We start from the raw sequence: 72,089 nt of genomic DNA on the forward strand, positions 1-72,089 counted from the left end.
GATTTGGATCAGGATATCTTAAGGACTGCTTACTCCCGTATAAACCTATCCAACCACTACAGTCATCAAGAGGGACCCTGCTTTGGATGCTCCTGCCATCTGAGGCTAGATGAGTAATAACTTAAGAGAGGACCTTCTTGGTCATGGCACCAAAACTATGGAATTCCCTCCCCAAGAAGGTTTTTTTTTGCCCCCATCTATGATTGTCTTCTAGCTGCTTATGTGTGTGTGCATGTGCACACACACATGTTGCACATACAGGTATTTTGAAAGGTGGTTTTAATTTTTTTTTAATTCTAACCACCTTGGGGGCTCTAAGTTGGGTAGATGGAGGCATTAAATATTTTAAATAAATAAAATAAAAATAAAATCAATGGTAAGTTTTATGATCTTTTAATGGATGGCCGAGCGCCGAAGAATAGATTCTTTTGAACTATGGTGCTGGAGAAGACTCTTGAGAGTCCCTTGGACTGCAAAAAGATCAAATCAGTCAATCCTAAAAGAAATCAACCCTGACTGTTCCCTGGAAGGCCAGATAATGAAACTGAAGCTCAAATACTTTGGCCACCAAATGAGAAGGGAGCACTCCCTGGAGAAGACCCTGATGCTGGGAAAGATTGAAGGTCAAAGAAGACGGGGACGGCAAAGGATGAGATGGTTAGACAGTGTCATCGATGCAATGAACATGAAATTGAGCCAACTTCAGAGGACGGCGGAAGACAGGAGGGCCTGGCGGGAGATGATCCATGGGGTCGCGAAGAGTCGGACTCGACTGTGCGACTGAACAACAACAACAAATTTGTTTAGAAGTTTGTTGTACTATTGTTTTGATGTTTAAAACTGTCAACTATTTGAGATCTTGGGTTTTTTAAAGAACTCTGCAAGGTAGGCTAGGCTGACAGAAAGTGTGACCGCTCCAAGCTCACTGACTGAACTTCATGGCAGAGTAGGTGATATTTGGGGGGAGCCTGGGTACCTCCCAAAATTACAGTTGATCTCCAGCTTACAGAGGTCAGTTCCCCTCGAGGAAGTGGTTGCTCTGGAGGATAGACTCTGTGGCAATAATTACAGAGGTCTCCAGATTACAAAGGTCAGTTCCCCTGGAGGAAATGGTTGCTTTGGAGGGTAGACTCTATGGCATAATACTTGCTGAGCTCTCTCCTCTCCCCAAACCCCACCTTCCCCAGGCTCCACCCACCAATCTCCAGGAATTTCCCAACCCAGAGTTGGCAACCCTATGAAGAGTATAGACTTGAACCTGGGTCTCTATAGATATAGATAGACACTCTAACCCATATAAAGGTAAAGGTTCCCTTGCTCGAAAGCCAGTCAAATCCGACTCTAGGGTTGCAGTGCTCATCTCCGTTTCAAAGCCGAAGAACCAGCTCTGTCCGAAGACATTTCCGTGGTCATGTGGCCGGCATGAGTAAACACCAAGGTGCACAGAACCTTCCCACCGAAGTGGTACCTATTTATCTACTTGCAATTTCTTGCTTTCGAACTGTTAGGTTGGCAGGAGCTGGAACTAGAAACAGGAGCTCACTCCGTCATGCGGCAACTTGGGTCTCAAACTTCATGCAAGAGGTTGCCACATCTGGTGCCTGCCACCCCCCTCTCTTATATATCACAGCCCACTCTTCTTCCAGGAAGCTCAGGCCAGCATACAGGATAGGGATACCAGCCTCCAGTTGGGACCTGAGAATCTCCCGGAATTACAGCTCATCTCCAGTCTGCAGAGTTCAATTCTCCTGGAGGGTGGACTTTGGAGGGTGGACTTTATGGCATTGTACCCCAATGAGGTCCCCATCTTCCCCAGGCCCCATCCTCAAATCTCCAGGAGTTTCCCAACCTAGATCTGGCAAACCTACCCCCCCCCATCTCCTGCCAGTGGCCAGGGGGGACCTGGCAACCCTAGATCCCATGAACCATCAGCAGATGGTGCTGACTTACTTATCTTCCAAATTTTCCTCTTCTCCCAGCAGAACCTTCTGTCTCTGGCAAAATTGATTCCCAGGGTCATCATATCCACATGGAATAATAACCATGCAGATCAGGAGGCTCTAATATTTTATTGTATTTATTGTATGTATTTTGTTATTCTGTTTTTATGATGTAAATCTGCACTCAGCAGATTATTAAAGGTTGGAACCTGCCCTGAGCCTGTTTTGCGGGGAGGGCGGGATATAAATTGAAGGAAATAAATAAATAAATAAATAAATAAATAAGGAGCGATGAGAGGGTGCAATGACTCCCTTCTGCCTCCTGTGTGTGGGTTGTTGTTGTTGTTCAGTCGCACAGTCAAGTCCGACTCTTCGCAACCCCATGGACCAGATCACGCCAGGCCTTCCGGTCTTCCGTCGTCCCCTGAAGTTTGCTCAACTTCATGTTTGTTGCATCTATGACGTTGTCTAACCATCTCATCTTTGCCGTCCCTGTCTTCTTTGACCTTCAATCTTTCCCAGCATCAGGGTCTTCTCCAGTGAGTGCTCCCTTCTCATTTGGTGGCCAAAGTATGTGTGTGGGTAGAAGAGGAAAAAGGCAGTGGTTTCTCTACTTTCTCCTTCCTCACTTCTTACCCACATGCCTGTTGCTCTCTGTGGGTCCTTCAGTCCCAGGAATAAACTTTTACAAGGTGGGAAAGGACTCCTGAGAGAAGGCAAAAACTGGGAAGTTCAATGATTATTGTGTGGTCTTTAATGAGATTGCCAGGCCATGCCTGCCAGTCAGCAGGAGGCTCGGGGCAGGGACAAGAGGGAAGCTGTTGTGTCCTTTGTGCCATTATGTCACTTCCCAGTAAAATCTGGAAGTGATCTAAGGTAGCTCTAGGAATCACTAGAAACTCCATGGTATTTTCCCTGGAAGTGGTGTAGCAGGCTGATCATGCTGATGTTTTTGAAAAATCGTAGTTGGAGGCCTAACAGCCCTAGCCTTGCACTAGTTCCAACCCGGAGTCCCATCTTCTATACTAAGATAAATTTATAGTGCTCCACTGTTTAGGTGTTGTTCAAGAGGCTTCCTGAATGGAGAGGGAAGCATGTCCACTGTTTATCCCTGGCACCAAATCCAATTATTTTTATTTTTTATTTTTGTAGCAATGCCTGTGGAAAATTAAAGGGATTTGAGTTTGTTGAAGTGGCCTAGGTCAGCTTGCAGCTCAGCTTCACTTGCCAAGAAAAGATGTTGCTTTTGTTGGTGTAAATAAAGCTGCTGTTTGCACTGTAGCTGCAAATGTAGCAGCGTGGGGTTGGACTGTTAGTCATTTCTGGTACCAATTCTATCAGTCATGTAAGCGCAAGCTGTGATGAAGTCTATTTAAAAATAATCAAGAATACATAAACTGCTTTATAACACATCTACCCGCTTCACTATCTTCCAAGATTATTTAATGGGTTGCATGCTTACTGTGATTTTTTAAAAAACCAAACTTTAAAGCTTAGTTTTTAATGGGCTGGGGGGGAATAAATCCTAGAAGAAATAAATTGCTTGTGATGGGTGTGGTTAATACTAAACACTCTTTCAATCACCTAAAGTATAAGCATGCCTGGCTAAGAACGGTAAATACTAATATCATCACAGTTCTGAATCCAGTGTCTGTATGTTTTTTTGTATCTGTGAGATGGAGAAACATAAATGGGTTTAACCTCTTGGCCTGCTACAGATGTCCAGAGATCTTTTCCTCAATATTATGTATGTTGGCTGGTTGCCAAGATTTTTTAAAGCATATGGCTGCTTAAATGTTAAATCCTTATCATTATGTTCACAGAATAGTTCTGCAAGAGAACACTTTAGTTAATAAGAGCAGCAAAGGTAACCCTGTGGGTAAAAACAAGCAGTTAATATTTTCTTCCTAGAGTTTTAAATGAACATCGGGGCAACTTGATGTACTGTGTGTTGCAACAAACATTTCATATACCGTGACATATTTCCAAGGTAGTAGTTCTTAAAACCTAAGGACACCTTTGTGAGAAGGAGGAGCAATTTCCATTAATCCTCCTCTCTAAACCAGTGAGGTTCCCCCCCCCATTTTTTCTGGTCAGGGTCAGATGACCCTCAGGTCAAATAGAGAGTCTGCTATAGAAATCAGGTTGAATTGCCACCCTGAATTAAGAAAGCACCTTTAAGTTTTCAGAACTGTGTAGTGGGATACATGTCCATATGTTGCAGTTTGCTACTACATGCACACATGGTTGGGGGAGGACAGCTAGTCCTGTCTCTTTGGCACATATACCTGTGCACAACTGCAAACACATATATGACATCCATTCATTACATATTTTACATGGACTCATTAAACATTTTACACATATATCTATATGCATCACAGAACCAACATTCCATTGTACTATAGTTTTGGTTTAAAAAAATGCATGTTGCTATGATGGACTACACTTTTGAAAAGGTTAGAAGTTCTGTACAAACAGGTAAAGAACTGTGAAGGGTTAATTGAGTGACAACCTGATCCAAACAATCTGATTGGTTAGCATCACCAGGGTGTCGGTAGGGAAATCCCCCCCCCTTGTACCAATGTGTGGCCGTAGTTAGGGTCGATATAGGTGACTAGCACCCAAGAATTGTAAACCGCCCAGAGACCCCTACGAGGGTTAGGGCGGTATATCAAGTCGAAGGATAAATAAATAAAATCAGCTGAGCAGAGAGAGACTTTAAAGCTGAATGCTGAGGTGGTGAATTCATTTGGAATTCAGCCCTGACTGAGAGCAGATTTTTTTAATAATAAACTTTATTGGTATATAACAACATCACATAAACAAGATTGACAATGTATGAGCACTGTAGTAGTTATACATCAGATAAAAAAAATGTACTAAATATTTACTGTAAAAACAGAAAGCAATATAGTAAATATACAGTTAAGAAGAAACAATGTGACTTAAAATGAGATCAGTGTTAAGTTCTAATTAAAGAGTATCAACTGCTTTGTGATCGGCGTGAGCACGGCATGAGCACGGAACCTCAGGGGAATGTCGGATCGTGATACCGCACTTCATTTTGCTCTGGAGCACAAAGCCTCACTTCCTACCCAGATTATCTCGCTCGTGTGACTGGGGCCTCAGTCAAACAGGGAGTTAGCTCTGAAGACTGCAGAGTTCCCTGGTTTGGTGTGGTTTGAAACTGCCTGTAGAGACCTTAAAAGTCAGTTAAAAACCTGAGACAAGTACTGGTGTTTCAAGAAAAGAGGTTTTGGTACTGGACTGAGTTACCAGCCTTCTGGTAACCAAAAGAGTTAGAGAATACTCAAAGGAAGTATACTGAAGTGTTTGGGGAAAACACTGCGAAAAAAGCCTCTCAACATAAAGATTTAAGTCACTGTGAAACATTTAAGAAACTCTCATTAGCCTGAAACATAAGAACTAAAGTCTGTGCATGTACTGGTTTTACCTCAGAAATTTCAGCTCCTGATTTCACGTGACCTTTCCCCTCTGTAAAATAAAATATTTTATTATTTTTGAATTTCGGAACACCTCAAGAACCATTTCAGTTTAAATTAAGTTTAAGCAGACTCCTAATCCTTCTCTCAGGTTCCTGGGCTGAACCAACAGTCAAAATATTGTACTGTGACAGGGTGGGACAGCCAGAGTTCTTTAGCAAAGAAGAAAACACATACTAGAGCAGCTTAGTCAGTAAAGGGAAAGAGGGAAAATCTTGCCTCTGAGGGAAAGAAGTGGACGGGGCCATCATAGTTGTCTATAGGCAAGATTATTTAAATTATACTGTAACATGTTAATGTAAATTTAATGTAAATTGAATAGGCATAATTTTCACTGAAATCTCATCTAGATAAAAATAGGACAGCTAAGAAAATCTTGCAAAATCATATTAAGCCATTTATAGGATTGGTTGTTTATAATCCCCATAAAAAATCTCTTCCCATTAGAGATGAGAGACCTGGTGAGTCAGTTTTTGGATGATGCTAATCATCTCTTTGAAAAGAGAGTGTTACCCAAACTGGACCGGAACCGGTTCTGAGAGCCCGGATTGACTCTGAGTACAGAGGCGGGCGGTGCGTGAGTTCAAAATCCGTGTATACAGAGGTCGGATTATGACACGTGTTGAAAGCCCGCTATGTCCCAGGAAGACAGACAACAGCTAGGGTTAAAATCAAGTTGTCTTTACTAAAGCAATTATTCAGACATACCAAAACAGATGCGTACAAATTCACACAGCTCCTTAGTTACAATAGGTAAGAAAACAATAAGCATGAAAAACAACAAAAGCATCAAACAAAGGGGATGACTCTGAGGTATACGGTCATACTCATCTGAGATCCAGCTTAGAGAAGAAATCTCCTCTTCCAAGACGGGCAGCCAAGGTAACAGCGGGTGGACTCTAAACACACAAAGACTGGGACCGGCCACAGCCACGTGTGCGCTCCCTGGTCGCGACTCCGGGGAACTTAAGAGTTACCTAAAGCACCTTAGTGCAAACTAGGGGTAAGGGTGAGCTAGCCGGAGAACAAAGGATTGTTTCTCCTTTTAAGAGCTGCCTTTTGGGGCAGTCTCTGTCTATCATAAAACTTGGGGTACGTCCTCTACTCCTAAGCTATAGGCTGGGCAGGGGTAACGTCCTAAAAGAGGGGTAGTGGGTAATATGCAGATTCTTCTATCCTACATCAAAGCGGGGCCATTTGGTGTTGGTTGCACCTCCGTTTCCCTGACAACTCCTTTGCTGCTGCCAGATGTTGGTTACCCAAGCCATAAAGGATGTTGTCTTTTCGATGCCAAGCCAGATAACGAGGTGGAATTGTACTCCTTCCCACCGTCCATCACTGCTGGTCAGATCTGCTGCTCATCCAAGCGTCTCTCTGTGTACCCCAAATGGTGACCTCGTTGGTACTGGGGCACATTGCAACATTCCAGAGCAGGCATCTGCTTTTGACCAGGGTGCAGTGGAAATTTCCATGGCAGGCAAAATGCTTGGTGGCAGGCATCCCTGTCATGCCCCCACCGTGGGCAGCCTCGGGGTGCAAGGCCTGCCATCATAGTCCATGGCAACACACACACACACACACATAGCAATGAGTCTCCGGCTCTCAAAGGCACAGATACATCTACATGTAAGCAACATATCATAAGCACAATACAGGCAATATGCAAATGCAAATGGTCACATGGTAACAAGAGTGACAGAAAAGGACTCTGCCTCGTCCATCCCCATGAAGCACATGAAGCACAAAATATTAACCAATCTTTTTAACATACATTTTTGTAGTCTATGGTCTAGTTTGCATTTATTTGACTGTTACAGGAATACATTTGAAGCAATAACAAGAAATCTTCCAACATATCAGTAATTCCAGAATACTCTGTTGTCCCCAATTAAAGCCCAGTAAAATTTCTGTAATGTATTAAGGACATAATTTTTTGTTTCTAGTGATGAACTGGTATACTTATGCAAGTATTTGGCTAGCAAGAAGGCTAGCTTAATTGTCCACCCAAGTCAAAGTTTTGATACTTCAGTTTTCAGATCTAAACAATGACAGCACAGAAAACAATGGTTTTGGTTTCTCAACTGAAAGGCACTTATTAATATTCGCCCTTGTCAACCGAGGGGCAATGACAGCTTATTTCAAGAATAATGAATTCATTTGATTCCTCTTATCTGAACTAGGAAACCTTGGGGTCTCGATTCTGGAGGGCTGTGAGATGACATGCACAGCAGAGAAGCCACATGCAGCAACAACTCAGTTATCAAAAACAATGCTCTTGGTATAACACATTACTGGCATTTTGCATGGAGGCTTTGAACCTTGGAACTTCAGGCATTAGGGTCTGCAGAAGGGTTCTTGGAGGCAGGCCATATTGGCTTGGTTGACTTTTCCGGGGAAGAGACACAAGATTCCAAAGTTTCATCAATAGAAAATAAATGGTTTATTTGTAACACTGCATAATACACTACACAGTGTTAAGGAATGTGCTTAAAATTGTATTTTATTTGTATTGTGCTGACTGTACTTGCATTTGTGTATGGGTTGGGAATGCTGTGTGGTTTGCTTGCTGTGTCTGCTGTGCTTGGAAGCTGCTATGCTGATGTGCGGCCTGAACTTTCATGCTAATGAAGTGACACACACACAGACACACCCACCCAGCTGAAGAAGAAGGCAACTCCATTGTAGTCAGCCAAGGAGTGATTAAAAACAACAGGTCTTCCACCATGAAGGAATTACAAATTGTATTAAAAATTGTTCTAATTAACAAAATTCAGACTAATTCTAAAAGGCTGCTATCCAGGCCAAATTTATAAGTGATGTAAGACCATTTTCTAATCTGAGAGCCATAGAAGGTACGTACTTAGGCACTTTAAGGGCTGTTTTCAAGCATTTGAATTGAATTAATACCATAGAAGGAGTAGCTGCTTGCACCAAAACTGGAGCTACATATAAAAGATGGTTGGTAATCTTTGTGGTAAATAGTGGGACTGCTGCAGCAGCTGTGGCTTTCTGGGGCCTGTGCTGGCAGGCAGACCAGAATCTTAAAATCTCAGAAGAAGGTGGGTCAGGAGAAGGGAAGGCCAAGCCAGGGAGGGCATTGACCCAGATTCCATTCTCTCATCATGGGCCCGTTCCTGAAGTAGTGTTGCCTAGTCCTTTCTGGCAACTGGCAGGGGGACTTATTGCCAGCAATGTGGCAACATCACTTCTGGTGCAACTATCATTGGCAACATGCTGACATCCCTTCCAGTATGTGTCAGAAGTGGCATTGCTGTCCTAGACACCTCTACCACTGTAAGCAGAGTGGTGCAGTTAGATGAGCAACCATGAAATGACCAGACTGCTGTGACAGATGACAGTCCAGAGGAAGATGGTGACAACAACTAGCTTCTGGTTTATCAGAGCCAATGGACACAGTCGCTACACAGACACAACCAGATGTTCAATCAGAAGAGGAGCTGAAGGCAGAATTTCCTGAATCAGCAGGTGAGCCAGAGGAGCTGGAGATCGCTGTGGAGGCAGACAAGACCCCGGATCTCATACACTCATCATAAGCCAACAAGGGAGTTCCAGCTGAGAAACTAACCTACCTTGCAAGTACGTCACTACCACATGAATCAACACCATCAGCCAAATTACAGTGCATGCCTGAACCAGAAGCAAGCAAGTGGAGGAAAACAGCATAAGAAGAAATGGATACACCAAATAAGAATAACACATGGACTCTCACTGAACTACCTAAGGATAAGAATACCTTTGGGTGTAAGTGGGTCTTTACGGCTAAGCAGGTTGCAAAAGGTCATGTTGAGAGATACAAAGACAGACTAGTAGCAAAGGGATTATCTCAAATTTATGGTTCAGATTATGACCAAACAGTTGCACCAGTTGTAAAAAAATCCCATGATTAGGATGCTCCTAAGCATCACATTATGAGGAGCTGTGGTGGCTCAAGTGGTTAAGACGCTGAACTGCAGGCTGTGGAAGGTCAGTAGTTCAGCAGTTCAAGACCCGGGGGCCGCATGATGGAGTGAGCTCCCATCTCTAGTTCCAGCTCCTGCCAACCTAGCAGTTCGAAAGCAAGAAATTGCAAGTAGATAAATAGGGACCACTTCGGTGGGAAGGTAACAGCGTTCCGTGCGCCTTGGTGTTTAGTCATGCTGGCCACATGACCACGGAAATGTCTTCGGACAGCGCTGGCTCTTCAGCTTTGAAACGGAGATGAGCACCGCAACCCTAGAGTCGGATTCGACTGGCTTTCGAGCAAGGGAACCTTTACCTTTACTTTAAGCATCACAGCTTCCAGAACAGAACACTTAGATGTTACGACTGCCTTAGAACATTTAGAACAGAACACTTAGATGTTAAGACTGTCTTTTTTATGGCAAAAAAGAGGAAGAATTATACATGAAACACCTCCCAGGGTTTACAGGTGAAAAGAATAAACATTTAGTCTCTAAACTTCAAAAGGGGCTTTAGGGGCTTAAACAAGCTGCAAAAACATGGTCAGATAGGCTGACCAAGATGCTACTCAATCAGAGCTTCAGACAAGGCAAAGTTAACCCCTGTCTATACAGTAGACACAAAGATGGAAGATGGACATTTATTCTGACCTATGTTGACGATCTGACTATTTCCCATGAAAATCAAAATGACTGTGCAGAGATTATATCCAAACTAAACAAGAAAGTAGAAGTCAAACACCTATGCAAAGTTAATTTTTACTTGGGAATTCAGATGGAACGGGAACCAGATGGAAGTTATTTTCTAAGTAAAAAGCAGGAGATACTGGGGCTATTGCAAAGTCTGGGTGTGGAAGGTGGTAATCCAGTGCCTGCACCAATGGAATCAGGCTTCTACCAAACAAAGGTACCCAATGAACCACTGCTAGATAACAATAACTACTGAGCTGTTATAGGCAAGTTTCTTTACTTGGTGATGACAAGACCTGATACCGTAACAACTGTAAATATATTATCCCGAAGGGTTAGCACACTGACCACAAAGGATTGGACCACAGTTAAAAGGGTGATGAGGTACTTAAAGGGTAAAGGCAAAGTTTCCCTTGCTTGAAAGCTAGTCAAATCTGACTCTAGGGGGCAGTGTTCACCTCTGTTTCCAAGCCGAAGAGCCAGCGCTGTCCAAAGACATTTCCATGGTCATGTGGCTGGCATGACTAGATGCCAAGGCGCCGCTACTGTCTGCCAGCACCATGTCAGCAACATTGGACCCGAGTCCCAAGACCAGTGTTCCCTCTAAGCTGAGTTTGTGTGAGCTAGCTTACAGTTTTTTAGCCTCCGGCTCACACATTTTCGTCTTAGCTCAGGAAGGAGGGCTCCAGGGCAAACTAATTTATGCAGCTGCCCAATCGCTCGCTCACAACTTTAATGCCAGTAGCTCACAAAGTAGAATTTTTGCTCACAAGACTCCCCAGCTTAGAGGGAACATTGCCCAAGACCATGACCCCTCTGCTAGAACTGCAATGTTCAACCCGGGAATGACGCAAACCAGTTTATTTAAGAGACTTTGTCTGTTAAGAAGCTTTTAAACTTAGGGAGGAGGGATGTTATGTATTGAGCCTAAGCTTCCTCTAGCTGCACCTAGAACAGGCTGAGCTTCCTTCTCTGGAACAATAGCTCACCTGGATCCAAGAACTAACCTATCGATAAGTAGTGTTATGTAAATAGCCTATCACTGGGACTGGGTGTGTTGGGTGTGTGTTTTGCATGCTTATAAGCCGGGCTCCAGCCCTGCTAGCATCATCTTATACCGTAGTTTGCTGAAATCACTGAATAAATTAGAGCTGATCATTGCAATGCGTCTAGAACCCAGTATTTAATAGTACCCTAATTTAAACTTGCAAGAAAAAGAGGTGTTATAGTGCTGATATGATAGAGTACACTGCACCACATCAGGCTGTATGTGGAGGATGACATTTGGGAATGTTACCTAATCTTCTTCATAGCAGAAAAGCAGCACAACAAGCAAATAGCGGGGGGTGGGGGGGTGTTAGAAATTTCCTCTGTGCTGTGCTGGTTTTCTATCTGTATAGAGTTTGTTTTTGAATGTGGCACATTCAAAATTGGAATCTACTGCTTTAACATTCTATCGTTTCATTGTCGTACATGAGGCCCTGAGGGAATCCTGGAGAAGCGTGTAATAATTTAATAATAAACATTACTCTTGTTATAATTACTTGAGTACCTGCAAACTAGCTGTTGTACAGATTACATAGCAAATGGGACAAAGCATAGATGGTAGCACAGAGCATTAATGAGCAAAACAGTAGCAGACTAATGCACAGAGGAAGTAAATACACAGAAAGAAAAAAACGATCAAGTGTTAAACATGGTTACATTCAGAAGTAAATAACCTCTTATAAAATGGGAACAGTAAACAGTGCATTCAGCCTAAAAGCAGTGAAACATGATCATATTTTGTGCAGAAAAAAATAAGATGAGCACCAAATAAAAGATGAAAATAAGAGGCTTAAGATGGAAAAAATAGAAAGCTGACTAAAAGAGCATTAATCCAAATGTGACAAAATGAAACAACAAGGTGAATTGTAGGTAGAGTCAAAAGAAAAAGGGAAAAGCACACTGGAAGCCCTTGTAAGGATATAAATTTTGTAAAATTAAATAAATTATAATGTAAGGACCACCTAAATGAGCCCTTGATGTACATTATAAATCAGGCAGTAACTCATGGCACCTTCCCTCAACCACTCAAAGAGGTAGTTCCCTGACCACTACTTAAAAAAAAAAAGCCCTACAGAAAAAATAATGTGTCCAATTATCATTCAGTCTCTAACCTGTCTTTCCTGGGATGTGATTGAGAGAGCTGTAGCAAACCACCTCCAGGTCTTCTTGGATAACTTGTGTGCTCTGGAATCTTTTCAGTTGGGTTTCAGGCTGGGCTATGGGACAGATTTGGCCCTGGTGGTCTTAGTTGTTAACCTCCATCTGAATGTAAACAAAGGCCTACTTCTTTGTTACTCTTACGGGATCTGTATGCAACCTTTGATACAGTAGGTCATACCATCCTATTCAGGCATTTGGAGGCAGAAGTAGGTATCAAGGGATGTACCTTGGACTGGTTTAAGTCATTCCTCATGGATTGGACTCAAAGGGTTGCTGTTGGAGATCTGTTGTCTTCAGTGTATGAACAGTGGGGTTCCACAGTGCCCAATACTATTTCCAATGTTATTCGGTCTCCATGTAAAGCTTTTAGGAGAAGTCATTCTTAGCTTTGGAACTGGATGCCATCAGTATGAAGACGACACTCTATACAAATCCTCTTATGATGCAGTTAAGGTCTTGAGTAACTGTCTGACTGCTATAGTCAAATGATAGGAACTGACCAAATTGAGACTGAGCCCAAATAAGACAGAACTGACTGTGGTTGGGAAGGTGAAAATCTTGAAGGAAATTGTGCTTTGCATTTTCAATGGGTTTCAGCTGACCAGTTCTGACTTAGTTAAGAGCCTAGAGGTTATCCAGCACTGTTGTTGGAGAAGCAAGTTAATGTAGCTGCACAAACACTTTCTTTCAGCTTAGTCTAACCCCAAAGGTGGGCCCCTACCTTAACATGGGCAGTCTGGCCACCTGGATCCATTCCTTGTTAACATAGAAACCAAACTAATTCAGTGCATGCTCTATATGTTTCCCTTTGAAATCAACTCAGACACTCAAGCGGTTGCAAAATGCTGTAGCTCAGTTACTACCAGGAGCTGGGCAGAGCATGCATATTACACCCATTCTGTAGTTGCTCCATTGGCTGCCCATCAGTTACTGAGCTTAGTTCAAGGTATTGGCTATCACATTTTTATCTCTCCCCCCCCCCCTAAAAGTCTTGTTTGTATGAAACCAGGATTTACTCTACTTATTTTAGTCATGGAGAGTTTAGGAGAATTGCTTAAAAAGTGACTGAAGAATTATTTTTTTAAAAAAAACTGTTGAAAATTACTACTGGGTCTCAGATAACTTATGTAGGAAAACACAATTTGCTAAAACAACCACTTTCACAGGATTTAGATGAGTTTAATTATTGCTGAGAAAATATAAATACCAAGACTGTTTTCAAGCTTCCGTTTGAGAACTTGGAAAACATAGATAACTCAAAATAAGGCCATGTGAATTATGTACAGCTGTGAGGTTATTTTGAGAACACTCTAATCCTTCACTTTCCTTTTCCTTTATACATTCACTGAGAGCATATGCTGCAGACATTCTGAATTTAAAAGTTCTTGTCCTGAAATCTAGAACTGCAAAATTGCTTTGTTTACTATGGCCTTCTAATGCACCAGAACGAAATATCAGGGGCAGTTCCTCCATTGCCTTAAAGATCGTGCTGTCTCTTAAGGATTGCTCTGTTGCCATGCCCAATGAAGTGTGTGTGCTGTCTGTAAGATCACCAACATAATGGCAGAAGCCAAGGACAAATAGAATTGCTTTCCTTCTCAGCCATTCTGGAACTTATCCTTATGCCAGTGTTTATAATAGTATCAGTGGCCACCATTAGGCAGCTTTAGACAGGAGTTTTCAAATGTAGAGCAAAGGAATCCAGCCATCCTTCAAAAGGTTATCAGGGGTTCTTGTATGAAAAAAAAAATGTAAAGGTCAAGAAACTTGCCTGGTCATCACTTATAATATGCAGATAGGAAGGAAAGGTAGAGGTGTTCAGGTTGCATCGACTATTCAGTCAGGGCAGAATCTTATGCAATGTGCTGGAATTGTGTGGTAGATATGTTGATGTGGAAAGTATTTTTCCACTTACCTTGCCTCTCAAACTGAAGTGGTGTTTTTTGGAACATCCATATGATGCCAGTCTCCAATCATTCACTTTTCAGGGTTTCCTCTACTTTGCTCCAAACTTTCCTGACCCCTCCCCATTTTGCAAAAATCTTCTCTGAAAGATTGCAGTCCCAGTGGGTTTGCACACCAAGGTGAACATCTTTTAAACCTCCTGACCACTTAATGAAACACACACACACATACAAACTCTGAAGGACTGGATGGTAGAGGCTGAAAGTTCTTTATGGTGAGCTTTTGTTTTTACTCCTTAATTAGATTTCCTCATGTCCCTCGATTGACACTCACTCTATTCCATTATTATTTAATGAATGCATTTTGATTTTGTCCATGCATGAAGGTTTTTTTTCTCATAAATGCATTTTGTAAATCTCTGTAACTATAAAATAATGCACAGAAGCACAATATGTAAATATGGGAGCAATCTCTGTCACCAATAAAACAGAATGGCGTGTTCTTCCAGAGCAGAAATCTTGGTTTCACAGCTCTGTAATGAAGGATTCTTTCAAGTTTCATGTTTCCCTATTGAATTTCAAATAGATTAAAATCATTTTCATAATCATGTTTAATAAGACAAGTAATTTTTGGTTAAAGAGGAGCCTTTGCTCATTTTTAATCCTTTCAATTCCTAGGACAGTCTGTACAGCAGCATGTCAATAGCAGAAAGGGGCAGCCAATTTGCAGCCTTAGGAAGATTCACTGGGATAATTTTTATGTCATCATTAAGCAACAACACAGTAATGATCATGCATGGTTTGTGGGGACTTGGTAAAGGTAGAGTTTCCCTTGCTCGAAAGCCTGTCGAATCTGACTCTAGGGATGCAGTGCTCATCTCCGTTTCCAAACTGAAGAGCTAGTGCTGTCCAAAGACATTTCCGTGGTCATGTGGTTGGCATGACTAGACACCAGGGTGCACAGAACGCTGTTACTTTCCCACCAAAGTGGTACCTATTTATCTACTTGCAGTTTCTTGCTTTTGAACTGCTAGGGTGGCAGGAGCTGGGGCCAGAGATGGGAGCTTACTCCATCATGTGGCACTCGGGTCTCGAACTGCTGAACTACTGACCTTCCGGTCTGCAGTTCAGTGTCTTAACCACTTGAGCCACCACAGCCCTTTGTGGGTTCATATTCTTTAGGATCAGATCTCCAGTTACTTAGAGCAGATTTACCTCCTCAAGTACACCATGGACTTTAAAAATGTAATTTAGAAATGTATCTGTCCCCACCCCCAGTTGGAAAAAAAAGAGACAGACATGGATGTTGTGTTAATTAATGTGCCACTTTATTTAACTATTTACATCAATTCAAATGGCAAGGGCCAAACCACCCAGACCACCCTTGCCATATAACAGAAGAGCCACCTGCCCCGGGCAGGAGCTATCTTGATGTGGTTCACATCTGGCTGGCACAGCAAGTGGGTAATCACCCTGGAACTCCATCCTATGAGCTGCAAAACTCAATGGGAGGATCTATTCAGGGCAATCCCAAAGGCAGTCTGCTTTCCCCACCCAGGGTTGTACAACCCAAGGGCTGTACTCACAAGACTCCTAGCCCCCCAAAGTGGGGGTGTCCGATGGTGCTTACTGAACCACATTTTCTTGTCCAATACCCTCCTGCCACTGCAAAGGCCAAACATCTGCTTAGGCTCTTGCACCCACTGGGAGGCCCAAGCCCTCCCCCATGTCATGCCCACCGTGCCGCCCGACCCAGTGGACCCTGATCCCGGGGACTCTGCACCTTCCACATTCAAGGAAGAGCTCCCTGCACCCCTGGACGTAAGTTTTACAGAGGATGAACACCAACTGCCAGAAGGGTTCACACCTGGAGCCGCTCCTGCAGAGCCAAGCACAAGCTCCACACCCCCTGATTCCTCTCCACCTGTAGCTTGTTTAAGAGACCAAAGGAGACAGGATTTGACAACCAGCGCAGGGAAGCACACACGCATGGGAGGCGTCCTCTGAGTCCAGAGTATTAACTGGAGCCAGGACTCTGTAATCAGCTGGCAATTAGGAACACAGGGAATGGGCTTTTAAAGAAGCTCTCTTCACTACCTACCTCGTGCTGGCAACTGAGCACATGATTGAATCGCTGCACCTTGGACCTTGCATCTTGATTCCTGACTTTCTGCTTGACTCCCTCGGCTTTTTGACTCTGGACTGCGTGACATCGTTCTTCTGGCTCCATGACCTTGGAATGTGTAACCTGACTCTGAACAACGGCTTTCGGCTTTACAACTCGGACTGCCAATCTCCGGTAAACCTTAGACTGTGCAAGTGACCTGATATTTTGGATTACGCTTTTGTTTCTCTGCCTATCTGGTGCTCTGACTTCAGCCTGTGTTTTTGGATACTTGTGCCTTGCCTAGCCCACCCCGCCAGGGCAATCATGACACCCCAGGCCTTGCTGTAAATCATCTAGAAAAATGTCAAGACATAAATCCGAGTGATGTATACCATCACTCCTGTACAGGTCAACCTGTTCAGCCCATATACTAGGGTGAGGCAAAAGGTGGCCCAAACTACCTTCCAGAGCCTTCTTCGGTCCCGTCTACACGAGGGGATTTGGGCCAGTTGCGGGCCAGTTCGGGGGTGAATCAAAGCAGCCCGATCACACCACAACATCTGGGAAGCGTCCTGCTTCCGTGCCCGAACTGGCCCTTCCCCGGCCAAATCCGCCGCAAACTGAACCACCTACCTTGGTGGTTCAACTTGTAGGCACACTTCAAGCCGGGCGTTTGATCGCCGGCGCTTCCTTGCGCCGGCTCAACCCCGGCCCGGAGCCAAACTGCGCATGCTCGGACATGCGCAGTTCGGCCGGCTCCCGTTCGGGCCGTGTTTTCTCCCCGGCGTTTGATCGCGCCGGGGAGAAAAGGCACCGCGGCCAGGGGATCCGTGGGATCCCGCCGCGGCGTCTCAATGTTGGCGCGGCTTTTAAAAGCCGCGCCTTAAGAGGCTTTTCCCCTGCCATGTGGCAGGGGCCTTCAGCTCTCTATTCACCTTACAGTGAGCCCTATCAATGCCCTGTGGGTCCGTAACCTCACACCATACCATGCGTAGCACTATAATGGACCAAACAATCACAGTCCCAGGCCACTGGCTCCTAATGAGCTGAAGGTCAGCCTGGGCCTGCAAGACCAGGACCTTCCCCTTGATCAGGCCCAAGTTGTTACTACCCAGGTGGATAACTAAAACATGAGGGGCCCTCCTCCCCTCAAACAATAATGGCAAAATGCCTGGCCACTGCAAGGCATGTTGCTCTTGCCACTCCACAGTGGCTGAGTCCCAGCTGTGAGCCACTGGGTGCTCATTTGGCCTGGTGAGCCACCCAGAAAACAAAACTGTGCCCACAGATGAGAACTCTCCTACTCTCCTGGTGGACTGCAGCACCTGAAAAGAAAAAAGAAAAAACAGTGAACCATGGAACAGCAAACTCAAGGCATGACCATGGGGTGCACATAGGATCTGTAGGCTGAAGAACACCATCTACCCAGCTGCTCAATGGCACGTACTGGGTAGCCAATGACCACTGTAGTCAAATCAGCACCAATATGAAAAGAATAAGTGAAAAACCGCACCCCCAGCAGCCCAAGCCTCACTAGGGCATTAGAAATGACTGCCCAAAATTGATGCTTGGTTAAGGGGCTGGAATCATGGTGGTGGAACAACAAGCCACCTTCAGACCCTCTAACAGTCATGTAGTCGGACAGGGTGGAAACTGGACATCACTCCCTCTCGGAACATGACCACCATCTCTACCCGCCACTGGTCCATCTTGAAGCACCTCAAGGTGCTGGTCACCCTCATGGATGACCTCTGTAGACACCTGTATTGGGGCAGGTTGGCACTGCTGTTGCTCTTGGACTTGACAGCAGTGTTGGACGGGTTGATTATGATCTCTTCACCCACCGCCTTGCTGACATAGGGATACAGGGGACTGCTCTTCAATATCTTTCCTCCTTTCTTCATGGTCAGGGACAGAGCATGGCACTTGGAGAGAGTGTCTCCACAATACCCACTGGAATGCGGAGTTCCACAGGGAGCAATTCGCTCTCTGATGTTGTTTAACATCTACATGTGCCCCCTCACCCAGTTGGTCTGGGGGGGGGCCTCTGGGCTGTCACCAGTATGCTGATGGATGGCCAGCTCTATCTGCTGATGGATGGCCGGCTGGATTCCACCCCAGATAATTTGGACAGGGCACTGGGAGCTGGCTGGATGGTTACAGCAAGCTGGTTGAGATTAAATCGAACAAAGATGGAGGCCCTGTATCTGAATTGTGGGGTTGGGGGTTGGGAATTTGGCTCCTGACACTTGATGGGATGCCTTTGATGCCAGTGCCGAGAGTGAGGAGCCTCATGGTCATACTGCCAAGACTTCCTTTTGCACACCCTCTGCGATCCAAACTCCCAACAGAGCTGGTAGAGTTGAGCCACCCACCCCATGGCACCATGGGAAGTAGAAGCTGCTGGAAGGTGGTGCACCGTGTGACTGCTGTCTGAGCTGCCATCTTGATTTGGTCACATTCGGGTGACATCTCCTGTAGCCACAGCTTCAGGTGTTTCTGATTCCACTGGAGGGAAATGTTCATGGCCACCCTCGTGCAAAACTCCTCATTGTATTGTAACCAGGCAGGGCCAGTATACCCCTTATATATGATATCCAAATACTGCAATAACAAGACAGCCCTCCAGGCATGCACCTCTGAGATCGCACCAGTATAAACCAGGAAGCCAGGCAGCCAATGGCCCAGGTCGTATCAATTTTCCTCTTCTTGAGTTTCTCTTTGTTCCTGTCATCCAGACCCTCTTTGTCCTTCTTCGCCAATTCATGGGAAAAAAGGGTAAAGATATCAATGTAATCTCCCTTACAGATCTTCTCTCTAGTAGCTGGCAAGAGGTGATCCCTGAGCGGCAATGCCTGGTTGCCAAAAGGCAATGCCTTCATGGGTACAGTTGTATATGACGTGCCCCAGGGAAAAGGATAACTCCACTAAGGTGTTTTGGGTATGGCCGGGGGCTGCACTGCCATGCTACCCCAAGTTCCATGAGGCAAACCCTGACTAGGCTTGGAGATCAGGGAAGGCATACAGCCACTCCTCTCTCTCCCTTCCCTCCTCCTCCTTGCCTGCTGCCCCACATAATTTCCCCATGCCCCACCAACCCCAAATTTCTGGCTACAGGGCTGGGTGGAAGTCTTCTTCTTTCTTACATTTCCCTAAATAGACCTAGTCACAAAGATTCATTTTCTACCATTTGCCACCTTCCACACAAAGAACCCCAACTTCTCTCAGACTTCTCCACAGCACCTCACTCAGTCTCTCCAAGGCCCTTTCTGCACCGCTGTTTTGCCTCGCTTTCACTCCACATGTCCGTCAGGTTTTCTTTGTTGTTCTTTCACTCCCATCACTTTTACTGTGCACATTCAGCCACATTTCCCCCCTTCTGCATTGTTTTTCCTCCACTCAACACTCAGTTTGCTTTGCCTTTGCTGTTGGCCCAATCTTTTGCCATGGGTTTCCCCCTCCCTTCACTTCCATACCTGTTGTGTCCATGGACCGTCACTAGGGGTCTGTGTGCATACTCCCTAGCTTGGCTCCACAAACAATAGGGGCCAAGGATCCCGGGCCACCTTTAGTCCACCTATAGGAACATTGGCGGGAGATTCAAACCCTGCAATGAGACTAGGGATGTGTCAGGGGTGGGTGTATATAGTTGGCTGCTGCCGGCCGGTTTTTATCTTGTGTGTGTTATGCAATGAACACGACCTGTTCAGCATGTCATAGTCCAGTCCTCCATGCTTAGAACCCACTATTTAACAATGCCAAAGCTAATTCAAAAGCAGGCATGTTCCCTTGAATTCTCCCCCCCCCCATTTCTGGCCCCCTCAGCTGCTGGCCAATGGGATTGCTGGAGGACAGGAGAGCTAGTCCTGTCATGTGGGGTGTTTCCCCCCCAATGGTGTTGCACCCTGGGGTTTGGGGGGCAAACAGTATTGTTTCATGAGAGGAGGCTGCTGGGATATGTAGAGCATCATGGGGATTTCAGCTACTGTAGTGTGAGAAGCCTGCGGAAGCCCACTGCCTCTCCTGTACCTCTGCTCCCATCAGCACTCTCAGAAGCCCCTTCCCCACTTCATAAGAAGCTCTTGAAAGGAGAGAGAGAGCCCCCTCACCACACCGCCTAGAGCCCAACCCCCAAAAGCCTTTGTTTCTCTACCCTCTGGGAACTCAGTTCCAAGCTTCATTTCCCTTTAAAAACGTACAGCCCTGCCAACTGAAACGCAACAATGACCGAGAATCCAGCCTCCAACGTCAGAGAGTTTTCAGCCCTGTTTAAACAGTACACCTTCTGCCTTCCTCCCTACTTCGGCTCCAGTATTGTGAGGGTTTCCAATCTTTTTAAGTTAAATTTTTTTAACAAGCCAATTTAATAGCAAAATGATTGTTAAACTGAGATTGATGGAGAAAAAAACCATTAGCAGGGGATGCATTAACAGCTTGGCTGCAGTTAAAGGGAAGGTGGCAGATGGGCTTCTTAGAGCCATTTGAGAGCTTGGTAAAAAGTGATGCTCCCCCTCCCCCCGCTTTTTCATTCTCTTGCTCTTCTCCACCACAACTTTCAGTGGACTGCCGTTGCCCTACATGTAGCAATGTGTTCCTGAGTCCTTGTGCAAGGCCCCTTCCCCTTGGGAGATGCCGGGAGAGTAGCTGCTCCCCACGGAGCACAGGAGAGGGCTTTTTACCAGCTAGACCCCCAGTCTGGAGCCAGAGTGCCAGCAGTGGCTGCCCCTTGCCCGTGGCAGCTCCCACTTTCCAGACATTGTGGAACTGTTCACACCCCCCCGCCTTCCACCTTCCCCAAGCCCTCTCCATGCCTACTCTTGAAGGAAGTGAAATGGGGGGGGAGTGCCTAAGTTTCCATCATTATCTTGTCCCCAAACATCTACTCAGACAGAACCCCACCAGCAGCAACCAGGGGGAGTGGAGGTACAAAAGCAGAAGCTTAAAAAAAACAACAACAACAACGGAAAACACCTCCGCACAACCCAGCCAGCCAGCACCCTGCAGGTTGTGCTGCCCTTTCCCACCACTTGCTACTGCACAGCTGTGATAGGGCAATCATTAATTTTAAAAAAACAAAAAACAAAACCAGACACCACCCCCACCCACATGTCACAAGTGATGTTCCACTCCAATTTGGAAAAGTGCAGTTTTTAAATTGTAGCTGCAGAATAAATATACCGGGTAGTGTAAGACTGGAGTGGATGGCAGCCACAGAAATTCGAAGTCAAATTTAAAGGGCTGACTGCTCGAATACTCTGCAGTAAGTTGCAGTAAGTTGTGAGCACAGAAAGGGCTTAACTCTCCGGTCACTTTTCTCCTTCACCTCCAAACCTTCAGAACAGACCTAGTCACATATGTCCCCTAGGGTGCAGCTACCATTCAATCATAATACACTTCACTCACCCATCACTCTTACCTTAGAAGCCTGCATTTTAAACTGCAGCAAACATATGTACCCCACATTAAATCACAGAACTAAAATATACATAAAATAAGTTACAAAGCAAAAAAAGTCTTTATGTGATAGCGTATGGGGAATGTACTAGAATAATTTTCAAGAAAGAACTTCTCAACTACCTATGGAGTGTTAGATTTCTGAATTAGTTCTGTTCAACATAAATTTGCTGTCTCACAATGTCCACCAGCTGTAATACTATGATCTGCTCATCACAGCTGCATGAGCAGCTGAAGGAATTTTACCTATATAATGCATTTTACCCATCCTCTGGCATGAATATTGACATGTATCCAGCAATGCAGTTCCTCTAAAAAGGTAAAGGTTCCCTTGCTCGAAAGCCAGTCGAATCTGACTCTAGGGTTGTGGTGCTCATCTCCGTTTCAAAGCCGAAGAGCCAGCGCTATCTGAAGACATTTCCGTGGTCATGTGACCGGCATGACCAAACATCAAGGTGCATGGAACGCTGTTACCTTCGCACTGTACTTGCAATTTCTTGCTTTCGAACTGCTAGGTTGGCACTTCCTCTAATGGAATGGTATTTCCATTTGTAGAAGAGGTAGGGGCAATTTATGCAGATTTCCCCTCCCACTGCATTCCCCAACTTTGTTCACTATTTGTTCTCAAATAGTGTACATTATTTATATTTATATGCAAACTCATATCTATATCTCTCTATCTCATAATCTATGATTTATTAATGCGCAAACATAAAAATGTGGGGTTTTATTGAGAAAATTCAATACAAGGGAACATAAAAATGGAGATTTGGGGGTCAAAACTGCAGGGAAGAGAAATTCAAAATCATCCCTTGTATTTTTAAGGAGATGAGGGAAGCCTGTCTCCAATTTTAATTTAGAGGGGGGAAATCTTTGATTATTTTCTTGCAAGGTAGAAGCATTCAGATAAAGTTTTCTATTTCACAATGGTCTCTCTCTCTCTCTCTCTCTTTCTCTCTCTCTCTCTTTGCTAGTGTTGCATTATGAGTCTCACTTCTTATCATGGAATCAGAGGTGACTTGTTTCTTTTATTCTTCTGACAGGGATAGAATTGTTTGGATTATGAATATCAGCTGTGTGCTGACAAGTGAAAGACACAGCCAGCATTCAATGACTGACAAAAATAAAATAGGACTGACCTTGGGAAAAGACGATACTGAAATAGAACATTCAATATGGCCCTTTTCACTTGACAGTTAAAAATTCAATAAATCCTCCTACTGACAGACACCTGTATGTCATCTTACTACCTTAGTATTATTCAAGTTGTTTCAAACACAGAGACATGTCTGTGAGTTTTGTTTGTAAAACAGGGCACATTGTTACAAATGCAGTTTCCTTCCTTCCTTCCTTCCTTCCTTCCTTCCTTCCTTCCTTCCTTCCTTCCTTCCTTCTATAAAGGATTAAAGGATCCCTTCTTCAGGAATGCATTTTTGTTTTCAATTATATTTTGGCCTTTCTGCAAAGCTACGCCAAACATAAAGGTATGAGGTTGGATCCTGCCAATTCATTTTGGCAGTGGTGGTACAATATAGCTTTTTTGTTGTTGTTAAGGCAGAGACTCTTTGCACCAGAGGACAATGTCACATGTAGCAGAGTGGATCCATGGGATTCCACCTGTTTTCATGAAGTGGATCCCAATCATTGCTGTGCCCTATGTATTATTATTTACAGTTTTTACCATATACTCCAACTGAAAAAAAGAGGTAGTGATGTCAGTGAATGGTGACCTGTATAATTAGTGCACCCTGATTGAACAAAGCTTCCCATCTTGATATAGAAAAGTATGCCTGGGGAAAATACCCTCACATTTTCATTCTTGGGACATCCTAATTGACTTGTCTAGTAGAAAACATTTTTGTGCATTCAGTTTAAAAACCAATTAAGTTAAGGGAAAACACACATTCCTTTCAGAACCCTCAATGAGGCTTCTAGGAGATTTTTTTTTTTTTTTTTGCCTTCTAACAATGAGCAGAAAAGTCAAAGAAAAAAGCTAGCAGTAGGGTTGCCAGCACTGGGTTGGGAAATATCTGGAGATTTTGGGGGGAGGGGCTTTAATGGGATATAATGCCTTCCAAAGTGGCTTTTTTCTCCAGGCAAACTGTTGCCTGGAGATCAGTTACAATCCCAGGAAAGCTCCAGCCACCACCTGGAAGATGGCAACCCTAGCTAGCAGGGGGAAGTTTTTGGAATATGAGTTGGGAATCTACTTGAAACTTTGTCAGGGCACTATAAAGTCTCTGGGGTCTTTCTCTAAAGCTTTAAAAATATCCCTTTAAGTATTTGCTTTGCTCCTTCAGAGCTGTACTTTGTACTTAACACTTAGATATACTTGGACTATAAATTAGATTTAAATTGTGCAGAATCACATTTTGCATTTAAACTCCTTTACAGAAGAATTTTGTGGGGTTATATGTCTGTATTACAAGCTATGCCAATTCAAATCTGGGGCCAGGAAATTTCAAGTTTGCGTGATATTACATATGAATATATTACTTTCCTCCCCACAAAGCTAACAAAATTGGCAAGTACACCACCTGTTGACATTTATCTGCAATAGTCAGTGCATGTTTGCTTAGAGAGAGAGAGAGAGAGAGAGAGAGAGAGAGAGAGACTCAACAAAAAAAATTAAAGTCACAAGTATTTCTTGTGACCAAGTTGGGAATGGATCTGTGGCTCCGTGATAGAGCATCTGCTTTGCATGCAGAAGGTTTGGGGTTCAATTTCCTGTGTTTCAAATAAAATTATAGCTGTTACCAGTCTGAGTAGACAACACTGACTTGGCAAACACTCAGCATAAGGCAGCTTCATGTGCCCATATATTTAGGGTTGCCAAGTACTTACCGCAATCCAGCGGGGAACACATGCTCCCCGGCTGGAACATTTCTCCTTGTAACACACCATGCCATCACCAGGAAATGACACTGGGCGACGTTCTGGCAATAGGGCTGAAAACTCGATGGTACCATCGAGTTTCTAGCCCCATTGCCAGAGCGTCGCCCAGCGTCACTTCCTGGCGATAGCATGGTGCGGCACGTCTGTTGTCTCCGCAGGAATGATCCTGCGAAGACGTCTTTGTCCCCTGGTGAATCACAGTAAGTACTTGGGAAGCCTGCATATATTCAAGGCATCCCTAGACTTCTTAAATAGCTGCATAGCACTGAGATATTTGTCAGTCACATCTGTCTTCTTCTAGCAAAATGATTTAGCTGTCTCATGTTTCTCTTGATTCTGCTCATCAACCAGAACATGAAAAATGCCGCACCCAATTCAGCAGAAACTGCACATGAAGACAACATTTGTGCAGATGTTTGAGGTTGTACTGTGGAAGAAGATGGTAAATTTCATAGCTGTGTGGCTCAAAACTGATGAGTGAAATCAACAAACACACAAAAAATCTTTGATTTTGCTGGTAAACTTGGGTTTCCAAAATGCAAGATAAACCCTTTCCCAAATCTGGTGGAATTTCATGAAAAAGCAAAAAGTAATCAACACATATCAGCAAAGACAGTTACAGTTAGTAGGCCCCAGTTGAGGGCGCATCAAACGGGCGTGATCAGAAGCCAACATCTGGCAAGTGTTGCACACCTGCCCCCAACCCATCCCTTCCGGCTGAAAACGCAGATCAAAAAGGTACTAGGAAAAATGTAGTACCTACCGAAAGATCCGCAGCAAGGCCGGGCATGGGATCGCGGACGTGCTGGCAGCCCATGTTATTTGCATACGCACGAATACTCCAGCAGCCTCGGCTCGCCCGTCTTTGCCTCGCTTCCCCCGGCCATGTGATCGCACCGGACAGAATATGTGTTGTGGCTCAGGGGAAGCATCTGATCCCGATGCTGCACTTTCCTTCGGTTCGGCTCTAAGAAGCCACACTTCTGATGCGGCTTTTCCCGCTGGTGTGACCGGGACCGTAGAACTGCTTCTCTGTTTTGTGGTACTTTTATTTGCTACATTACACACTCTAGCATGTGGGTCCCATTATTTGCTAATGTTATTTACACCCCACCTCTCTTCCTAATGGGGACTCAGAGTCGTTTTCATTGTTCTCCTATCCTCTATTTTATTCTCACAACAATCCTGTGAGCTAGGTTAGGCTGAGAGTGTGTGGCTGGCCCACAGGTCACTCTGCAAGCTTTCATGGTAGACTGGGGGGTTACTATTTTTTTTCTACTACACAAATGTGGAACTTTGCTCACCATGTACTTTCAAACATGCAGAATATCACCCACAATGGGATGTTCCTTCTATATAAAGAACTGTTAGATCCTTTGCACTTTTGAAATGATATCAACTTTATCATTTTAGTATGATCACATTTTACTGTTATTAACTTTTATATCTGCATATTTTTAATGGTAAAGCAACAATTGTATTTAAATGATAGGTATTTCCTCAATAATATAGTGATTAGGGAAGAGTTGTTATATGACAGCAAAGGTGTAGAAAGCGTTTTGGTTGTTACTGAAATTCTAAGTATTAACATACCATTTGAAGCTAAGAAAATACTTCTAGGCTGTGGTCACACATACTAAATAATCCACTTTCAATGTGCTTTCTTTTTTCTTTTGCTACATATAGGGAGAAAGGAAAGAAAACCACTGATAACTAAAATCCCAAGAATAGGAGATCATAACAACATCTTATGTTAATGTTAGTCTAAAATTGCTAATATCACATTGAACATAGTCGGTTATGCTAAATTATTTATCTTTTTTGTCCATTAATTTAACTGTTTAAAGAGATCCTCAAGAGCATAATCAATAATAAAGAAAAATTCTAAAGCACAATTCAGAGTCCTTCAGCCTTCATTTTGTTTTATCTTTTGTAATCCTCAATTGGTATGCACGTTTGGGGGCAGCCGCCCCCTTTTCAGAAGCATAATAATAATAATAATAATAATAATAATAATAATAATAATAATAATAATAATTTCCATTTATTAATCGCTTTCCCCCGTGGGCTCAAAGCGATGTACAGTTACTCAAATATAGACAAGGGACTAACAATGTTTGTAGGGGATAGGGAAGACAACATATATATTCATTTTAACTGCACACGCCGATACAGCCCCGGTGTAGAACGTCTTCTTGGCTGGCTTCGTCGTTTTCCGGCACGGCTGCTTGCTGCTCAGGCTCCAGGACCCGTATGTCTGTCGCCACACTGCCACCGCCTGGCCGGAACGTCCGTTGCAGGAGTTTGATCTGTAGCCGGCAAGCTGTTTTGCCTTTACAAGCCGTGACCATCGACGTTCGACCGTCAGCTAACGCCCTCCCAGAAGGAAGATTGGCGTGCTCGCCCTAGCTAAGGAGTGGTTCCCATTTTATCTACTCGCCGGAGCTTTCGAATCGCTGGGTGGACAATGAGCTGGGGACAACAGGCTGGCTGCTCACACCAGCGCGGGGCTTGAACTGACACAGTTCAGATGTTAAGGCAGTGGGATATACCCACTGTGCCACCGCTCCTCGTCAGAAGACACCGAGTCCAATTCGCCACTGGATTTGCTGTCATCTTCTTCCTTGGTGACCTTGGCTGTCTCTCCCAGTTGCACTCTCAGGAACTCACATGCTTTGGAGACAGAGACAATCTTTTCTTTTTTATTACGTAGTTTGAAAACGACACATTCGGGAATTAACCATCTATAGGCAATGCTGTTTGTTTGAAGAAAAAGGATTAAATCTTTATATTTCTTCCTCTTTTGTCTCATTTCAAATGGGATGTCTTTTAGAATCTTGATGGTATTGTCCCCCATTTTCAAGGGTACTCCAGTAGTTGCTTTCAGGATTAAACCCCTCACATGTCTCTTCGAGAATTTAACCACTATCTCCCCAGGCAGATTATTTTTCTTGATGTATACAGAATAGGCCCTATAGACCACATCCATTTTGCTTGCAACGTAATCCGCTTTCAAATTTGTAACTGGGGCTAATACTTTGCTCAAGAGTTGCTTTAGATTCTTGCCTTTTAATTCTGGGACTCCTTGGAACCAGAGGATCAAATTTGCTTTCTCCATTTGCAGGTGTAAAAGTTGAAATTCTTCCAAAGCTTGCTTTTTCCCCAGCTTCTTCACCTTCTTCTTAACTTTTTTGGTGTTAGCGTCTATTTCCTTCACCTTCTCAGCTGTTTGCTCCATCATTTTTGCAGTTTCAGTCCATTGGAGCTGCTGAGTTGCAAGGTTCTGATTTAAAGTTGTCAGCTGTTGGTTCATGTTGGTCATCGGGTCCAGCAGAGGGCGCAAGGAGTCTGCCAACATTTTCGAGATCTCAGTGACCTCTTCCGGTCAAGGGCTCATGCTCCCCACTAGTTTCACTTTTGCTAGTTTGTCTTTCTCTGTCTTCTTCCTCGCCATCTTTATGGATTGTTTACTTTTATAAAAGTCTGCTAAGTCTCTGAAATTTGCCCAGACGCCTATTCGTGCTCTGGTAAGTATCTCAAAACAGATTTCAACACTTTTACTTCTGCTCTGCCCTTGGTATATCGTTAGTTAATTCATGTGTATGGGAGGGGCCCCTCCCCCGCTCACTTTTCTCACCGTTCCCGGGGGGAGTTTTCTTTTTAAATTATCATCTTCTTTTTAACCCGACTCACTGTTCATTGTTGGTCAAACGACCTCGCTCGGAACACATTTCAACAATGCTTGTCCCGGTCAGCAGCTCTAGTTCCATACGGACACTTGGCGGCAGGACCGTCAGGGTGGAGGAGCGCCTCAATTCCCCAGCATCACACTGGTGAAGAGGTCACCGCTCAAAAGCCCCATGGCTAGGAGCCTTTTGCCAAGGCTCCGGGGTGTGTGTGGCAACCCGTTGCCCTCCCTCCTATCCACTAGTGCACAGATCACATTCCCGGGAGGTCCAGGAGATGTGTCCGCCAGTGTGTCGCCATAAACTGGAAGTCTCTTTCAATGTACTTTCAAATTGGGTTTTGCCAGTTTACACAGTAAAAATCCAGTTGGAAAGTGCATTGAAAGTGGATTGAAAGTGGATCATTTAGTGTGTGTGACCACAGCCATAGGATACTTGAAAGGCTGTGTGGCTCCCTCAGATATAGTGCTAGTTTTAAGTGCATTCATTATCACTAAAATAGTTATAGCAGATTTCTCTGAGCTGTCAAGTTTTCATACGGGAGATCTGGGAATATTTAGGTGATAACATCATCTAGCTTCAAACCTTTTTGGCTATGAGCAGTTTCTAAAATTACTTTCTTTGTTTGAACGTCCACAATCTCTGCAATAACATCCGGGATTAAGGCTGGTGACCCGGCTCTACTAGTGTTTAGTCTATATGCTCTCATAACCACTGTACCCGGAAGTTTCAGCTAACCACTCAGCCACAAATTTAAAGCTGTAGTCAGGTTGGTATTCAGTTCAAAGTTTGGTGGAATCCCACAAATTTTAATTTTCCGCTCACACCCTCTGAATTCTAGTAACATTAACTTACTTTTGGACCAGGCTTCATAATCACATAGCTCCAACAGCTTGTTTGTTATTTTTCACTTCTGCTGCAGCTGAGTCTGCAACTGCTTTAATTTCTTCCATGCTTTTTGTTTTGTCTATTTTTGTAGTCATTGGAGTGATAAGAATAAAAGATTTCTTCTTTTATTTCTTGTTTCAGTTCTGTAAAAAATTATTGCATGTGTTTTTTTAGATGGAGCCTTCGCATTTCGTTTTACTGGCCCAAGCCTCCTCTCCTTCTGATTCAAGTGGCGTGGGGGAGTCTTCATTAAATAATTCTGTTTCTTCCTCGGCTGGTGGAGGTTTGTGTATTTTCTTCTTTTGACCCTTGGGTCGTCCCATCTTAGCCTTCAAGATTAGAGTTTTATTATTATTTATGGAATGCATTTTAAATTCTTTTTGTTTGAAACAATGTGGAGACAGTGTCTGGTGCGAGCATTCTAATCAGCATTCTAATAAGTGGTACAGAGACTAATAGAACTAAAAATACCATATCGGTGGTTACCTCTGGGTCATCTCAGAGTTACCCAAGGGGGGAGGACTTGGACAGCCCATAATGTACCTTTGGGAGAGGAAATGATTATGGCTATTACACAGGCTGCCAGTGGCTCATAGGACTAGACCTGATAAGGATGTGAAATAGGCAGTGCTGGAATAAAAGCTTTTACTTAAAATTAAGCTGGGATTTTGCACAATGTGGGTAAGATTGTATGGGGAAGATCCCCAGCCTGCCAATGGAGAGTCTCTTTTAGGGACTTCTTTGGGGAACCAAAGATTCCGGAGCGGGCAGAACGTCCCAAAGATAAACACTAGAAGATAAAATTTTGGTGTTCAGCAGTAATTATTGCTTTCCTTTAATTGTAATAGTTACATAATAAAATTATACATTAGAAGTGTAAAGAAATAAATTGACAAGTAATTAATAGCAATTGGGAAAATTAATTTGGGGTTAAGAGGGGTAAGGGAAACAAAAGATGTTTGAATTGTATAATGATATATTTTGGAACATAGAATTAAGTTTGTGGGAAGGTTCTCAAGTGGATTATAAAGATAGGACAATAGATATATTAGAAATCAATCCAACTAGGGCCTATTGTAGGCTATCCTTGACAAATTAATTTAAATGTTATTCCTTCCTTTGTTATGATGTTTTGTATAAACTTGTATTATGGGAATTAAAAGCAAAATAAAATATTTTTTAAAAAGATAGTTATAGCAGCAAATTGGAAAAAGGCAGAACCCCCTTCTATAAATGAACAGTTCAGTCAAATCTAGTGTACCGCTTTATTGACAGGACTAACATATTATCAAAGAATGTGAAGGGGCAATTTTCAAAAAACTGATAAATTTAATAAACACTGGATACTGTCTATTATGTTCTGGAATGAGAAAATATGCAACAAGATTTACCCATTGGCCTTTTGTGATATGTTGTAGATTATTCTGTTTTCTGTGTGTGACCTCTTCTCTTCTTTCCTCTTTTGTTTGTTTCTCTGTATGTATTTTTTTTAAAACAAAGGAGGTATTTTGTTCTTTCTTATGAGAATTACTGGAAGACATCAGCATAGCTTAAGCACATGCAAAGAAGGTCTCGGGGACCACTCTCTCATTGGTGGATAGAATGGGATATTGAGCCTTCCATACGATGTACACGCTCTATCGAAGGAGAGCCTGCCAACCCTATTTTCTCCACAGCTCAGCTATTGTTAGAAAACATGAAGAAACTATAATAAAAATGTTTTCATGCTTGAAGAACTGTATTTGTGGCAAGCTGCAAGTAAGTTCTCATTGTAAGTGTAATAGGATCACATGCTAAAGGATTATGTTGTGAGGAGATCCTCAGTGACATAAAGTAACATAAGTGGATTTACAGCAAGGCTTGGGAAGCGTATCCGGAATGCTTTAGGCCTTGATAATGTTTTTCTTAAGGACTTCAAACAAGGCAGCAGCTCACCTTCCATGCAGATACAGAGTTACTGAGGTGTAGCTAGTTATTTTTAAAATATATATGTTGTGAATATTTGTGTGGGGTCAGTTGTCAGTCAGCCTGATACTTAAAAGTTGTGTTTGTGGCCTTTACCAAGGTATAAAAAGTGTTTCATCTTTGTACTTAAAAATGTTTTTAAAAAATAATCAAAGAGGTAACCAAGGTCAGAATTTGAGTAGGAAGCCTGGGCCCCAGTCACAGATTTAGTGGGAGCCGTGGGGCAACAGCAGGGTATAGGTTCACATTTGAAGTATACATTAATATCTACAGGGGAGGTAGTATCATTCTGGGCTGGGACTGGGAGGCACGGCTTTGCAGTAGTTCCTGGATGGTAGATTTCAGAAAGTGGTACTGGGGGACTGCCACTCAGCCCCTTGGCCTGTGGGGTCCCACAAGGTTCCATTTTGTCCCATATACTCATTAGCAGCTATATGAAACCAGAGGAAGATGTTATCTGGTATTATTCTCAAGAGGTTAAATGTTCCACTGGAGAAAAATCAGGCATGTCTGAAGCCTTTTTTAAAAAAAAATTTACTGCTAAATATACACCACTGATTGCAAATTCCAGCAACTTCTGCCAAAGATGTGCTTGCACCTTTGAATTTTAGGAAGTTCTAGCAAATCTTAACCCTTTCAAGGGGGGAAAAATGACTACACTACTTTGGAATAAGGGTCAAAGTGACCCCACATTACATCCAAAATAATGGATGCCTGATAAGATTTCTAAATCATGGCATTAACTACTAAGGAAAAAATCAGGCCCCAAAAATAACTATCTTCAACAATGCAGGAAAAAGAAGAGTAACATTTGGAATCAGGGTTAAAAATACCCCTAACTGAAAACATCAAAACCCCACAGAAAGGTAAATGAGATCAAATTGACCCGATCATTTTAAAAACATTTTATTTTAAAAACATATTTTAAAATATATTCTGAAGCTCTTCCAGGGCATGCTGAGTAACCTCCGGTTCAAATGACTGAGAAGTACCCACAGCAGCCAGTTCTTCCATTGTTGTTCAAAGGAGACTTGCATTTTGGGCCTAGGTAATTTAATCTGAATAGGTTCAACAAAGGGAAACAATCAGCTCAGTGGAAACCTGATAGCTCTCTCAGTCATGGCATTAGCTACTAAGGGGTCATCTAAGTTCCAGGCTGAATGGTTCCTTCAAGTCTTGAAAATATGACGAAGAAGATACCTACAAGCATGCCCAGGCTTGTCTGCTGGGGGATAGAATTACCCCATTTTCCAAAATTGCAATACAGTTCAATTTGAGCTTTTCCGTGTGGCTATGGACATAGGGGAAACTTTGACAGAGCACAGATATAGGACTTTTACCTGCTCCTACTATATAACACAACAATTCAGGTTGCAAACACTGGTTTCCCTGGGGGTAATTTCAACCTCCAATTCCAAAAGTGATGTAAAACCCCAAGGACAGAAGTGTGATGATTTTTGCACAACAAATATCTATAGAAATTAATTGGGGGAATTAATTTTCTCTATTTGTTCCACCTTCCTACAAAATGGAGATAATAGGTGTTCCATCTATTTATAGTTGGAAACAGTATTAAAATCATTTTTCAATATTTGTTGGGGTCACTAGGGACCCCAAATACAATTATGCATAGTATTTTCACTTTCAAGCCAAGTCTATTGGGGGCCAGAATGATCTGCTTTACCCTTGTGATAAACCTCAAAGTTAAAAAAAGAAAAGCAGAGGGGAGAAAGAAAGCATAACAGGAGTTTTGTGTCTGTAGAAAGCTTTAAATGGGTAAACCAATTTTTAAATTACTTCTGGGGTCAAAACCCCCCCCCAATTTTTTTGTTAGGGATTCTAGTTACTTTCACCCTACCTGTAAGAGACTCCACCAAGTTCATTTTAACAGTTTCCAAGACCTCTTATGTTTTTCTTTGCAGTGCTCATCTTAACTCATCAGCTCCAAGGGCTGTTTTTTTTTAAAGGAGGTGACACACCAGTCAACTGCATTTCCAAATGTTGCTTACACATGGCTTTAAAATGTCACTTCTCATTCAGAAAACTATTATTAAACAAGCTAAATCATAAAACAAAAGTTAAAAGGTGGCACAATGGAGCATCAGAGATCTTAGCAGAGGAGGAAGACTGCAGCAGGATTTTAGAACTATCATGCAAGACAGAGAACGCTGGATTATTTGTTTGCAATTGTGATGTCATGTGTTAATCCACAGGAGGTCTTTAAAGCATCTGCAAATTAAATGTCAATGTAATAGTACAGTTCTCATATACTCTGCCAGTGAGGCAAATAAAGAGACTACTTTGCAGTCTTGCATGTTATTCAACTGTAACATGAGACATGAGTTTGTTTTGTTACATTGTAACAGAATTAATAATGGTGCAAAGGGTTATCTGTATGCAGGGCTGTTTTTTGGCACACTAGGCAAACTATGACATTGGCACAGGACTGTTGAGGGGCGGGGTGAGGAACAAAACTCCTGTAGTCAAAGTCAGCTGGAGGGCACCTGAAGCCAGTGTCATGTTGCATTCAGTAAAGACATTACAGAAATAGACTTACCCCTTAATCCAGAAATCTTTTTATTAAATATCACACCCAATGGTATTAAATATAATGAAACTTGTATTATTGTATATCTAATCACAATGGCAAGAATTTGTATTGCAAAAAACTGGAAATCGGATAATATACCAAATATAGAGGAATTGATAAACAAACTTTTCGAAGTAATGGAAATGGATAAATTAAATATGTTTTTGGCTGGAAAATCAGAGGAAAAATTTAATCAGAAATGGCATAAAGCCATAAAATGGTATGAGGAAAATCTGTAATTTTAACCCCCAATTGTTAACAAAGAGGAGATAAATGTATGTACAAGATGGAAAACTGTAAATAAATAATTTTTAAAAAAGTAAACACATTTCAATTTATTTTACTTTTAATAAAGTTCTGCACTGCAGCCACTAGGTGTGCAGGGAAGGCAGAGCACTGTAAACAGCAATAGCTTTATCTGTTCACTATGCCTTTCTGCAAAGTTTACCATGAGGCCTCCTAGATGCTGCAAAACCCCTCAACCGAGCCAGCATTGGAGCAGGGCAAGACCAGGTAGCACAACTCAGAGCTGCTACAGTCACTGCCAGGATGTAACCTCCTAACAAGGTTGTTTCTACGGTGGCCTATGATTTCCATCTTCCTTTTGTTCCACCCAGCTCCATAGTTTTGTCTGTGCAGCCAGATCTAACAAACGTACAGCCCTGTAGTGTGTTGCAGCAAAATAAGGCAACCTTTCCTTCTCTTCTTAATTTCTCTTCCTTTTTTCCTTTTGTCCTCACTTTTCTCCTCCTTCATTTTGCTTTCTTCCTTGCATGATTTCTTTATCTGCTCTTCCAACCCCACCTTTTCTTTTTCAAACAACCTATACTGGTTGGCAACTCAGAACATATTTAATAGTAGTAAAGCAGCAAACCTTGTTGGAATGCGGCTGCATTCCAACAGATTAAAAACAGATTGTTAGACTCGGAGCGCCAAAATTTATATAGTTTAGCCAATAAAACCTGCTCCCCCTTGAATTCTGAGATTCCCCTTACAACAGGGATGATGGCTGAGTATTTATCCTCCCTGCAGGTCCCTCAACAATGTAGAGCGTTCACCCTGGCCAGATGCAACGCCATACCGTCCGCCATCTTATTTGGCAGATTCAATAAGGTTTCTCAGCTGGCCAGATACTGTCCATGCAGAAAGAAATGTGTGGCATCCATCACTCATGTTCTCCTGCATTGTAACCTGTATATGGACATAAGGATCACATATTTACAATCTCTTTTAACCAGTATGGGTGTTTGTTCTGATGCTCTTAAGGTGAATAGACTTTTAAGAGATCTCTGCCCGGATATCACAGAGAAGGTGGCTAAGTTTCTCTGTTTGGCTTTAAAGCTGCGCCAAAGGTTCTTTTAGAATTCTTATATATGTGCTTTTAACTGGATTTAAAATGTATAAATGGTTCTGATAATTTATGCCAATAAAGGCTCACTAAAAAAAAAAAAAAATGTACGCAAGGAACTATGCCTGGGGCCTGGCATGGATTCCAGCTAGGGTGGTCAGGGTAATGGGGCCCCTGTCCTACGAGGTTTCTGGAGAAGACGGCCAGCTGTTATGGCAACACATCGACCAGCTGCATCGCCTCCTCCTCTCTACCATCCCTGACTTGCCAGAGGACAACGAGGATGAACGCTCGATCCCCGAGACGAGTGAGGCAAGAGAACCCAATGTATCCGCACAAGCACAGCTACGGCCAAGCACTCCGGCCAAAGCTGGCATTGGTGGTGACTCGGAACTGGTCCGCAGCCCGGAACCCAGCAATGCATCAGCTCCGGACGAGCTCCTGGAAGCCCCGAGTGAACAAACTGTGATGGGACCAGAGCAGATGGCTCCAGCCCCTGAAGTCCACCGGACTAGGGAATGGCGGAGGCCAACCTACCTCAAAGACTTTGTGTGTTAGGAGGGTGATGTATACTAACTAAGGGCCGCGCACACAGTCAGGCTTACACGTGGCCAAGCGAACAGGCAGAGCTTCGCAACTTAGAACAATAGACTCAGAGGATCCTAGAATGGGCCAATCAGTCAGTCTGGATCTGAAGAGGGACCAATGGTTATGGGTGCACTGTAAATAAATGAATCATGAGTGTTGGGTGTGTGTCAGGGTGTGGCCTATACCGGCATTTAAGCAGGCCCCCAGTGCTGGCTTCTTGTCTCAGTTTCCTCCTGCCTTTAATAAAATATAAGCTGATTCACTAAATCGCATCTGGACCCAGTACTTTACACTGTGCTTGCAATACTTAACAGTAGCTTGAATACTGAATGAGCTGTTCTTCCTCTGGCAAGAAGAGTTACAGCAATATCTGATGAAGAAATAGCAAGAGTGATCATCCTTTTTTATGAACTGTAGGCAAAATTAGATGTATAACAAATGTCATACCCTGCCTTTCTTCTTAATGGGGACCCAAAGCAGCTTCCATTGCTGTCCTGTGTCAGTATTCTATGTATAGTGTTAAGTCATGCTGTAGATCTGAGGCATCTAACTGACAGGAGCTGACAGCTCTAAGTGTCATGAGAGCTGGCTCTGACCGGTTCTAGCTGGCTACTGCTAGAGCTAATTAGCACTGAGTCACAGTGACTCAGCATTGGCTGTGATTGGCCAGTGGTTGTATATATTCAGTGATGTACAGAACTGTTCATTCCTTCTTGGAATGCGAGCGCAGCGGAGCATTACGTCACTCAGTGTAAAGATTTGGTGAGAGGCTTGTATAATAAACTGTATATTATTTGTACATAAGCCTGAGAGACTCCAGTCTTTATTGGATACCATTGCACCCATGTTTGGTCTGCTGTGGGCTAACACCGCGTAATATTGACAGGGTTATGGGCCCAGTCCGCGGTTTTATTCTCACAACAAACCTGTAAGGTACGTCTGGCTGAATGTGTGCGGCTGGCCTGAAGTCACAGAGCAACATTCCATGGCAGATTGGGGATTCAAGTATTAGAAACACATGACAGGTTGCTTAAAAGATCTCTCACTACATGTTTCCTGTTGTGAAGATAACCTGGCTCTTCATTTTTGGCACTGCAACTCCTATCATCATCCTGAGGTTGCTGCTATGTGTTTGAAAGCACATATCATTATTTTCTGATAAGTTATGCCTGTCAAAAATGGAGACCCTTAGCTTCTATTACAAATAGTATGGGGATGTGTCTACAGATAATTTGGACCAGGATATTCTAATTCCTTTCATTCTTGGCCCTGGAACTCCTATGATCATCCTGGATGGCCAATTCTGAGATTTCTTTCTTTCTTTCTTTCTTTCTTTCTTTCTTTCTTTCTTTCTTTCTTTCTTTCTTTCTTTCTTTTTTTCTTTCTTTCTTTCTTTCTTTCTAGGATTAACCCCCCCCCAGTCCAGTCCAGGGATGAAAGGGAATCCTGTACTTTTCAGTACATTAAACAACAAACCACGAGATGGTCTATACCCTCTCTGGTTTTCAGAATAATTTGCCACCAGAATCTCTTTTCAATAGTCCCTGCTTTTCCTAAGGGAGAGATTCAGCCCTTAGTTGGCATCTGGGACAGAACACATTAGCAACTCAATCCAGAGATGCACATTTTTTCTCTTACCAAGGTAGCTTATGTGGTGAGCGTTAGGCACAAGACTTAGACTTGGAATTCAAGTTACAACATCAGAGACAAATTAGGAATAAGAAGGATCTTTATTCAGTACAAAGCATAGCAACAGGCTATAAGAGATTACTGAAAACAAGAAAAACCTATGGCTCTTTGCCTTAACTACACATTAAAGATACATAGTTACCAATTCAGGAACATCCAACAGTCCAGAATAGTCCAAGCGATTTTGAAGGGAAATCCTATCTTTGCACACCCATGTGCTCCAAGTTACCAAGCAGGTCTTTGTTTTCCAAGAGACAGCATTTCAGGTGCAATAAAACAGGCAGCAAGAGCCTCAGACCTAAGAGAACAAGAGACTCGAGAACAAGAAGAGACTCACTCCCATAGGGATCAAACAATTATACCCCAATCTAATCATGATTAGCCATGGCCATTCAGCCAGTCACGAGCAGCAGGGGTGTGTGGCCAATTTCAGGTTGCCATAGCTGCACATAAGGTGTGTGTATAGTTTGGCTAGGAGTTTGGAGACCCTGCCTGCAGTCCTGTGACCCCAAACTCCAGCTATGTCATTGTGTACGTGACTTGTCGCATGTGGGCCAGGAAGTGGAGCCATGAGGTCTGGCTTTTGGCATGAAGATGTGAAAGAATGTGGGTTTACGGCATGGCTATTGAGGCCCTGTGGCCTCACCTTTTGGCTTGCAACAGGAAATAAGACACAGCATGTTATCATAATGTAATCACAGGAGAAGGCATGTGGATATAGAAAGCAGAAAGCAATTTTTCTATACTCTTTCTTTCTTTCCTTCTTTTTTCCTTCTTTTTTTCCTTCTTTCTTTCCTTCTTTCCTTCTTTCTTTCTTTCTTTCTTTCTTTCTTTCTTTCTTTCTTTCTTTCTTTCTTTCTTTCTTTCTTTCTTTCTTTCTTTCTTTCTTTCTTTCTTTCTTTCTTTCTTTCCTTCTTTCCTTCTTTCTTTTATGCCTGCCACAAAGTACAGACAGATGGACACATGGATCCTTTTATTCATTTATTATACAGATGCACGGTAACAGCAAGCCAAGTGATTTGGGTTTTTTAATGATATCTGGCATGCATCATGTTCATATTGGGAAGCAGACAGCCCAGGGGCCCATGGTAGTTTTCAGCAACACTACATTGGTGCCCCTCCTGTTATATAGAGAGAAGAGTGAGCAGGGACACCCCAACCATATTAGCAACCCAGGGTACCAGAGTCCTAGGGGTGCCAAAAAGGCAAGAGAAACCATCTCTGTAGCCAACGGGTGCCCCTGGACTTCTAATGGATCCTAGGCCAGCAAATACACAATTTTTATCTAAATTCCTTGTTCAGGTCATGAGAGTTCGGGCAGCTTGTGACAAGACACCTTCTCTAACATAGTATAGCCCATGGGTGGCAAACTTGCTTAACATAAGAGCCACATAGAATAAACGCCAGATGTCTGAGAGCTGCAAGACATGAACAAATATTACACACATGTTTTTATTGAAAAATATGCAAATTTGCTTTTTATTAACATTAAATGAGACTGCCAAAAATAAAAACAAAAGGGGTAAAAACAGATATTGATTATGATATTTATTTGTCCAATGATATTTATTCGTTTCCTAATTATATTTGTTTAAGAAAGAGAGAAAGAGATGGAAAGAAAAAATGAAAGTGGTAGAAAGAAAGAGAGAAAGAGAGAGAGAGAAAAAAACAAGAAAGAAAATAGATGGAGGAAGGAGGGAGGGGGAGGAAGCAAGAAAGAGAGAGAGAAAGGAAGGGAGAAAAGGAGAAAGAGAGAGAGAGAAACAAAGAAAGGTGGGGAAAAAGCAAATATATGGGGGAGGAAGGAAGGGGAAAGAGAAAGAGAGAGAGGTGGAAAGAAATCAGATAAATGGGGAGGGAGGGGAAGAAAGGAAGAGAGAGTGAGAAAGAAAGAAAATAGATGGGGAGGGAAGGGGAGGAATGATGGAGGGAAGGGTGAGAGAAAGAGAAAGGTGGAAACAATGAAAGAGGTGAAAAGAAAGAAGGGGGAGAGAGAAACAGAAACAAAAAAGCAAATAGATGGGGGGAGGGAGGGATGGAGAAGAAAGAAGAGAAAGAAAGAAACAAAGAAAGCAAATAGGTTTGGTGAGGATTCCAGAGGACAAGAAGAGCATGAGAATTTTTGGTGTTCTTTCTACTAGACACCTGGGTTTGCTTAATGTTGGGTCCAGACCTGGCTATATATGCTGAACAAAAGCAAATAAAATCATTACAAATGGTATGTAGGGTATAATTTGAATTTTTTCTTACTGATGGTATCATTCATGCTTCTTCATGTGATTGTATCCAGCTCATTTGTGTACGTTGCTTGAAGAGGAACCCCCAAACTCCCTTCCAATTTTTCTGGAAGTGACATTTCAGGACCAAATCTAGTATTTATTTATATTTTTTCCTCATGGATTCCCAACAGTGATACTCCCTCCCCCCGCCTTATGATCACAATAATCCAAGATACATTATGTTGGAAGTTACTTGACTGAGGTCACCAAATGAGCTGTGTCCCTCAGTGAGCATTTAAACATGGATTTCCCACACTACAACACAATGGTAGCTGCTCTGTACTGGTTCTGCTGGCTCTCAAGGGCACAAATTATTTTTGTTTGTTGAGTTGCTTGTCATTTCTGGCCAACAGGACCCATAAACACTCATTTTTGGTGAGTGAACTTAGAGGAGGAAGCAACCTGTTGCCATTGTAAGTAGACAGCAGAGTCATCTGGGAATGGTTATGCAGTTTGAGTACAATATCAACGATGACCAGCATGTCCTTTCTAACCTAATTTGTAACCTCTGAGATCTCTAAAAAGGTTCTCTTGGCAACATCACCCATACATCATGTTAAGACATACCATTATGTAGACAACCATTCCCTCTGCCTGACTCGCAATTATGAGAGTCTCTTTCTTTTCCTGGGTTTGTTCCAAATCCCATTTCTCCACCTTTTAGAAGAATTTAAATGTTCTAATTGGGCTGGCTTTTGGTGACCAGAGTGGGAGTTTTATTATTTAGCCTATTTTAATCCACGCAGTCAGGCTTCCTATAGCCTAACCTCCATGAATAAGGTTAGTTTGGTATTAATCTGATTGGTCTCACACATTAAAGTGCTAATTTACATTTGGTTTTGCTCAAGGGAGCTTACCTATTGCCAAGTAGGCGATTTTGGATGCAGGATGGTGGTGGTGGTGGGGAATTAAAGATTTCTTTTCAACTGGCAAAAACTCACTGTAAGCAAGACATGCCGCTTGCAACATATCAATACATTTCTAGATACAATCAATTATCCCCTGCCTTTCAAGAAGATTCAGCGGAAAAGCATAATTAATCCTTGAGCCCTACATCTGAGAAGGTACTGGGCCATGGCAATTTCAGGGCAAAGTTAATAAACATATGATTCGATTGTCATTCTGAAATGCCTAATGCTTCATTCTTGAAAGGCTAAACATATGAGTCATGAAACATAGTAATGTAATAATAATTATTATTAGAACACCCTACTCCTTTAGGACATTAAGATGTGCATTATAGAGCTTTTTAAAAAAGTGCTATTGGTGACTGAAATCTGCTACTGGATGTTATAAACCGTTCCTAAGGCTGGCTTAACTATAATCAAAGAACTTCATTCTGGAACACTCTTTGAATATAAGCCATTCTAACTAAAATCCAGTTGGCTCCAGGAACCACGTTTGTGGATGCTGTTCATATGCCAAATACGTTTGATGTAATAAGGTGAGTGGGTATGGTTTAAGTTCTGGTCAGATTTAGCTCAGCATGTTCCTTTAAGGTGGTGGAGATGGAGATGGAGTGCTGATAGTGGTGGTGGAAAGTGTTGTCAAGTCACAGCTGACTTATGGTGACCCTGTAGGGTTTCCAAGGCAAGAGAAGAACAGAAGTGGTTTGCCATTGCCTGCCTCTGCATAACAGCTCTGGTCTGCCCTGGTAGTCTCCCATCCAAGTACTAACCAGAGCTGACCATGCTTAGGTTCCAAGAATGCAAGAGATTGGGCTAGCCTGGGATAATCCACATCAGGGCAGTGTGCTGGAGAGTAGATATATTTTGTTTGTTTTTGTATTTCCTAGTCCCTATGAGTATTTTGAGAGTGGGATCATGGCTCTAAATTGCAGGTATTTTGTAATGCATTGAAAAGTTTAGTAAGTACTAAAAGTAACAATGGGTATTCCTGCCATTTGGAGAGAGAGAGATTACTCTTTTCTTGATTTAGATGTCCATTCTGTGACAAAGTTCCTGCATTAAGCAGTCTGGGCATATTAATTCACTTATGTTAATCTCATTAACAGAAATTCCACCTCCAGTATCATCTGCATTGCCTCAAAAAGGCATGCATGGAACCCTGCCCACCCCACCCCTTGAAAAACCATCACTAGCTTTGTGGAAACTCCTTTTTGTTTCCCTTAAAATATCTGGCTGTTTTAGCTGAGTATTAGAACTGCCAAACCTGCTTTAAATTTCCACTTTCAGCTAAATGTGATGGCAACTTTAATCACATCAGACTCTTTCAAGGGCCGCTGAATGTCCGCATCTGAAAAATAGGTATTTGCTGCAGTCTTATAATTGATGACAGATATTTTAACTGCTGTGGTGCTTGACATGTATAGGATTGTGTAGAACCTGCCTGAAAATATCCAGGGTGTGTGTGTGTTCTTGACAGGAGCTAAACATTCCAATTGCACCTCTTTGATATTTATTTCATGAAACCAATGGCACCTCTGCCAAACTGACAGCAGTCCCAGGCCAGATGGCTTTCAAGTCATCACTCACATTAAAACAGAACAAAGTTTGAATCCAATAGCACTTTAAAGACCAACAAAGGTTTATTCTGAGTACTAGGAATAAGGCCTGTTGTGGAAATAAATACAATGAACTCTAGAAAGAGGCTCTGGGCAGGTGCCCTGGCCTTGGGCACTTAGCGTCAATTTGCTGTGGTGACCTCAGCAGGGTATAATGACACAGAGCTTACCGTTGTCTCCAGGGGAACTGATCTCTAACATCTGAAGAGCAGTTGTAATTCTGAGTGATCTCCAGCCCTCCCCTGGAGATTGGCAACAATGGATCCCCATGAGGGAATGGCTGGTTTGGAGGGTGGAGTCTATGGCATTGTACCAGTCTGAGGTCCCACCCCTCCTCAAACTGCACAATCTCCAGGCTCCGCCCCTCAAATCTCCAGGAATTTCCCAACCTGGAGTTGGCAACCCTGTCTCCTTCCCACCCAACCATCAACCTACCTTTATCTGCCCCTCTGACTTCAGTTTTCCATCTCCTCCCCCCTTCCTCCTGGAGAGCAGTTGTAATTCTGAGTGATCTCCAGCCCCCAACTGGAGACTGGCAACAATGGCTCCCCAGGAGGAAATGACTGGTTTGGAGGGTGGCATCTATGGCATTGTACTTGTCTGAGGTCCCACCCCTCCTCAAACCTCACCCTCTCCAGTCTCCACCCCTCAAATCTCTAGGAATTTCCCTGCCTGGAGTTGGCAACCCTATCTCCTTCCCAGCCAACCATCAACCTAACTTTATCTCCCCTTCTGGCTTCAGTTTTCCATCTCCTCCCCCCTCCCTTTTGAATAGCAGTTGTATTTCTAAGTGATCTCCAGCCCTCACCTGGAGATTGGGAACAATGGTTCCCCAAGAGGAAATGGCTGGTTTGGAGGGTGGAGTCTATGGCACTGTACCTGTCTGAGGTCCCACCCCCTCCTCAAACCCCACCGTCTCCAGGTTCCACCCCTCAAATCTCCAGGAATTTCCATACCTAAAGTTGGCAACTTTATCTCCTCCTCTCTCAGCAGCCTTTTCCTAGGTAAAGTTCTGTCTTTCTCATTAGTGGGGAGCAAAGCAGTTTACTTCATTGTCCTCTTCTGCTTTGTGATCTGTACAGCAACCCTGTGAGGTAGGTTAGGCAGAAATTCTGGGGCTGGTCCAAAATCACCCAGGCAGCTTCCATAGGGAGGGTCCTCCTGAACACGGAGCTGTCACCTGGAGATTGGCAACAGCTTGTCTGGAGGGTGGGGTCTATGACATTGTATCTGTCGGAGGTCTCCCTCTTCCTTCTCCGCAGACCCCACCCTCAGGAGCCTTCATCTGTAAAATATCCTTGAAGTTTCCAACCTGGAGTTGGCAACCCTATGTTCTTTCTAGGCAACCATCAGCCTACCTTTATCAGTCTTCAGGTTTACATCCCCCCCCCCCAGCCTCTGCCTAGGGAAAGGGCAGTCTTTCCCTGCAGTGGGAACCAAAGCAGCTGACATCATTCTCCTCTCCCCCATATGATCCGCACAACAACCCTGTGAGGTATGTTAAGGTTGAAAGTCTGTGAATGGTCCATAATCCCCCAGGCGGCTTTTATAACATGAACCTGGGACCTGCACACCATCCTCCGAAGCGCTCTCAGGTATATATCTGTGGCAGTAATGGGGTGACTGCTGGCACCTTTTCCTATCATTTTTTGCCTTGTGGTATTTTGCTTGTGGTGTGGCATGGTTGTGTTATTGGGTTTGTTTCTTTTGAAGGGGAAGTGATGTGTTGTGAGTGAGGACATGTTTTACCTCAGAATACACCAGGTCGCATATGAAAGTGACAGTTCCAACTGTCTCATGGGGGAGAGTTTGAGGTGCGGAATGGAGTGAAGTCCAATCAGCTTCCATATGCAAATGACCTTGAAATGCTGGCCCAATCAGAGAAGAGTGGCCTAAGCTGCAGTGGGTGGGAGAGAACTCAGGCAACACAGCCAGTGGATAGAGACACCTTGTGATTGACACATCATGGAGCCAACTGATTTTGGAGTGCATAGAACATTGTGAGACCAAAACTCAATTATATATAAGGACAGGATAAGCTTTTGTGTCACTGAAGGTGCCACTGGACTCAAACTTTGTTCTGTTGCTTCAGACCAACACGGCTACCTACCTGAATCACATTAAAACACTAAAAGAAATAATATACCCATCAGTAAGCAACAGAAATAGCCAATGATATAGCACTGACATTCTAAATTTAAATAGCAACAGTGGAAACCATAATGAAAGTAATAAAGCAATAACAGTAAATAAGAAAAGTGTCAGACATAATAAGGTACTAACATGTTAAATATAACAACACCACCATAAAATAACAAAAAGACAAAAAGTAGTAGGTTCTAAATAGAGAAGCACATCCCTCTGATTTATTTAGGGGTTTTTGTTGCTGTTGTTGCTGGTAGTCCCAATTCATTTGTTACTTTTATGGCATTATTATATTATTTGACACCATTACTACTCTGTTTACCCATTATACACCCTTCATACACAACTGATACAAAAAGAATGTTTAAATGGCATGAATGTAATGGGCAAAATTTTGTACAAAAAAGAGAAAATGTAATGAAAGTAAATGTTCAACTCACACAGGGAGAAGGGAGAATGAAACAATGATTTTCTGTCTGAAACAGGCTGCAAAATGGGTTAGCATGACAAATATTAAATGGCCAACAAAGAAAGCAGACCGGTCATCTTAAGGAAGTGACTCAATAATGTCTGTATACATGAGGACTAAATGTCCTGTGGATCATGGTGGGGCCCTGGCTCAGTGGCAGAGCATCAATCTGCAGCATCTCCAGTTAAAAATAATAGAAAAGAGAAGGAGGAGTAGAAGAAGAAGAAAAAGAAGAAGAGGTTTTATACTCCACCCTTCACTACCTGAAGGAGTCTAAGAGCAGATTATAATCACCTTCCCTTCCTCTCCCCACAACAGACACCCTGTGAGGTAAGTAGGGCTAAGAGAGCTCTGAGAGTGATGTGACTGACCCAAGGTCACCCAGCTGGCTTCATGTGGAAAAGTGGGGAATCAAAACTGGTTCTGATTTCCAGCATTTTGCTAAAAGAATTCTAGAGCTAGTAAGGATATACATTATAACACATGCATCATTGTATTTGATCCCTTCTGGTAGAATAAGAATTATGGAAATAAGAGAAATGGACAAATTGAATATGATATTGTTGGCAAAAGATGAAAGTTTATTTAAAAAAAGATGGCATAAATTAGATATATGGTTTGGAAAAAATGTTTAAAGAATCTCCAAAGAATATGGTGTATCAACAATGTTTGTAACTTTATTGTTAAAATTTGAAAATAAACGTATTAAAAAAAAAAACTGGTTCTCTAGATTAGAGTCCTGCTGCTTGGGTACCATGGTGGTTCCACTCTTACTTGACTGATTCTAGAAGGTGATTCCAGAGGGTGTTGCTGGGGAATACTGCTCTGCCTCATGGCATTTATGCAATGGGGTACTGCAGGGTTCTATTTTGTCCCCTATGCTCTTTAAAATGCTTTTTAACATCTACCTGAAACTCTGGAAGGGATCGTCAAGAGATCTGGAGTAAGGTGCTACCACTATGCAGGTGACACCCAACCCTACTTCTCCTTAACAGCAGAGTCAGGTGGGGCTGTGGAAGTGCCTGAAGATGATAATGGGATGGATGAGGGGCAATAAACTGAAGCTCACTCTAGACAAGACAGAGTCTACTGGTCAATGACAAAGCTGCTCAAGGACTTAAGCGTCAGCCTGTCCTGAAAGTCATTGAACTCCCTCTGAAGCAACAGGTCCATAATTTGAAGATACTGCTGGATCCTGGCCTGCAGATCTCCTCTGTAGCACATACAGCAGGGGTGTCGAACTCATTTGTTATGAGGGCCGGATCGGACATAAATGAGACCTTGTTCGGCTGGGCCATGTGTGTCATAAAATGTAATGCCAGGTAGCGGAGATATAAACTTTATAAAGGACACAAACACAAAGGCCAGTTTGGTGTAGTGGTTAAGAGGCGGACTCTAATCTGGAATTCCCCACTCCTCCACTAGCAGCTGCTGGATGACCTTGGGCAAGCCATAGTTCTGACAAGAGCTGTCCTTGAGGGGGCAGTTCTTGAAAGAGCTCTCTCAGCCCCACCTACCTCACAGGGTGTCTGTTGTGAGGAGGGGAAGGGAAAGGAGTTTGTAAGCTGCTCTGAAACTCTGAGTGAAGGGTGGGGTATAAATCCAATCTCCTCCTCCTCCTCTTCTTCTTCCCTAAAATAAAAACATGCTTAAAACATTAGCACTCTTTCAATATTTTGTTTATTTAACAGTGTCTGATAACTGACACCTCTTGCTCTGAATTATTGCATCAAAATGTCTGTGCTGTTGCAATCTTGAGTATGCTGTTCAGGTATGAATGAATTTTATTGTTACGGCACCCAGCCAGCAAAGTGTTCAGGTATGTATCTGTAAGCTACAAACCTATGATGACGCAGCAGCAGAAGAACTGGAAGAAGAAGCAGAAGACAGCCAGTTCCACTGCGGACCTGATAGAAGCCCTCCGGGGGCCTGATCCAGCCCCCGGGCCGCATGTTTGACACCACTGACATAGAGCCTTTTTGTAAGCTATGGTAATTCCTTGAAAAGCATGTTCCGGCCTTGATTATACATGCTCTAATTACATCCTGGTTAGATTACAGCAATGTACTTTACTTGAGGCTGCCTTTGAAAAAGATCCAGAAACTTCAGATCATTCAAAATGTACCAGTTAGTATATTGTCAGGGGCAGCGTACAGGGATTGTATCATCCCAGTGCTGAAAGATCTGCTGTGGCTGCCTATTTGTTTCTGGGCACAATTCAAAGGGCTGGTTCTTACTTTTAAAGCCCTAAATGGCTTGGAGCCAGGGTACATGAAGAACTGCCTCCTCCCATATTATCCACCCTGTCAGTTAATATCAGCCTCAAAAGTTCTGCTTTCTATTCACCCACCATTAAAGGTAAGATAGTGGCAACCAGAGACAGGTCATTTTCAGCAGTGCACCTTGCTTATGGAATACCTTTTAACGTTTTGTTTTAAAATTATTTGTATTTTGTAAGCCACCCCAGGCATATTTCTGGAAAGGAAGCATAAAGTTTTTGAAAGAAAGAAAGACCTCTAAATGAGATAGGGTTGCCAGAACCCCCGGTGGAGGCAGAGGTCTCCCATTGCCAGGCCCCACTGCCCCCTACCAATCAGCTGACTGGTGGGGGAGGACTTACCTTGAAAAAGTGGGAGATACATCCAACCTGCAGTGACGTTTCTACATCACTGGCCATGTGATCCAGAAGTAACATCATCACATCTGGGTCGTCGGGGAAATGCTCTGGTATTTGGGCAAAAACTCTACAGTAGAAGCCAAATTTACCATAGTTTTTTTGCCCAAAAACGAGAGCATCACCTCGACATCCCAGAAGTGATGAGATCACTTCTGGGTCATGTGGTCAGTGATGTAGACCCATTGCTGCACATCGGGGGGCCTCATTGCTGCTCCCGGTAAGTCCCCCCAACCCCAGCCAGTTGCCAGGAGGGACCTGGCAACCCTAACCTGAGAGCTGCGGCCTGTCAGAGCAGCCAGTACTGGCCTTAATAGACCAATGGGGTGACTCAGTATAAGCAAGCCTCATATATTCCTGTATCTTGGCATATAAATATAGTGCTATAGAAACCACAGGCTCTTAGATATATTGCTAGATACTTGTATATTGTATAAACCATCTTTGGTAGCTCAGTTAAATCCATGTCTGTATAAAGCACAAAGAAAATAAACTGATAGTGTATAAATGGAGTGCAAACTTTCTAGGGATGCAAGCGGGAGAAGCTGAAGCAGTAACCTAAAACATCAAGAGTGATGGGAAAGATTAATTTAGTTAGAGAGAGAAGAGACTCACATAAGGATGGTTAAATGGAGCTGAATTCTGAATCAGATACTATACCAGTGAGTCAATTTTGAGATAAGATCTGATGGAAGATAAAGATAGACACTTTTGAATATACCAGAAATTCTAAACACTGAAGGGGAGAGAGAGAGAGAGAGAAGCAATTTGGATTTATGATGCTCAATCCTGAATGAAGAAAGAAAGAAAGAAAGAGAGAGAGAGAGAGAGAGAAAGAGAGAAAGAGAGAAAGAGAGAAAGAGAGAGGGAAGGAAGGAAGGAAGGAAGGAAGGAAGGAAGGAAGGAAGGAAGGAAGGAAGGAAGGAAGGAAGGAAAAGAACGAACGAAAGAACACACAACTTGCAACAACGAGCCCTCATTCTCAGGCTAATGAGTGGCAGTGGAGTTTCAGAAGTCACCAATGCTTTTGCTTGGCTTCCATCCTCTCACTTGCCTCCCTCTTGGTAGCCATGGCATCCCAAAGGGCAATGAGATGGATCAGTGAATACTTCTGAATGTCGTTGCGGTCAAACAAATGAGACATAGTGGCAGTTAGGAGTGGATGTCATTGGCCATGCTCAATGGAGAAGTCTTTTAAGGCAATGCCAAGACTATTATCAAAGTCTAATAGCATCTCTGGACCCAGCTCTGGGGTCTTTTGGGGGGATGTTTCTTGATTGTAGGCTGTGTACCTTTGTGTTTATACTGCCTTAGTGGTTTATGGCACAGCTAGCTACTGAGAATAATGCTCAGGCTTCATTATCTCTTTGCTTCACTTCTTCTAGAGGATTACAAAATGCTATGGGTATCTGGAGCCTGACATCTTTTCTATTATTTTTTAATGTAGGATGAAATCAGGTATTGGTAACTAAGTATCCCATCCACTCATCATCTTGGAGAGTTTGTTAGCTTGAGAACTTGAATCAGTACATATGCTCATGGGAAGATAAGGATTCATGAAAGAAGTTTTCATGAAAGGTGACTGAATGGAGTGCCTGTTTTCCCCATTGGTACTTGTGCATCTCAGCTATTATGGGATTTCTGAGCCACTGGGATTATCAGAGAACTCACAGAAGAAGACATACATGAGTGATTCCAGTTTGCACATTGCAGCTAGAGAAGTTACTGATTTTTTTTTTTAATTCAGCAAGTTTTGAAGCAGTTTGGAGCTTTCTTCCAGCTAGCTTGAGGAAGACATCCAAAAGAGTGCAAGGGAAGAAAAAAGGACTGATGAAAGGACAAATGACATTTATTACAAGCCTTTTCCATATTGCAGACTAGGGTGCTCTTGAAGACAACCCAGAAATTAAAACTGGTCCAGAATCTGGCAGACCAATTATTGTCAGGGTCTAGCCACTGGGAACATATGTTGCCCAATTTGAAACAGGTCCCGTTCAGACAGGCAGCTAATCCCACCATTAGTCTGGCTCTAATTTGTTCCTGATCTTTTTAATCCATCGTTGCACGACCAGACAGCCCCCCCCCAGTGAATCGTCTTACTGCGCACTGCCTCCGCTGTGGATTGTCTAAACGGCATCCACTGAATGAGGTGTGTGCAGTGGCTTTTTTAAAAAACAAAAGTCTGAGCATGCACATAGGTGTGATATCACGGCCTTGTTTATCTGTGCATGCTCAGAATCAAGATTTTTTAAAAATGGTGTCCGTTCAGGATGGTCTGATGTCAGACCATCCCAAATGGGCGTCATTTTTAAATTGCGCACTGGAACGATCAGACAGGGAAAGTCTGTGATTGGCCCTTTGGGAACCGAAAACTCCAGATTTTAAGTAGTACCTTTTTAGTACGGCTCCGAAGTGCGGCAAAATGGGATGCTCACGGAAGATAGACATTTCCCAGATGTTGATGTCTGGACATTACATTTAAATCCATGAGGCACTCGTGCCTCATGCGGATCTAAAGAGCTGTCTGATCGGACTCACAGTTATATTGACTGCCAGTCTGTTTCTGAGTTTAATTCAAGTCCTTCATAACCTGGAAGCCACATATTTGAATGACCTTTTCTATGTTCTTGTGCTATGACTATGGTTTTCAGTCAGCCATCTGGTGGCTATCCCACCATTTAAGGTGGCCCATCTATCATTGACCAGATTCACAGCCTTTTTCATAATGGCTCTTGCTCTGCAGAATGGGCTTCCTGAAAAGGTGAGGGGAAATCCCTCTTTGGAGAGCTTCAGGAAGCACTGCAAGCCTTGCTTGTTTTCCAGGGCTTTGTCAAGGTTTTAATGGCAGGCATCTTTTAAGGGGTAGAAGAGAGGTGTGAGGCTCCTCCTGTGTGGGTCCCATGTGCCAGCCTGGGAGGCCTCCAAAGCCCCAGAATGGGGCAAGGAAGGGTTCAAACACTGTGGCTCTCCTTCTCCTTAGCTAGCTTGTTCTCCTGGCTGGGAAAATCCCAGCCCTCTTTCTCCTCGGATATTGGGAGTGTCCCCCATGTAAAGAATGATATCTGAGCCAGTTGGTGTAGTGATTAAGAGTGTGGACTCTAACCTGGGAGAACCGGGTTTGATTCCCCACTTCTCCACATGCAGCTGCTGTGTGACCTTGGGTGAGTCACAAGTTCTTCCAGAGCTGTTCTCTCAAGGGCAGTTCTTGAGAGAGCTCTCTCAGCCCCACCTATCTCACAGGCTGTCTGTTGTGGGGAGGGAAAGGAAAAGGGGTTGTAAGACACTCTGAGACTCCTTTGGGTAGTGAAGGGCAGGGTATAAATCCAATCTCCTCCTCCTCCCCCCATCACTGTAGCCTTACCTGATATAAATGGAAGGCCTTTTAGTTCACTCTTCCTTCCCCTGGTCTGGGTTGCCCCTGAGCCATCAACTTAACAGTCCTCTCCTGGAGACAGGGCCTTTCCCACTTCCCCTACATCCTCCTAGACCAGGCCCATCATCCAGGGTGTAAAGCCAGCCTTCTTGGCTCCTACCTTTCCCCAATTACTGCTGAGATTGTGTGGGCAGCTACCTGTTCTGCAGCCTGATTGACTTGGTTGTTGGTCCTCCCTGAACATAAGAACATAAGAGATGCCAATGTTGGATCAGGCCAAAGGCCCATCCAGTCCAACACTCTGTATCACACAGTGGCCAGAAATACCAATGCCATCAGGAGGTCCACCAGTGGGGCCAGGACATTAGAAGCCCTCCCACTGTTGCCCCCCCCCCAAGCACCAAGATGACAGAGCATCACTTGCCCCAGAGTCCCTATCTATACCTTGTGGCTAATAACCACTGATGGACCTCTGCTCCATATGCTTATCTAATTCCCTTTTGAAGCCGTCCATGCTTGTAGCCGCCACCACTTCCTGTGGCAGTGAATTCCAAGTGTTAATCACTCTTTGGGTGAAGAAGTACTTCCTCTTATCCGTTCTAACCCAACCGCTCAGCAATTTCATGGAGTGCCCACGAGTTCTTGTATTGTGAGAAAGGGAGAAAAGTACCTCTTTCTCTACCTGCTCTCTCCCTGGTACCATTCTCCCCTGTGCTGTCTCTGTAGGCAGTGTCCTCCCTGGTGCTGGCTCTTGACCAGCATCACTGCCTTGCACTGAGTCTGATTGTAACCCAGCCATTGCTTCCTCCATGCTCCTGAGGCAGCTGACAGCCAGCTCTGGTGAATATCCACCCTCACCTCACTCTCCTCTAATGCCGGCGATGGCCCCGGGACGTCTGGGACTGCCAAGGGACCCAGACAGGAGGGAGAAAGAGATCTGAAATTGTTATTTTATTCTGGTTGTAACTCAAAATATTTAAAACCTATTGTAAGCTGACTTGAACCATGAGGAAAATGTTTACATAAATAAATATAAATAAATTAGTAGGACCCCAAAACAAGTCAAGGTGAATTATGAACACCATCTGCTTCTCACAACCACTGGAAACCATGTTGTGAACAAGAAATGTTGATGAGTCTCTGGATGAATTGCCATAAAATTTCTCCTGTTGCAGAATTTGGAGGTGAAAATAAAGATTCCTGCTTCGGGGAAAAATCTGAGGAATTTTAAGGAAAGCCAAATGAATTTTCAAAGAACAAGTGAAGTTCCTTCTGGAGGAGGATCCCGCATGTGTCTATATGTGAAGTAGAGAAAAGAACGAGCTTCTGTGGATTTCATATTTTGCTGCTTCTTGGTAATATGTGTGAGCCACATCTAATTAGGAAAACGTCTGAGGACTTCTGACATCAATAATCACACAGTAACAATAAGATTGGTAAGCTGGACAATAAATCATCATAATGGTGATTTCAAGTTTAATAATACTTCCCAGATAAAAACTTTGTAGAATGGCAAAATAATTTGATATCAAGTAGGGTGCATTTACAAAAAAAGAGTAGATTGGGAAACAGAATAGAGTATTCAAAGACGTTTTGTAAAACATTTCAATGAGAAATATTTAAAAATATTTGTGAGTGGATAAGTAGGGTACATGAGTTAATGCCATCTAAATATCAAGTTAATGGAAATAAACAGGCTCTGAAATTAGTAGTCAGATTCAGTTTTCAGAGCTATCGCTTCCAAAAGGAAAACCGTGAATTGCAGAGCCCTGTGGAGAATATAGAGAACTGCTAAAGAAGGGGGAAAGGATATTAAAAATGCAGAGAGATGAAATAGATAGGCAAGAAGAATGAAGAAAAATTGTAAAACAGATAAAAGGGATATTAGAATGGAAAGAGAAAATTGAAATAGATATTTGTATCAAGAGATACTAACCACATTTCTAAAAGGTTTTGAACACTGCAGAAGTAAGAGATCACTGAAGGATGAAGCTGAAAATTTTCAAGATGGAATAAGTAATGGAGTTTAGAAAAAAAGAAAAAAGGAAAAGAACTAAACCATTCAATTAACTTTTCTTCTATATGCTGCATAGTATTCATGAGGGAACAATGAAATCATGTCATCCAGTATTAGCTGGGTGGATGGGGTCTTGAAGGTTTTCAAAACCTATGAGGAAGAAATATTGTATTTGGACAATCAACTCAGTGCAAAATCTCAAGGATGAAAGATAAATGATTTTGGAATGCAAACATGAAACCTTACCTAAGAGTAGATGCACTGGTTTGCTGCAGATTAACTGTACACTGAAGCATGTACTAGCTAGTCCAGTGTAAATTGTTTGGACTACTGACAATTTCAGTATTGCTTAATGAAATGTATGATCCCAGAACAAGAGATTCAAAGGTTAATAAGATGTAATAGGTGCCACAGTTTTCAAAATCATTTGCTACACTTGACAGAATTAGTAGCACAAAATGGCTTCCAAAATGGCTTTCTGAGGTGAAGGACTATCTAAAGTTTTTACAAGGGGTGGACATTGAGAAAAAAATCGCCCGCCCACCCAGCGGTTCGAAAGCAATTAGTTGCAAGTAGATAAATGGGTACCCACCCTTAGTAGGGTGGGGGGCACCCTGCCTGACGTCGGATGGTCGGCGGCGATGGCGGCGAACGAGAACTCGGCTCGGCTCGGAGATCGGAGGTGGCGTGGCGAGATGGCGGCGGCGAAAGCAGCAGCAGCAGCAGCAAGCTACAGCGATCGCCATGGCGACATGGCGACCCCTGGTGGCCAGGAGAGAGGAAAACATCCAGACGGCTGCTGAGACGGGGCACGTTGATAACGTCAGACGCTGGCTCAGCGGAGCCAGAAGGACGTGGCTGGGACCAGCAGAAGACGCGAGTCGTGCACCCCATAGGAAGAACTATCCGGAACGAACAGAATGCCAAAGCCAAGTGAAGCGCCGAGTGCCGAAGCTGAGAAACATCCCAACCACCACCACAAGGGTGCTGATAGGTAACCCCTACCCCATATAACTCTGTGGCCCTAGTTAGGGAAACTCGTGTGATTAGCACCAATTGTAAGCCGCTCTGAGACCCTCTGTGAAAAAGAGGATTCGAGCGGGATATAAAGTTGAAGGTTAAATATAAAGTTGAAGGTTAAAATTATAACTTCAGATCCAAGGGTGGGGGGTGAATTTTTACCATGATTCAATTTTACTGGGTAGGGCATGACCGTTTCAGGATTCAAATTATTGTTGTGTTGGAGTTAGGGGCCATTAATTTCAATGGAGAATGAATATAATGTGTGGGGCAGCTTTATAACAATAATGGCTCTAAATCTGCCCAAAGCATCCTCTTCTCTGTAATTAAAAGACCACCCCCCCCCCGGGCCAAGTTTCAAGTAAATTGAACTGAGAGGCTCACTTTTACAGACCCCCAAAGTATATACCCTGTGGTACAGACTTTGCCATGGATTCCTGAAAGGGCAGTGTTAAATAGTGGGTTCCATGAGTGAACAGACTGCCAGTCTAGTGATCAGCTCTACTTTATTCAGTGATTTCAGCAAGAACAAGACTGCAGGCCAGAGCCTCAGCTCAGTTATATTGCATGCAATGGCCACATGCCAACACACCCCACTAGCAACGATGGGCTATTTATAAAACTTTACATCTTAACTAGTTACTGCCAGAATCCTATTGGTCTATTGTTATTCGACTCCAAGCTCACCCTGTCTCTGGCAGCACCGTCCTACACCTTGATTGGTTACTGCCAGAATCCTGTTGGTCTTTTGTTATTCGGCTCCAAGCTCACCCTGTCTCTGGCAGCACTGTCCTACACCTTGATTGGTTACTGCCAGAATCCTGTTGGTCTATTGTTATTCGGCTTCAAGCTCACCCAGTCTCTGGCAGCAATCTTTCCTCAGTCCCAATACATAACACTCAGTCCTGCAATCTTTCAGTCCCAATACATAACAGGCAACTGAGCAGGAGAGCTCCAGCCAGCCACAGCATTAAAACAAACGAAAACAACAACAAAACCCCCGTCTGCTTTTATCCTAGTCTTACAGAAACTGGCTGACAATAAACTTTTTTTACCTTTCCATTGAAAATGCTGCATTTACCACCGTAGTTGTGGTCTGTTAGTTTTCTTTCACAAAATAAAAGGAGCTTCCTTGGGAGATGAATGACAGGAATTACTATTGGGGAAAATGGGAGGGGCCTAAAGGCCCATTGGATATAATGGCATCCAGGAATACGTATGCGTAAGCTCCACCAAAATACCTTACAGCATTAGAAATGTGCATTCAGCATAAACTGAGCTGAAAAATCCCCTTAAAATACATTATTGGTATTTTTGAGGGTATTTTAAAGCCGGTTACCGAATGGGGATCAGTTTTGGCTATCCAAAATGGGCAAGCCCTGAGAATCCCGAAAATATTAGGGATTTTTAGGGCCACTGGATAGCCAAACTTAAAAAGCATCTAAAGGGACTGTGGTCCCTTTAACTGACTTCTCCGCCATGCAACTCTGCAACAAGTTCACCTGGAAGGCATTTAAAGGGCTTACAGTCCCTTTAAAAACTTTCTGGTTAATCTTGCAGCTTGGAGAAGGCATTTAAAGGAACAGCAAACCCTTTAAATGCCTTCAGAGTTGATCTGTGGCTTGCAAAAAGCATGTAAAGGGACTGTGGTCCTTTTAAATGCCTTTTCCTCCTACACTGGAAACAATAGAGGATGGGGGGGAACACTCCATAGAATTTGATCCCTTGGTCCAATATTTTTAAAACTTGTGTGTGTGTGTGTGTGTGTGTGTTTTAGGAGAGGAGTGTTATAGGGAGAGGTACATTCTTCTAATCTTCCCTCTTTTACCAAATATTCTATAATTGACTTCAATCCCAACTGTCCCTCTACAGCAGGGGATACTGACAAATCCTAATCGGTGATTTTTCAGGCTTCAACTACCTCAAAAAAACAGCTCCCCCCCAGAGCCCCAGATATCCCCAGCTCAATTCTTCATTATAGCCTATGGGACCATTGACTATAATGATCCCCAAAGGGTATAATGGACCCCCCAAAAAATCAGCTTTCCCAAATATTTACCAAACCCAAATACCATACTAGTATTGGGATTCAGGAATATCGGGAAATACCAATTTTGGGGGGGATCAATATACCCGAACCTGAAAAATACAGGATTTTTAAAAATTATTATTATTTTGCACACCTTTATACAGCACACAAAAGTTGCAATGAAAGGAAAAGAGACATGTAGACATGTTGTTTTAAAAAAATAGACCGTTGATCTACAGGAAAAAAATTAAGTTATATGGAAGGGATGAAATGTGTATTTCTCTGACATAGGTTTAGCTGGAATAAATTGACCTTGCGAATTTAACATGAATTTAAATTAGTTTAAGTAAAGCAGATTATAATTGATGATTAATTAAATGAAGGTGAAGATGAACTAGGTAGGGCCAAGATATTATAAGAACGAGAAACCTAATTTGGAACAGTTAGTTATGGGTGATAAAGTTGGAGATCGGGATTGATATGGGCTACCTAGTATGTTGATGCTGAGGCAGATATTAATAACAGTGTTAAAATTGATTTAATATATGTATAATATAAATTTAACAAATGTTGAAAGTGGTTCCAGTATATGTAATATTCTTTGCTGATAGTTACATAGGAGAATATTTGAGAGAACTAGCATAGAAGAAGAGAAGAAGAAGAAGAGATTGGATTTATACCCTGCCCTTCACTTGGAGTCTCAGAACAGCTTACAAACTCCTTTCCCTTCCCCTCCTCACAACAGACACCCTGTGAGCAATGTGTCCTCTAAGCTGTGGAGTCTTGTGAGCAAACATTCTACTTTGCGAGCTCCTGGCATTAAAGTTGTGAGTGAGCAATTTGGCTGCTGCATCAATTAGTTTGTTCTGGAGCCGTCCTTCCAGAGCTAAGACAAAAATGTGTGAGCTGGAGGCTAAAAAACTGTGAGCTGGCTCACACTAACTCAGCTCAGAGGGAACACTGCCTGTGAGGTGGGTGGGACTGAGAGAACTCTGACACAAACTGCTCTTTCAGGAACAGCTGTGTCAGAGCTTGTGACTGACCCAAGGTCACATCAGCAGGTGCAAGTGGAGGAGTGGGGAATCAAACCCGGTTCTCCCAGATTAGAGTCCGCACACTTAACCACTACACCAAAATGGCATAGCATTGTAACCACCTGAGAAATCCCAGTAAGGAGGAATCTGGATACTATTATAGTACCACTTATAAATTAAGACTATTAAAATGGTCACAGCTCCGTTAAAATGGTAATTTAAACTTAAATAATATGGAGTTTGATAATGAAAATTTAAAAGGTTAAAAAAAACCTAGAAATATATAAAAATTTGAAACCTATAGCTCAAGTTTATAATAGGAACAAGAATTCTACAGGCTATTGGAGTAGACAGGAATTATAAGAACTTTGCCAGGAGAAAATAATACTGCTTTTGATGCTAACTTGTTAAACTAATTATTTGAAAATATTATTATAATTTAACAAATGAAGTAGTTATATTTTTTTAAAAAAATTCTAAATGATGTTTGTACTCAATTTATAATTGCTCTGTGGGTTCCATGTTAAACTAAATGTAAGTTATACAAGTGTTAGTAACACAATATATTTGTGAAGTTCTTGTTTTAAACAGTTTCTATATTAGTAAGTTAGTTTTTATGAGAGTACTCCTTGAGCATCTTCTTTACTTCAAAGAGCGATTTACAAAGTCCTTCTGCCCTTACTTCGGTTTTCTAACTAAAGTCATATACAGTTTTCGTTGCTCCCGCTCCCGCACCCGCTTCACCCACAGAGTCCTCGTCCGTTCCAGAAGTATCCAGAAAATATTTATAGCCTTGGTGTGTAAGATGTTCTTGTTCTAAAGTTATGTTATGTGTGTTCATTAGCCATTTTGTGCTAAAAATTCTTTGTGCTTAAAAATTTTTATTCTAAGGAGTTATTCTCTTTTACAGAGAAACTGAACAATATTGTCTTGTAAAGAAATTGGAATGGGAGGCATTTTCGGTCCTATTCTACATAGTAGCAACCTTGAGAGGTGCACTTTCAAACTTAGAAGACCTGGCCCATAAAGAAACTGAACCCATAAAGAAACTGAACAATATTGTCTTGTGAAGAAATTGGAATGAGACTTTCTATTGTGGCTCTTTGTTCCTGAGGAAGGACCAGAAGTCTGAAACACTGTATAGTACCTAGGAAAAGTGTTGGATATCTACTTTGGACTTGATGCATTCTGTAGACTTCTATATTTCCTATAATGGATTTTACGTACAGATTTATTGCTAATTACATATGTGTTTCACTTTGCTGAAGTCTCTTTTTGTACATTTACTCTTGCAGGTATTTCAGCACATAGTTATTTTGCTGCTACTTGCCAGTTTGTATTGTGTGCTGCATTGTTTTGTTTTCACTAGGAGAATCTTGACATCACACCAAGGATACTGTTTTGGCAGTGTTTTATCAATATGGACCAGTACAATGGTAATATAAATCCTCTTACAGAATAAATTACAGACACTCTTCCAATTAAAATATGGAAGAGAAGAGGGGTGCACTACAGAGGAAAATTCCAGAAGAATAAAAGGCTGAGACCCAGCTTGGCATAGTGCTTGGAGGGTCCCAGTAGGATCTGGGACCACAGGGTTTGAATCCTTGCTCTGTTGTGGAAGGTGATGCATGACTTTGGCTCCATCACACCATCTCAGTTTAACCTGCATTTTGAGGTTGTTGTTTTGAGGATATGGTGGAGGATGAAAACAATGCATTGAATAATAGCAGGATCATTGTGTTGATGCTGACATGCACCACGAACACTGGCTCCTCCCCAGCACTATCTACCAGCCTATCTAAAACACTTAATGTCTGCTACCTTCACACCAGGCAGGCAAGTCACCATACGGTCAGTATGCGGGTTCACCACCCAGCTTTCTACCTGCCTAAGGATCGAATCACCAACTACCAAGAGCCCCCCTCCCACCCTACCCAGGGATGGTTCCTTGGTGCAAAAGGATACCCGCTCACCAGCTGGGGAAGAGGTCCCTTCTGAGGGCACATTCCCCTTACCCTTAGCACGGTGCCGTTTCCCCTAGACCCTCATGCTCCCTGACAGCAGCGGGGCTGCCAGCTCCAGAGTGGGACATATCTAACAAGTCCCCGAGAGTCTTTTCTGTGTGCCTAACTGACTGTCTCTGCTTCTCCAGGTCAGCCACCTTGGCCTCAAGGGAGCACACACGTTCCCTGAGAACCAGGAGCTCCTTGCACCGAGCACACACCCAAGACTTCTGTCCAGTGGGCAGATAGTCATACATGTGACACTCCGTGCAAAACACTGGATAGCCCCCAACCCCCTGCTGGCATTCTGGCTTCATAATTCTTTTAAAATAAGTAAATATAATCCCCCTTTTAAAACCCTTTGTATTTATGTGATTTTTCTTGTCGAAGTCAAATTACTTTATGGGGAAGACAAAGAGCCTAGGGCCTTCGCTTTCTGGCTCTTCTTGGGTGTCTCACAGAGCCCCTAGTCCAAGAGTCCCTAGGCTAAGAGCCACAGGCAAAGAGGCCTTTAGATCACCCTTCGGCTCGTGCAAGAGCCTCGTGCCTCTGCCAAGGTGGTTTCTTAAATACTAAAGTACACTCAATCACAGTCAAACAATGCCCCTTCCTCTCCCTCTCTCAAGCAGCCAGGACTCTGCAACAACTCTAAGCGCTTTCACACACTCCCAGACCAGTTCTCCCGCACAATATCCTCAGCTGAATCCCCGCAGCTGAAAGCAAGTAAAAAACACTCACCCTCTAGCACCTCTGTCTCCTGCTCAGAGCTCAGCTGGGTCTCCTCTGCCTCTGGCAAGGTGCTTCCTTAAATAGAGGCCTCCCCCAGCAGAGGGCGGGCAGCAGCTATTCAAATTCACCCAGGCACTCAATCACATGCAAAACAATGCCCCTTTCTTTTCCTCTTCCTCTCAATTACAGTCAATCACAGTCAAACAATGCCCCTGCCTCTCCCTCTCTCAAGCAGCCAGGACTCTGCAACAACTCTAAGCACTTGCACACACTCCCAGACCAGTTCTCCTGCACAATATCCTCAGCTGAATCCCTTCAGCTGAAAGCAAGTAAAAAAACACTCACCCTCTAGCACCTCAGTCTCCTACTCCTGCTCAGAGCTCAGCTGTCCTTTCACAGGGTAATTGCAAAAGGAAGTCCCATCCAAAAATGGTGGTGTGTGATCCAGGGATCACTGCCCTAGAATTTAATTTCTTCACAATGCTAGGTGGTATGGATCTATTCAGGGGTCATTTCATGCTGGAGCATGCCGGAATGGTAATCTAACAGTAAGGAGCACAGGGGTGGGGTGGGGCAGGCCTGCAGAGCCCCCACCGCAGCCTGGGGGGATTTAAATGCCTTTCTTTCCCAGATGGGGAAGGGAAAGAAAGGCATTTTAAACATGGCTGGGTTCCCTGACCGATCTTCTCCAGGTGCTTGCATGCCTGCCCTTCATCAGGGGGTGTGGCATATGCAAATGAGTTATGCAAATGAGATCCTGCACCTCTTTTTCTATGAAATGACCCCTGGTTCTATTATTTTTGTTTTACCTTCAAAATTGAGGCTCTGTTTTATGCTTCACTGGTCTTCAGGCTGCTGGTTGTTTCTCTGCTTTTATCCACTTGTTTTTATGTCTAGCACTTCCTCACGAGTATTCCTTAGGCACTGAGATGTCTGCGTGTTTCTCCTGGCATTGTCAAGTATCAAGAATGGATGGCCTCCCTTTTCATCTATTCACAAATAATGTTCAAGAGTAGCCTTTGCTTAGATACCTGTTATACTGAAGCCCTTTGCTTAGATACCTGTTAGCAGAGTCCAAATACTTAAAGATCTGTATGGCACTGCAATTTTATTTACTTGCTCCTTGTCTTCTGAATATCATCTCTTATTCAGAAGTGGCTGGGGAAAGTCTTCTGTTTCCGACAAGTGTTTGGGTTCTTCAGGTATTGACCTGACACTTCTGTGCATTGAAATATCATATTTAGTAGCAGGTTCATAAGAATATTATCAGGCTCAGATAGTTTGTAATAAGTCTACCTTACAAATAACAAAAATACCTCTCCTGGCTCCCAAGGAGCTCACTAACAGAAACAACCATAATTTAAAAATCAATCCACGTGAAGGAGGAAAAGAAAGCCCTGGGCTGAATAGTCCTTTGAATAGGCCAAGCCTTTGTATACAAAGAAGGAGGGGGGAAATAGAGGAATTATTTATGGGTTTCATTCAAGGAACTGGTGTAGCAGAGTGACTAACACGACCTCTGAGGAACCAGGTTCAAATCTCAACTCTACCACAATTTCATCAGGCAGGTTTAGGCCTTCTGTCTGGAATATGGGATGATAGGGATGATAATAACAATATCTCCTGGGCTGTTATAAGGACTACTTAGAACACTGAAAGCACCATACGTATGTGCCAACAATTCACATATTTTATTTATGCTAATCCTAGCAAGGTTCTTTGAAGGTAAATGAGATACAAAGGTGGTTTGCTATTGCCTTCCTATGCAGAGTCATCCTTGGTGGACTCCTATCCTCGTACCAACCCTGCTTAGCTCTGATGAGATTGAGCTATACCAGGCCACCTTCCCTGCCATGAAAACACCATAGAAAAGTATTTTATTTTGCTATTAAAGTGGCTTGGCCTTAGTAACATACAACAACTTACCTACAGGAATTGTTCTTGTGGTACAAGAATACCCCAAATGTAAACAGCCCTTGCTATTGTTAGATGTTTTCCTTTAAAATGCATGTGAGCTGATGTTGGTTTACTCAGAATAGCTTCAGTTCAAAACATATTATTTGCTGTTTCAAATTCAAAATAAAAGGTAAAGCTGTATAAAGCGTTAACATTAATTTGGCCACTATTGAAGGATTTTGTTTTGCTTATAGTGAGCAACATATCCCTTTAGCATTGCGAGTTGAAGGGGTAAAAATCATGACCCAGCTTTTGTATGGGATCACTGTATGGGTTCAAACATTTAAACCTAATATTGAATCAATTCAGTCATCTTTTGTTTATATTCTCTTTGGAGTGCCCATATGAGTAGCTGCCAGAAAGCAACAGGCAACCCTGCTGGGTCCACTGCCTTGAAATTTAGGTTGACTTTATTTATGTCTGAATCCCTTCCTAGTCTTTTGAACTGTTTCTGACTTAAGAGTACAGAACCAGTACGAGTTATTCAATATGCAAAAGGGCAGGGGGTAATCTGCTCAAAAGAAACATCCCACCTTAATTTAAAGTGTTTTTTCAGGCTGTGGATGTTTAAGCATTGAGAAACACAATGACTTTTGTCAGCACAGATGTTTTTGCAGGTAATCCCCCCCCCCCAAGATATATTAGAATTTGACTTGAGTAAAAATATAGCCTAGAATACAATTTGGGTAAGTTCTTCCCCCACAGTTTAAAAATAATAATAATCATTGAGTTTTTAAATTTGGGTGTGTATTGTTGCTTCACAATACTATAAGCTGCACCCACATGGATGATTCTCTCTGCTTTAGCCTCCAAATTTGAGTGTTGTTTTTTTTAGAACGTCCATGCTATGTTGTCTTTTAACTGTCCACTTTCCAAGCTTTCTCTTTCTTCAAATGATTCATCCTCTAACCTCTTGTACTTCTTGAAAAGAATGCAGTCCATTCATGGTATAAATTCCACTGAATGGGAAGGAACATATTTTTGAAGGCCTTTTCAATACCTATACAGTTTCCTGTCATCAGCCCCATGTGACTGCCATATTTCTTGGCAGGTTTTTTTTTTTTTTTTTTAAGAAGCCCTCTTTTGATGTGACAGGAAAAATGCAGGGGAAATGGCAAATGAGGATGCTCCATTGTGAATGTGCATGGCATTTGCAGCAGAAGTGAAAACATAACATTCATGTTCCTCCGTCTCCTCCTCCTCCTCATTATTAAAACAGATAAAATACAATCAACATGACAAAGTTATTACAACCAATTCAGATGGCGATCAACATAAAAAAGGAGGGTACCAGTTGCGGTTCCAGGTCATATTCAGGATGGGGAGGCTTGGCCAGCCTTACACTGCCCCGTTCAAAATGACCACTCACACACAGTTTCTTTGGAAATTAGGTGGATAAAATTGGCCACAACTTTATTGATTACAGCTGTTATAGGCATTGGCACAGCATGGGTCCACCGGATCCGACCCGTCGGCTGACCCTTCTGCCAGCCGAGGTTTCCGTTACCCAGCCAGCCGGCATGGGTAGAGCCTGCAGGATGGCAGGTTGTTGGGGTTCACCCTGACACCTGCCCCTGTGTGAACTCCCCTGCCACCTGGTGGTGAGGGCCATCGCTGTTAGTCTCTGCGCTTGCCTTTTCCTTTCAGCCCTCACACCAAGACCCTTACAGGGGTCCCCACATCTGGAAAATGGAATGCAGGCCAATTTCCACCAAACGGATCCGGCCCCATGCTGTCACTGCCACAAGAGCTGGATTAACAGCTTGGTCCTGCTCCCGCCAACGCCTCTACAGCTGTAGCCAAGAGAGGAGGGAATAACGTATGAATGGAGTGAGGACGGCAAGTGGCCTGGGTCACGTAGACCCCAGGCCTCTCCCTCTGGACACCCTGCTGTCCAGTGATTGGCCCAGGGAGGTAGGGGAGGTGCCTACCTTCCAGTCACATGCCTGGCCCCACCCTCCCTGACCCGGCGACTGGCCGGCCTCCTCCTTCCCTGCCTGGCCCCGCAAATGGTCGGCCTCACCTATCCGGTCCCTTTCTGCTTTTAACTGTTGCTGTCCTCAACCAAAAGCCTGGTGGAATATCTCTGCCTTACAGGCCCTATGGAATTGCATCAGATCCCGCAGGGCCCTGATGTCATTTGGCAGAGAGTTCCACCAGGTTGGGGCCAGGGTTGAGAGGCCCTGGCCCTGGTCAAGGACACCTGGACCTCCCTAGGGCTCGGGATAATCAGTAAGTTGTTATCAGCTGACCTCAGTGCTCTTCTGGGGTCATATTGGAGGAGGTAGTCCTAAAGGTACAAGGGTCCCTGACTGTTCAAGGCCTTAAAAGTCAACAGTTATACCTTGAACCTGACTCGGTACTCCACCGGTAACCAGTGTAGCTGGTGCAGCACAGGTTGTATATGTGTTGTCCGTGGCGTTCCTGCCAGGACTTGCATTGCCACATTCTGTACCAGTTGCAGCTTCTAGGTCAGTCTCAAGGGCAGGCCAGCATAGAGCGAGTTACAGTAGTCCAGTCTGGAGGTGACCATCACATAGATTACCATGGCCAGGTCAAGGGATGACAGGAAATGGGACAGCAGCTGTGCCTGGCATAGGTGGTAAAATGCCAATCTGGCAGTATTGGTGACCTGTGCCTCTATAGACAGAGAAGCATCCAAGGTCACACCCAAGCTCCTGACAGAGTGCACTAGTGTTAATGGCACCCCATCAAAGGCTGGAAGCTGAAACCCCAATCCCGAAGCCCTCCCCACAGCCACAGAACTTCCATCTTCCCCAAATTCAGTCTCAGCTTGCTCTTCCTTAACCATCGCGCCACGGCCTCCAAACCCTTAGCCAGTTGTTGCAGAGAGGTAGCTGGGTGGCCATCCAAGAGCAGATATAGCTGGTGTCATCTGCATATTGATGACACCCAAGCCCGAAACTTCGAGCCAGCTGTTCCATCTACACTGTCTCCCAATAAGCTTGCAGCCCAATTCAGGCTCAGTTGACCTTTAACTGACCCTCTGGCTTAGGGCCAGCAGACTGTAAAAACCATGTACTCCTATATGAACCCACCCAAGATAATTCTTGGTCCTGCTTCAGGTGTCTCCTCCATCTGAGATTAGATGGGTGCCAACCCAAGAAAGGTCCTTCTCAGTCACGACACCAGAATGATGAAATTCCCTCCCTAGGGACATTTGTTTGTTTTCCTCTATCACTCTTTTCCATCAGCGGTTGAAGCCTTTTCTGTTTTGTTTGCCATTCCCTCAGTGACCCTCATCACCCTCCTTCCTGTTTATGTGTTCCTGTTTTGTTGAATTGTTTGTATTTTTATATATATGTGCATTTGAAAATTTGTTTTAATGTTTTGACAGTTCGCTGCCTTGGGGACCCTGACTTGGGTGAAAGGTGGCATAAAATATATAAAATAAAATAAAAATAACAGGGAATCCTTGTTGTGTGGGTGCAGTCTTAGTTTCATTGATCAAAGCTGTTTTACAGTTGTTTAAAGAGGCCTGATGATTTCTGTGTACTTTTACTTTTTTCGTCAACTTACCTGCAAAGGAAATGTCTTTGTTGTGGTTCTGGTGGTTATACATTCCCCTGGAGTGGCCAGTGCCTAGTTCTCAGCTTCTCCTTGCTCCTAAAAGATCATTTCTCACACATGAGGAGATTTGCTTAACACTTATGTTTGCATTACGTTAGCGAAGTGAAATATCTGCATGCCACAGAAAAATAAGCATCAAGTCAATTACCATTAGCATGATGTTCTTCTTGTACAGACACATTTCTATTTGTTCTTTTTCCACCCACCCACTCCAATTTTTAATACTGCAAGTGTCATTATGAAGTGTTGCATACATACTGCCATGAATGTAAAATGAGGATATCACAATTATGTTAATAAAAGGTGAGATCATAGTCAATTTTATATTCAGAGTTCAGCAAAGGAGGTGGGGGAACAATTGCAGAAGAAAGTGGCCGATCTTAGCATAGTTTAAAAGCTATATTCAAGAACAAATTGCAAAATGAGAGAGATAGAGAGAGGAAAAGGCATGTGGCCCACCGACCAGCTGGACGGCCCTTTAAATCTTTTAGCAGGGAGAGATGAGGGCTGTTGCTGGCCACAGCTGTGTAGGCAAATAGTCCTTTTAAAGGGTCTTGTAGCCAGCAGGGGGGCTGCAGTGCATCCAAGGCTCCTTTCCCAGTGACGATTTGCCACTTGGGATTCAGGCCTGCACCGCCACCCCACTCAGGATGGCAGCACATGAGTCTGAATCCCAAGTGGCTGGGAAAGGAGCCATGAGCACTGTGCCCCTCACACTGGCAAAAAGACCCTTTCTGCCCACCCCAGAATGCCCCGCGAATCCCCCCACTGGATTGACCAGGGGACCTGGTAACTCTAGAGCCAGTGTAGTGTAGTGGTTATGGCAAGGGTCCACAACATGTTGCCCACAACACCTTTCCTGGTGCTTGCCAAGTGGTTTTTGGAAAGTGGATTCTCTGGCAGCCAAAGGCCCCTATCAGCCATGTGCCCACAAATGCAGCTTTCAGACTACATGGAAAGCCTCCAGACTGATGCTCTCCTGCCATTGCCACCCATCGCCTAAAGCCTCTTGGCTAAGGCTCTCCCTTATTTTCTGCCTGTCTCCTTATCCCCCCCTTTAAAAAAATTGAAACTAACAGCCACAACAACGAGTTTAATACCAGTGCCCCAAGACCTTCCAAGAGTTCCCTTTCTAAGGTAAGCAGGCACCAGGAGAAGGAACAAGAAGGGCGATTACTCTTCCACCTTCCTGACTAGATAGCTGATTTGCCTTCCTCAGCTTCATTTGAAGAAGGATTGGAGTAAAGCAATCCCCCGCTCAACAGCTGTGAATGTCTCTTCTGGGGATTGGAGGTGGTCTTGTGTAGGACTTTCAGAGGAGGAGGACTGATAGCATGGGCACAGGTAAAGTAGCTCTTGTTAGCTGACCAAATGGAGGTAGTTGCTGACTGTGTTTCTGAAGTTTGAATACATTTCCCTTCATCTGTTCTGTCAGGGGCAGTACATACCCTTTTTCCTGCCAGTGCAACATGGTAATTCGTGCTGATTTGTTTGTTACATCTCAAAACAGTGATAGTGATCTGAGCAACACACAAAAATTTTTTTACCTCAAAGACCCAAATTGGCCAGGGTGGTGTGGTTTAATTTGCCTACTCTGCATTACGTGTGTCTGGCTTTAGATATGGCACCTGTTGCATCATCTAGATTTTTGATTTGTTAAAATGTTTAGTAGTAGATCAAGTAAACTGATATGCTAGTAGATGCTCAAAATGTTCCATAAATGCCGTATAAGCCAGTAGCTGTGCACTAGCTCATCCCAGGGAATTGCGAAAGGAACTTCAGAGCTGATATAATTTATTCTAACATGCTTTTACCCTTCCTTTCGTCTGCAAAGCAGGACCCAAAATGGATTACAATAAAAACCTCACTAAATAAATAACTAAAACAGTGCTGCAATCTTTCATGTTACATGGCTGAGGTAGGACAGGTCACAGTCTTGTCCTCTGGGCATGTCTACTCACTCCTGGCTGGAACTGTCTTCTCTGGTCAGCTCCTTGACCCAAGACTTCAAGGCTAGGGTGAAGAGATCTGGTGTATTTCCCTCAGACAACAGTAAGTGCTTGGAAATATGCTCCATGAGCATTGCCTACCACTGCCCATTGCTTTGAAACAGGATGGAGCATATAAAGGATGCTAGTTGTAAGGGAGGTGCCTTCACTTAAAGGTTTAGTTATACCCATGAGAGGCAAAATAGGGAGCTACATTATTCTTTTCCCCATTACAGATCATTTTGGTGTTATCAATAAAGCTCCAGAGGTCTTTTACACTGCCTACTATTTGGTCCATCCTCTCCTGAAAAAGCCATCTCTAGACCTGGCCGAATCCGACAAAGACGGAGGTCCTGTGCCTGAGTCGGAGTGGGTTGAAGTTAAGGATCCCACTTCCGACCTTCGATGGGGCACCATTGGTGCCAGCGCTGGAGGTTAAGAGTTTGGGAGTGCTCTAGATGCCTCCTTAACTATGGAGGCCCAAGTAGCAGCCACTGCCAAGTCAGCCTTTTACCATCTCCAGTTGATCAGGCAGTTGGTTCCCTTCCTTGAATGCAACAACCTAGTGACAGTGATCCATGCAATGGTCACCTTAAGATTGGACTACTGTAGTGCTCTCTACATGGGGCTGCCCTTGTCTCAAATCTTGAAGCTGCAGCTGGTGCAAAACGCCACAGCCTGGCTCCTGATGGAGCTCTCTAGATGAGAGCACATACAGCCTGTGCTAAAGGCACTGCACTGGCTACCAATAGCATACCGGATTCATTTCAAGGTGCTGGTTCTTACCTTTAAAGCCCTACATGGTCAGGGACCCATATATCCCCCAGAGAGCACTGCAGTCAGGGGCTCAGAATGGACTGGCCCTCCTGGGTCTTAAGGAGGCTAGGCTATCAATAACCAGGGCCAGGGCTTTCTCGGTGGCAGCCCCATCCTGGTGAAATGAGCTCCCAGAGGAGATCAGGGTCCTGTGGGACCTCCTACAGTTGCCCAGGGCCTGTAAAACAGAGCTCTTCCGCCAGGCGTTTGGGAGCTGCCACCACCACCAATAATGAACAACAGATGGCTGAATTGTGAGAGGGCCCTGGAACCCAGAAACTGCCACCAACATCCTAAAGGACATCAAGCACTGCACAGACAATCAAAATGAATACTGCGAGCTGACTGTGCATTCAGAATACCGAAATACAGCTGCCACCATCAAATGAATGACAACGATCACTAGCACTTTATTACGGTTTTTAGGGATTGCAATGGTATATCCCAGGATGTATCCCTGAGGAGGAATTCAGAAATGTCACCAGTTCTGTCTTCTTATTACTTGTGGTATGATCCACCAACCAGTTCATTTAGCATATCTGAATTTAAGTGGGCCCACTAATTAGTTCCCACTGCTTTCAGTCACCAAAATGAAGAGTCATTGTGGAAATCAATTAGTGTTCTCAAGTCTGAATTCTGATTTCTTTCAAAGGAAAAATCATTCATTAATGTGCATATTGGTTACAAGCCTTCCCAGGCAAGCAGTTTTAGTGACAGTCGTATCACAACTGTCATCTGCAGATAAAAATTCCATTATATACTGAATATATTTAAAAATTCACTAAGCAGCCTTACTTACCAGATTTATTTTATAAAGAAAGATACACTTGTCCAGGCACCCCTCAAATGAAGACATGAGACAACAGCTTGGGTATAGCTAGTTTATTTAATCATTAAGATGATCTATGTCATAATATTAAATTTTTGTTGTTCAGTTGCACAGTCGAGTTTGACTCTTCGCGACCCCATGGACCAGATCACGCCAGGCCTTCCTGTCTTCCGCCGTCCTCTGAAGTTTGCTCAATTTCATGTTCGTTGCATCTATGACACTGTCTAACCATCTCATCCTTTGCCGTCCCCGTCTTCTTTGACCTTCAATCTTTCCCAGCATCAGGATCTTCTCCAGTGAGTGCTCCCTTCTCATTTGGTGGCCAAAGTATTTGAGCTTCAGTTTCATTATATGCTGGCATAATATTAAATATGCCAGCATATTTAAAAGGGCAGGTTGTGCTAGGCAGCTTGCCCATTGCTGCCTTTATTGGGCAGACACACCCTGACTCCAAACTTGACCAACATCTTCTTCCAGCCTTGTTTATCATCACCTGCACACAAAGCGCTGAGAGGACAGGTTCAGAAAAGATGTTGCTCAGCACCAAGGCTGCTCCTTCCCAGCTGCAACCTGCCACACAACCAGGGATGTGCTGCGCTGTACACACCCTCCATCATTACCAATGTCTCAGGGTGCTTAGATCTATCCATCTATCATCATCATCATCTATCTATCTCAGGGTGCTTGCCAATCATCCCTACTCAGAGTGATTAGTTTGTCCTATCCATGCCAAACTAGTTGTACAGTCCAACGACCAGGCCTATTGAACCAAACACCTCCACAACATTATGAAGCAGGTGAAAAAAAATCTCCCCCTACAGCCACTCCATGGAAACCCAAAAATTTCTCCTTGGTCCCAAAAGGTGATTGGCTAATCTGCTATGTCTAAAGGGAGGGTGGGTGGGTCAGGAATAATCAGCAAAAGCCCGTCAGGGAGAGGCACAGTCAGAATATAAGCTATGAAGCCATGCCTCCCTACTGACCGCTGCCCAGAGAAGTTGCCCAGTAATGCCTTGTGCCTTCTTTGAATCCCAGTGGGCCAAGGCAAACTGATCCCTGGCTTTAATGTCAGATAATCAACCAGAGCAGAAAAACAATTTTGTCTTAATTAAGAACATTTTAAAATGGGTTACACAGAATCTCTCACATGGGTTTGAGTATGCCAACTGTAATGTTATTCACCTGTTCATTCACACTTTGGCCAACATGAAGCTAAAAGCTGAACTAATGATACTTATAGGAAGCCTTTATTGCTAAGAGAAAACAGAGTGGAATTTCATAAGAATCCCAGTGTAGCAGCATTTCAGCTGTTTATACTAGAGAATTTTACTTTGGAGACCTCAGAAATTAAGGCACACCCAGCATGTCAAAAAAACCCAATAAATAAGCATGGCCTACCAGTTGTTAGATTTGCAAACACAAGAAAATATTTAGGTTGTCTTTTCTTTGGTTTGTACTCTGTCAAGGTAGGCAGTAGAAGACTGGGATTCAGGTTCATGTATGTGGGGCAGGGGTTGCTGAACTGATCAAATCTCTCTGATATAGACGACTAGGAAAACGGCCCATTGTGGAAATAAATACAACGGCCTCTAGAAAGTGGCTCTGGGCGGGTGTCCCGGCCTTGGACACTCAGTGTCAATTTGCTGTGGCGAACTCAGCAGGGTATAATGACATTGAGTCCACCATTTTCTCCAGAGGAACTGATCTCTGCTACCTAAAGAACAGTTGTAATTTTGAGTGATCTCCAGCCCTCACATGGAGATTGGCAACAATGGTTCCGCATGAGGGACTGGTTGGTTTGGAGGGTGGAGTCTATGGCATTGTACCTCTCTGAGGTCCCACCCCTCATGAAACCTCACCCTTTCCAGGCTCCATCCCTCACATCTCCAGGAATTTCCCACCTGGAGTTGGCAACCTTATCTCCTTCCCAGCCAATCATCAACCTACCTTTATTTCCCCCTCACTCTTCAGCTTTCCACCCCCCCACACCTGCAGCCTCTCCCGTGCTCTGAAGCCTTGACTGCTACGTCACATTGGCTGTCATATGGGGGCCACCTCAGCAGCATATAAGGATAAAGAGCCCACCATTTTCTCCAGGGGAACTGATCTCTGCCATCTGGAAAGCAGTTGTAATTCTGATGGATCTCCAGCCCTCACCTGGAGATTGGACACATTTTACCTCAGAACAGCAAAACTGTTAGAGGCAAAAGCCAATCAAGTTGCATATGCAAACAACCTCTGTGTTCTGAGGCAAAGGCCAATGAGACTGCATATGCAAATAACCTCTGTGTTCTGACTAGAATGTCGGAGGCAGGACTCAGGCAAAGCAGCCAGTGGATAGGGAGACCCTCTGTATGACAGATCAGAGAGTGAACTGATTTTGGAGCGTGTGGAATGTTCTAGAGAAGTGCCACCACCATTCGACTTTTATTTATAAGGGAGATAAGCTGTGTGGAATTTTAACTCTGTCCATGGCATGTGCCCTGTTGATCTGTTTTGACCATGCTAGAATAGTAATCTAGCTGGTAATTTATCAGTCTTTTTAGTATTTACAATAGGTGGATTAGTTGGTGGTCCAAGCAAGAAAAAACCCTGCCTGAGCCGACCACCAAGAGGTAACTTAGTTTCCAGGCCAAAATATAGTCTTCATGAAAAGAACAGAAGAAGAGATTGGATTTATACCCTGCCCTTCACTCGAAGTCTCAGAGTGGCTTACAAACTCCTTTCCCTTCCCCTCCCCACAACAGACACCCTGTTAGGTAGGTGGGGCTGAGAGAGCTCTGCGAGAACTGTCCATGAGAGAACAGCTCTGACAGAACTACGGCTTGCCCAAGGCCATCCACCATCCCTTTTTGTAAGATGAATGCCTGGTTGGCTTAAAAACAACCCTTTGTTTTTTAATCCATGTATGTCACTTTGGGAATCAAGTTTCTGGGGGATGAACAGTGGGTTAAAACTACATGATTTGAATGAAATAATGAAATAAAGGTATCATTGGACTTTGTTTCTAAGCTTTCTTGGTACTTACAGTTGTCTTATTGCTACAGACCAGGTATATCTTCATATTAACTTCTATTGTAATTAAAATCACCACAAGGGGATATTTTCCTCTATCATTGTCCAGTGGTATACTTTTGTGGATGAGCCAGTTTCATGTAGTAGTTAAGAGTGCTGAGTCTTATCTGGAAGAACT

The sequence above is a fragment of the Gekko japonicus genome, unplaced genomic scaffold, assembly GCF_001447785.1.
Source record: "Gekko japonicus isolate JY-2015 unplaced genomic scaffold, Gekko_japonicus_V1.1 scaffold932, whole genome shotgun sequence".
Classification (NCBI taxonomy): domain Eukaryota; kingdom Metazoa; phylum Chordata; class Lepidosauria; order Squamata; family Gekkonidae; genus Gekko; species Gekko japonicus.